The following is a 72089-nucleotide window of genomic DNA, read 5'->3' as shown; positions in this document are numbered from 1 at the left end:
GTATTTTTTTCTAATACTGACCTGTTCCTTCTTTTGGCAGTCCACATTATATTCAATATTCTTCACCAACACCAGAGTTCAAACAAATCAAGTTTTTCCTGTCTTCCTTTTTCATTATCCACCTTTCACATGTGTATGAAGTGTGCATATGAGAAGGCCATGACTTGCATCAGAAGCACTTCAATCATCAAAGTTACATCTTTGCTGATTAAAATTTTAAAGAGGCCATTTGGAGCAGATTTGTGCAAGGCAATACATCATTTGGTTTCTTGACTATAGCTTGCATGGGTTGATCCAACTAAATTGAAACCCTTGACAACTTCAATTTCTTGTCCATTTATCATGATGTTGTTTATCAATTCAGTTGTGAGTATTTTTGTTTTCTTCACATCCAAGAGCAATCCATACTGAAGGCTTTCATCTTAATCTTCATTAGTAAGTCTTTCAAGTCATCTTCATTTTTGGCAAGCAAGGTTGCATTGTCTATATATCACAGATTGTTAAAGGCTCTTCCTCCAATCCTGATGCCATGTTCTTTTTCAGATAGTACAGCTTCTTAGATTTATTCAGCATACAGATTAAGTATAATAAAAGGATACAACCCTACTGCACGCCTTTTCCAATTTTGAACCATGCATTATCCATTGTTCTTTTCAAACAACAGCCCATTGATCCATATATAGGAACCACATAAAAAAAAATAAGCATAGTTAAAAGTGAAATACTCTTTCTTCACAATCATAAAAGAATAGCATACATTAAATATAAATTAATTTGGAACTGAGGTTCTATACAGGTTTCAAATTGTAAAGAAGTTTGTAAATGAAAAATTTCTGAGAGAAACTAAGACAAAGATATTTGTTTTAAGTTAAATTACACAAAACAATGCAATGTATTACCCCATCTAAATTTTGGTATCACCATGTTTAATTTATAAAACCAATTAGTTACTTTGTGACTATTCATACCTAAATTAAGAGAAAAAAAAAAAGTACACATTTTGAACAACGACAATGTGAAAATCATTATCCGAGAATAGCTTTTGATTAAAAAATAAACTGATTCTGCAGATCATAAATATAACTTCGGAATAATTTTATTTTTGGCTCAACTACTGTCTCCTCCCCTTTTTCAGAGCCAGCTGGAGGGTCTCATGTGTACTTTCTCACCTGTAAAAAAAAAAAAAAAAAAAACTGTTGCCATCCAATGGATTCCGTCTCGTAGTGACACTATAGGAGACACTATAGGACAGAGTAGAACACTCCATAAAGTTTACAAGGAGCACCTTGTGGATTCAAAGTGCTAACCTTTACCGGTTAGCAGCGGCAGCACTTAGCCACGAGGCCACCAGGGTTTCCATACTCAGTCCTCTGATTTAAATAGCAGTTACCATTTTCTCCTTTTCCTCTCCTCCTTATGGTGATTCACCACTGAAATCTCTGGGGCCTGTAAAAACTTCATTAATGTAATGATAAAGTCAGTTACATTTTGGAGGGGGGCGGGGGGAACTGTCAGTGCCATCCTGCACTGATGCTTGCCGAAGGGACTATTTCTCTCTTCTCTGCTCCCAATGGCTTTGTCCCTATTGGAACTCACTTGGGTCCTCTGTACTCCCAACATGCTGTAACAGTAACCCCCAGTGAAGAAAATACCTTTAGCCATGCTCACTTAACAACGATTTTAAGAATGGAGCAGGACCGGGCAGTGTTCCGTTCTATGTACATAGGGTCGCTATGAGCCGGAACCGACTCCATGGTACCTAGCAATAACAACAACAACATATTCACTTCCTAAACGATTTAACATTCCCTTGCACTGTCAATTGCTTTTATGTTCTAGAGATCTTTCAGAAGTTTTAACTTTTATTCAATGCTCCATCCATCACTAAGCAGCTAGCCTTAATTTAACGTTAAAATTGATTTAACTAATGCAGACAGTTCTTTAAAGTTTAGGGAATTGTTATTTTTTGCGTCCCTAATTGTATGCTTTGAAAGGTTCATACTATAATAATAATTTTCTCTATTAGCCTTATGTAATTTCTGCTAAAGCTCCCAATGATACAGAAACAGATACTAGTTAGAGGATACAGATGTGACCTTAAAATTTTAGAGAGGAAAAAAACAAAATGAAAACAAACTTCAAATCAGTTTGCCTACTGCTTGTTATGGTTTTAGATAATTCAGTTAATCTTTACCTATGGCTAGGATAATATATCTAATGAAAGTGATTTTCTGTAGTTTTCAGGATTGCTAAATTTCCTTAGTTCTCCTTTATAGATTTGGTTTTTAACTGAGTTTGTACATTATTAGTAGTAGTACATTTTATTTTATATGAACTGACAGTGAGTTAAACAAAGAAAATGCACCATTACTAAAAATTAAGTATACCACATCATCAGTCATCTAATTCATGAATTACGTCTTAATGCATGTTACAGAAACCATCTTAAACTAGCCAATGAAGTGAAAGAAAGTATGAAAGAGAGGGAGAGACAGAGACAAAGAGGAAGAAAGGAAGGAGAGAAAAAAAGAAGAAAGCCAGGAAAGAGAAGGAAGGAAAGAAGGAAGAGAGGGCAGTAGGGGGAGGGAGGGAGGGAGGAAGGAACCTAAACGGGAAAGCACTCATCAACTGGCAATTCCTTCTGAGTTCTTTTGTCTTGTTTCACATCTATTTCAGTATTTTCCTTAGTAAAACAATTTTCAGATGCTTTTCTGTTCACATAACTACCCAAAAACTTCTGATTTTTAAATCCCTACCATTTTCATCAACAGAGAAAAACTAATTAGTTGTCTTTGAATCCCAGATTATAATCCTCATGGCAAGTCTGTATTCTGTATTCAGCTCTGATTTGATCAAATAGACAGAGGCAAAGAATCATGGAAGCCTAGTTTATGAACTGAGCAAGCAGGACACATTAACGAAAGGAGGGAAATTTGTCAAAGAAAAGAATTGTAATAAGCTGGACAGAACTGCCAAAAACTGTATAAGGCAAGGAATTTCAGTGATGGGCAAAGTGGTCAACCTTCAAAACTTATGCAAAATATCCATGTAGAATTCTGATTAAGAAGGAAAAAAACATAACAAACAAAAAATATCACACTGTTTCATACTTACTCATTTTATCTAGTCCCACTACATACCAATATGAGCCCTCTGCTCAACCCTATTTCTTGACTGTTTGATTCATGCTTGCCTTGATCTTTCTATTTTCTCCACTTATCATTACACTCTCCTATACAAGTTTAACTTCTCATCTGATATTTATCTAAAGCTACTAATCATCAACAAAGCCTTCGACAAGTTATAATCCGTGTTACTACTTGGTTGATTATACTTTGTGAAAAATTTGTTATGATTTTATCCTGTAATAATCTTGTTTCTGTAGTTTTCCTTAAGGCAGAAACTATGCTTTACTTATTCCCTGAAAAATACAGGAGCATTACTTTAAAAAAAAAAAAAAAATTGTTTATTCCCTAATTCAAACATAAAATGGGCAATCTTTAAATAAATGTTTATTTCCTAATTCAGACAGATTTTCTTCAACAAATACTTATTAATTTTCCCCGTCTGTAAAAAGACACGGTAAACTTCCTGAAAACAAAGTTCTAGAAAGTATCAGAAGTGTTTTGTATTTTTCCTCCCTATTTTTTATGGCAATATTACTCATTTTAGTTTAGACACTTAATTACGTAAGGGATGACAGTATAACATAAAGTAAAACTCATGTTTCCAAAATTAATTTGATTAAAATTATGCTTAAAAATTTGGTTGAGGTCAGAATCTGCAAAAAAGAAAAAGGTAAATTTCAAATTCTACCTTGAAATTATTCCTTTCTTTCACAAAGTCAGACACACACTTTGAATTAGGCATGATGTTTATTATTTTTTCTCTTTGCAATGTAACAAGTTCAAATATAAAGTTATTCCTAATTTTAGTCAATACCAATTTATGCATACATATATTCCAAGAATTTTGAAAGATTAATTCCAGGTCAGTAAATGAAATTGGATATTTAATATTAAACTTCACAAACTCAAACTTAAATTAGAGAAAAATATTTTGACTTAAGATTGACTAACTCTCGTTTAAGAAAAGAAATGCACTAGACTCCTTTGTATCATGATGCAGGACCAAAGGTTGATTGTTTGGTTCTCTGAGGCTTTTGCTGTTACTCCTGATTTCTGTAACCATCAAGGTCTCAGTGGTACTGCTGTGACCTGGAATTGCAGAGCTAGTTACAGACATCTATATCATCAGTAAGACTGCTATAAATCTATAGAGTTATCAAATAATGAAGAAGGTTTGATAGATTTACAAAGGGTCCTTACCATGTAGTCAACTTGCTGGAACCCAGGATGCTCAACAGATGATGATGATGATTTTAAAACTGAAGTTACTTCAATAAAACCATAGTGCTTGTAACATAGGTATATATACATATACATACACACATGCACACATGTGTGCATGCATGCACATTATATGAAATGACATAAGCATGGAGAAACAGTTATTGTGGAAAAGAATAAAGGTGGGAAAAGATAAGAATGTAGGAAAAGTGAAAAAAATTATAATGTTCAATGAAAATGAAGGTAAAACATGCTATGCATGGCATTACTGCAAATATAGATTATTAGATATCCTGTGGGCTATTCTTGCAATAATTACAAAAGAAAGAATGAGTCCTTTCATAAGAGTATTTGACCCAAGTAAAGGTATATACTCTACCTTTAGACTTAATACTAAGAACTATAAAGCTTTCCTCAAAATAGTGATCAAATTTGGAAAACTTGGAACAAGTCCTGAACTAGTTTGATTCCCAGTCCCAAAATAGCATTAGCTTCTTTGGATCATGTACCCCTCCAAAATAAAAATAAATAAATAAAATAAAAAAGTGCAAATAATACATAATTTGAGCTGCAACAATGATTGTTGGATTGAATTGATTTTACTGCCACCTCTTTCAAATAGAACTTAATGAAGGGGATTACCTTTTAAATATCAAGATGCTTCTGTTATATCATCATTTGTCTAGTAGGTCATGGTTCAGAGATCAGTGCATGGAGAATGGCATAGCGATCCAACAGAGTTGGGGGAAATTAAATAAATAGGCCAGGTGTCTTCTATTTTGAGGATAGGAGATAAAAGACTTAATAATGAGTGTAGGGGTTTCCCTAATGAAAAGATAACCTTCACTCAGAGTAAATTTTAGAAAAACGAAGACTATATTCAAGTATCAAACAGTGACTATACTCCAGTCAGTGTCAAATCTGGCCAAATAATTTTGATTCAGTTCCATTGTGAGAAGCTAATATCAGATAATTATCATCAGAGTCAGTGTTTTACTGGAACCTAATTGGATTAAAAAAAAAAAAAATTTTTTTTTTAATTGGATATTTGAGACTGAAAACAAATGTCTAAGATTCTTGATCACAGAACTTTTACACTAGTTTTCATCAAGTTGACTCTTACTCACAGCCACTCCATGTGTGTCAGAGTAGAACTGAGCTGTGTAGGGTTTTTGATGACTAATTTTTTGGAAGTAGATTATCAAGTCTTTCTTCTGAGGTGCCATTGGGTGGAACTGAACTGTCTATCTTCTGATTTTCAGGTGGGCATGTTAACCATTTTCACTGCCCAGGGACACATAGAACTACCAGAAAACCCATTGCCGTCATGTCCATTCCAACTGTTAGCTACCGTATAGGACAGAGTAGAACTGCTGCATAGGGTTTCTAAGGAGCACGTGGTTGGATTCGAACTGCCGACCTTTCGATAAGAGCTATGGCTTTTAACCATTACTTTACCAGGGTTTCCATACAGAACTATGGGAAAGAAACACTCATTGTGGCCATAAATGAGAGAATGAGGACAAAGGTGAATATGTCAGCCTGCGGATCATAGTTCATGGTTATAAAACTATTTTTTCTTACAATCAGAACTGTCCTAATGTGGACTGAGCTACATAGATTAGTAGCAAACTATTATTAGGTTTCTCGAATTGTTGTCGGAACTTAATCAGACTCCCTGGGTATTTGAAGGAATTTATGGCTGAATGAATTAACGGCTAGGTGATAAGGATTTTACAAAATTAAGTCAAAAATGTATATAATGGTGTTAAGGTAGAGGTAAGCCAAGAAAATGCTTTAAAAACCCCATCCTAGCATATTCTACAATTCCACCATTTTAAAATGCCCCTTGCTAGTTTTGCATAGGTTTGCCTCCTAGCCCTGGCATCAAACAGCTTTTGTGACCTGGACACAACTTTAGGCTCTTTGAAATATTACTTATTTTTTCTAAAATAATTGGAATATGTGCTTCGAATGATTATTGGGACAGTAAATGATGTGTGTGTGTGTTTTAGGGTTCCTTATCTAGGATATTTCTAGAAAGATGTATGATATTCAACATGTACTCAGGACTAATGTTTATTACATCAGTGTAAGGATACACGATCATATCGTAAGGGAGAAAAACACAGGTGGAGTCTGGAATGGAGTCTCTGGGTGGTGCAAAAGGTTAATGCATTTGGCTGCTAACTGGAAGGTTGAAGGTTAGAGTGTGCTCAGAGAGGCCTTGGAAGAAAGGCTTGGTGATCTACTTCTGAAAATCAACCATTGAAAATCCTTTGGAGCACAGTTCTACTATGACACACAAGAGGTCACCAGGAGTAGAAATCCACTCGATGGTAACTGTTCACTGGTGGAGTGTGGAATAATTCATGTACAGACTTCCATATGCTTTCTCCCTACCATGACAGGTCACACAGAGTGTACTTCTCCCCAGCAACAAAAATGTAGCAACATGTGTGTGATGTTTCTGCTCAAAGAAGCCCATTAGAAGCTTAACACACATGATTTTCTTTGGGAACTAGCCACTTAGGCAAACTCTGTCTACCATGTATCAAAATTCCAGACTCCCAGAAAGAAATCAGATGTTCAGAATAAACCACATTTTTTGCACAGTCTGGGCACATTAGCCATCCTCATCAGTTAAGGACTGGTGAGAACCCTCCCTAAGTCCAAGTTTCCGGATGCCATCCAACCCTCAATCTCCCAATCACAGCTGTCTCAAGACAGATGCTTCAGGCATTCTGCATTCACTCTTCTGAGCAATGTAAAAGGTGGATCTCAGGATCTTCAGAGTAAACACAATAAGTTTAAGTTCATTTCTACTTTTCCCCACTCTCACTCATTTCTGTTCAGCTGAAGTCAGGACCACCAGTCAGTCAGCCCATTCTGCCACTGATTCCTCCCTGGAGATACTCATTGCGACTTTGCTTGGCACCTTTAGAGCATCAAAACTACTGCCTATATCGTTTCCCCAAAGGCCTTCCCACCAAAATCATTTTTCCACAGGCCTTCTTCTTTGCATTATTTGTTCCCAACGTGAATGCCCAGGGTTGGTTTCTGTGCCTTAATTTCAAGAATAGCTGTAGGAGTAAGAGTCTTCAGTTTCTGATTTTATAGAGAGATAGGTAAAGCATACTGGCAAGATTAATAAGGCAGAAAATTCTCATACGAACATAGACAAATACCACTGATGTGGTACAAAGATATATTCACTGCAATGACTTTCTACTTCTAAGCTATTAGTTTTTTTTTTGTTGTTTTTTTTTTAATGTATGAGGCTTCTGTGTTAATAAAGTTTGTGAGGCAGAAATCTCAACTGTTTCTGGGTTGTGTCCTCATAAGAAATTTTAGTGCGGGTCAGTCTTGCAACTTATTTGTATAAAGGACATACAGGTTGCTGGAGAAATTCAAGGCTCTATCAAAGCTTCTCTAAATACAATACTTCAAGTTTGGAAAACCTAGTTGAGCTATGCTAGATTCCTGATCCATGGAAACTGTAAGATTGCAAATTTTAGTCTCTGAATTCTTTGCTCAGTATCTCACATTCGAAGTGTCAGTTGACTACTTTGCCATCTGAAAGCTCTGGGAAAGAATCTGCTTCCAAGCTCACTCAGGTATCAGCCAGGGACAACTATAGGTCCTAGAAGCCACTTAAGTTCCTTGCCATGGGCCTTATTACAGGCTGCTTCACAATATCACAGCTTACTCTTTCAAAGTCAGCAACAGAGTCCCACTTGTTGAATCCCCTTCATGCTTTGAATGTCTAAGACTTCCATTTACACAACCGGACAGAGAGGTCAGGCCCACCCTGACAATTGCCCTATTTTAGAGCCAACCGATGAGTAATTTTACTCTTAACTAAAATCTGCAATGTTCCTTTTGCCGTATAACTTAACATAATCATGCAAGTAACACTGGGGTGAAGGGTCATGGGATCGTCTTAGAATTATGCTTAGAATATTTACTAATTTGTTCTTCGGAAAACCTATATCCCTAAAACATCATGCCCATATTAAAGGTTCACAGGGAAATAGTTTTAGATACTATAAACATGTTTCTTATAATCTGTAATCTGTAATGTTATTTCTTCTTAAAAGTGCCATTAGATTTTCTATGTATTCTATATCTCTGGGTTATATGATTACAAAACAATAGATTAAATAAGAGGCTACGTACTGGAAGTAATTTTAAAAAATATGATCAAGAGAAATGACTTGAGAAGGTTAAAATCAGAAGGTGGTAAAATGACCACTTCTAACCTCAACTTAGCCTGGGATAAATGAGACAGCATTTGGTAATGCTTAACCCATCACAGAAGCACTGGAGCTCTGGTGGCAGCAGTGGTTAAGAGCTCTGGCTGCTAACCAAAAGATTAGCAGTTTGAATCCAACAGCCACTCCTTGGAAATCCTACAGAGCAGTTCTACTTTGTCTAATAGGGTCACTATGAGTCAGAATTGACTCAGCGACAAAGGGTTTGGTTTTTGGTTTAACCCATCACAGAAGATGAATGCATCATAAAATGATATAAATGCATCCATCAAAATGAATGCATAAGCTAAGCTATGATTAATTTGTTACAGCTCTATCTAGGGATTGTGCACACAAACACATATGTGTATATATATATATGTACACATATACATGCACATACATATGCACATATTTTAATCAATATTTGTTAACTGTTTCCATGCAATACAATAATCTAATTATCACTTTTGGGAGAATATTTTCAGAAAAGCACATGCTGGGGAAAAAAAAAGGGTCCTAAATAATGGTATGAAAATTGTCTTAGTATTTGAAGAATGTGAACATACAAGGCAACATTTTTCTTTTTTTAAGAATAAAAAGCTAACAATAAAGGCAATTAAAGAGAGACATATTTATTACAGTATCAGCAAGCAGTTTTTAGATGCTGAGAATTATATGAGGACTGGATTACCTCTCAAAGGAAATAACTGAAAGTTCTTTTCCTGATTCATTTAAAACAAGATAAGAAAATATACATTAGGGAATAGTCCTTTAATGTACAGGCAATTCTCAAATACTTAAGTGATAATTATCTGCATTGAAACCTATCAAAGGCAGATATAATTTTATTTTTATTGATATTTCTCTTGTTTTGCCTTTTGTAGATCACCATTATTTATGCTAGAGAAAAGCTGGAAAAAAACTCTTTCAAGGCAACATATTATGTAGTCTGCCTTCTCTTCACTTTGCCAATAGCAATGTGGATGAAAGTAAAACAAATTTTGCTTTGCATTTAGTTAGGAGGTGATACTGTCCATCAACAGAGTCCACCTCATCCTCAGATCTTGGTTTCTAAAGACCACTATCTACTACAAACAACCAGAGGTCCTTGGAGAAATGACTGATTGCAGATGTAGGGGCAGGGAAAGAAGTACTCTAAACACCTTTTTGTGCCAGAAAGTAAGGGGTGTTAAAATTTGTTTTAAAAGTGACAGAAACTTGTTTAAAGTGCATTGGTGAAAGCTTCAATGAGCTTCCATTAGCCAAGTTGAAATCAATTTGTAAAACAAAATGAATGATAATAGCAATGGATTGTAAATCACTGACAAAACTATGAATCCATGAGAACATACTGATAAATAAATTTGAAAGAAAGAAAAGAGGGAAAGAGGAAGGAAGGGAGTATGGAAGATTAAAAATATGATTGTTTTGAGTAGAAGGGATGATGTAGTTAGAAAAAATAAATAAATAACCATTTTGCAATCATCATTGTAGCAATCAGTTTAGGCAAGGGTAGCTGGTGAATACTAAAATTAGTGGGTAGAAGTTTGATGAGAAATGGGACATTTACATAGTTTCAAAATATCTCCCCATGAATCACTTACTAAAGGAAAAGTATACTTTAACAGTGCAAAAATCTGGAAGACATCTTAATCCTGTGATTAGACTTAATATCCCTTATAATGGGGCAAAATGATATCCTGTGCCTCCTGATGTGATGCACCAAGAGGAACAAAGAACCAAGTTTGTAGTATTCTGGCCAAAATTTCAATTAATAATCTAATTATGAGTAAGCATCAGGAAACCCAAAATGAAGGACATTCCTCAAAAAAAAAAAAAAAAAAACTTGCCTACCCAATCAAGAAATTTTATCAGAGGCAGAGCCAACACGGTGCTATAGACAGATGCACCATTCGTTCCTCTGCAGTAAAGAGCTGGAAAACTAAGTAAAACATACAAACATCAATCCTGGAACCCTAAGCATCAAATGAAGGGACGAAGAACTAGATCAAGCACCTAATGGAAGAAGAAACTGACAGAGAACAGAGAACAATGTGACCTATGGAGTGGAAACCCCCTGCCAGCTAACGCAGAGCAGATTCGCCATCTTGGAACACAGCCACCAATGATCCCAGGGAGGGAGTTTGGGAAGACGACTTCATGGAGCTCCCAACAGAAAAAAGAGCACTTAGAAAACAGAGATACACATTTTCCACCCCCCTACACTTCTGCCCTTTATGCTGCCTCCACCAATGACCCATCTGCATCCCTCCCCCTCCCCTGCTTGACCTGCTTTGTGGCTCCATAGCTGAGTGACCAGCCCTGCCCACCTAGACAAGGTGGTGAGAACTATTATTCTGACAGACAAGCAAACACCAAAATAGGCCCAGCTGGCCTGACCAGACGTGATTAAATGAAATAAAAAAAAAAAGGACAAAACAAGCAAACCTACAATCATTAAACAAAGAAAATAATTTCTGAATGTCTCAGAGATAGCAGACAATATCAAAACATAAAAAAAAAAAAAAACAGGGCAGGGTGGCTCCAGAAAGTGACCAATAAAACACCAGATGACCAGCTGGTAGAAGAAAAAGCACTGGAACTACCTGACAGGGAATTTAAAAGTCTAATATTCAGGGCTTTCTAAGAGATTAGGAAAGAGATCAAAGAAAACATAAAACTAAGGAAAAAATAGACAAAAGCATGGAAAATACAGAAAAAAATCAAGGAAAACACAGAGAAAGCAATGGAAGAATTCAGGAAAATAATATGAGAACAAAATGTCAAAACAAATAAACAAATAGAAATCATACAAAAAGAGCAGTTGAAAATCCAAAAGATAAACAGTAAGATTTCAGAAATGAGCAAAGTAATAGAAGATTTTAGGAAAAAATTTGAAACAATGGAAGAAAACCAGTGAAATTGAAGACGGATCCTTGGATGCCACTTTGATCGAGGAATAATCAGAGAAAAGAAGGAAGAAAAATGAAGAAAATCTAAGAGCTATGTGGGATACAATTAAGAGCAAAAATTTGTGCATGATAGGGTTTCTAGAACAGGAGGAGAAAAAGGAAAACACACAGAGGATCATTGGAGATTTGTTGACAGAAAATATCCCTAATATCATCAAAGATGAAAAGTTAATCATTTAAGCTCAACAAACCCCATATAGGATAGATTCCTCTCCTGCCAAAGTCAACAAGATATATCGTAATCATACATGCCAAAAGCAAACATACATAAGGGAAAAATACAAAGAATTTTCTCTCATCACAACACCATAAAAGTAGAAATTTTTAACAGAAAAATCAAGAAAAAAAATCAAAGACTTGGAAACTGAATAACATCTTCCTTAAAAACCACTGGGTAATAGAAGAAATAAAAGATGGAATCAAAAGTAAAGCACTACTGAAGAAAAAGAATAAAGTAGGAAGCCTCAAACTACCTGACCTCAGAACCTACTATACAGCTACCATAGTCAACAACCTGGTACAGGTACTACAACAGACATATTGACGAATGGAACATAATCAAGAATACAGATGAAAATCCAATCATCTATGGTCACCTGATCTTCGTTAAGGCCCAAAGTCCATTAAATGGAGAGAAGACAGTCTTTTAGCAAATGGTGCTGGCAAAACTGGATGCCCATCTGTTAAAAAAAAAAAAAAAAGAAAGAAACAGGATTCCATACCTCTCACCATACAAAAAAAGTAACTCAAAATGGATCAAAGACCTAAATATAAAACCAAAAACTATAAAGATCATGGAATAAAAAATAGGGTTGATGATGGGGCCCTAAAATATGGTATAAATAGGATACAAACCATAACTAACAATACACAAATGCCAGAAGATAAACTAGATAACTAAAAAAATTAAATACTCATGCTCATAAAAAGACTTCATCTAAAGAGTGAAAAGCAAAACCACAGAACAGGAAAAAAAAAATTGGCTAAGATAAATCCAAAAAGGTTTAATCTCTAAAATCTATTGAATATTTCAATACTTCAATACCAAAAGACAAATAATCCAATTAAAAAAAGGATAAATGATGCAAAGAGATACTTTGCCAAAGAAGATATTCAGGTGGGTAACAGACACATGAAGAAATGCTCACAGTCAGCAGCCATTACAAAAGTGCAAATCAAAATTGCAATGTGACACCATCTCACCCCAATATTACTGGCACGGATCAAAAAAAAAAAAAAACAGAAAATAACAAATATAGGAGGGGTTGGGGGAGACTGGAACTCTTATGCACTACTGCTGGGAATGAAAAATGGTACAACTATTTTGGAAAATGATATGGTGCTTCCTTAAAAAGCTAGAAATAGAAACATCACACTGTCTAGCAGTCCCGCTTCTAGGAATATATGCTAGAGAAATAAGAGCCATCACACAAATAGACATATGCACACCCATGTTCACTGCAGCATTATTCACAAGAGCAAAAAATGGAAAAAATCTAAGTGTCCACCAACAGATAAATGGATAAACTATGGTACATAGACACAATGGAATAGTACACAGCCATAAAGAACAATGATGCATCTGCAAAACATCTCACAACATGGATGAATCTGGATGGCATTATGCTGAGTGAAATAAGCCAATCGCAAAAGGACAAATACTGTATGAGACGATTATTATAAAAACTCATGAAGGGGGGCGGAGCCAAGATGGCGGACTAGGCAGACGCTACCTCGGATCCCTCTTACAACAAAGACACGGAAAAACAAGTGAATCGATCACATACATAACAATCTACGAATCCTGAACAACAAACACAGATTTAGAGACGGAGAACGAACTAATACGGGGAAGCAGCGATTGTTTCCAGAGCCTGGAGCCAGCGTACCAGTCAGGTACGGCACAAGCACAGAGACCTGCTCCACCCCCCTGAACTAATCCCGGGAGGGGGACCAGCCAGTTCCACAGGCAGCGTGGGACGCAGCCGGTAGGAGAAGTCCCTGGGAGGTAGCGACTGGTATTGGAGCGGGGAGAACAGCGTCCCAGCCGGAACACTCGGTCACGGCACAAGCACGGGGACCTGCTCCACCCATCTGAACTAACCCTGGGAGGAGGCCCAACTGGTTCTCTGAGGCGGCACGGCCACGCGGCTGGAGGGATGAGAAGTCCCCGGGAGGCAGCGACTGATTTTGGAGTCGAGAGTGCACCGTCCCAGTAGGGGAGCCTTGACGCTGCGCGTGGGGCTGGAAGCGGAGGATCTGACCGTGACTCCAGCGGGCCAGACCCCCCGGGGGCAATCTCCACACAGCCAGCACACATAGGCGACGTGCCCCGTGGGAGTCTCAGATATAATAGTCACTCCAAGCAAGACAAGCAACTCTGGCTATATTCTGAGGTGTTACTCTCCTATCTCTCTGTTCCCTCCCCCACCCTCCCCAGGCGGCTTCATTAACATCTGAATAGCCTGAGCCAGAGGGAGAACTCTGATAGGGATCTGGCTGCATTTTTTTTTTAAGCGGATTTTCTGGAAAAACTAGTTTCCCAGTGATGGCTCGGAGACAACAATCCATATCAAACCACTTAAAGAAGCAGACCATGACAGCTTCTCCAACCCCCCAAACAAAAGTATCAAAATCTTTCCCAAATGAAGATACAATCTTGGAATTATCAGATACAGAATATAAAAAACTAATTTACAGAATGCTTAATGATATCACAAATGAAATTAGGATAACTGCAGAAAAAGCCAAGGAACACACTGATAAAACTGTTGAAGAATTCAAAAAGATTATTCAAGAACATAGTGGAAAAATTAATAAGTTGCAAGAATCCATAGAGAGACAACATGTAGAAATCCGAAAGATTAACAATAAAATAACAGAATTAGACAACGCACTAGGAAGTCAGAGGAGCAGACTCGAGCAATTAGAATGCAGACTGGGACATCGGGAGGACCAGGGAATCGACACCAACATAGCTGAAAAAAAATCAGATAAAAGAATTTAAAAAAATGAAGAAACCCTAAGAATTATGTGGGACTCTATCAAGAAGGATAACCTGCGGGTGATTGGAGTCCTAGAACAGGGAGGGATAACAGAAAACACAGAGAAAATAGTTGAAGAACTCATGACAGAAAACTTCCCTGACATTATGAAAGACGAAAGGATATCTATCCAAGATGCTCATCGAACCCCATTTAAGATTGATCCAAAAAGAAAAACACCAAGACATATCATCAAACTCACCAAAACCAAAGATAAAGAGAAAAATTTAAAAGCAGCCAGGGAGAAAAGAAAGGTTTCCTTCAAGGGAGAATCAGTAAGAATATGTTCTGACTACTCAGCAGAAACCATGCAGGCAAGAAGGGAATGGGACGACATATACAGAACACTGAAGGAGAAAAACTGCCAGCCAAGGATCATATATCCAGCAAAACTCTCTCTGAAATATGAAGGCGAAATTAAGATATTTACAGACAAACACAAGTTTAGAGAATTTGCAAAAACCAAACCAAAGCTACAAGAAATACTAAAGGATATTGTTTGGTCACAGAACCAATAATATCAGATATCAGCACAACACAAGGTCACAAAACAGAACGTCCTGATATCAACTCAAATAGGGAAATCACAAAAACAAATTAAGATTAATTAAAAAAAAAATACACATAACAGGGAATCATGGAAGTCAATAGGTAAAAGGTCACAATAATCAAAAAGAGGGCCTAAATACAGGAGGCATTGAACTGCCATATGGAGAGTGATACAAGGCAATATAGAACAATACAAGTTAGGTTTTTACTTAGAAAAATAGGGGTAAATAATAAGGTAACCACAAAAAGGTATAACAACTCTATAACTCAAGATAAAAACCAAGAAAAACGTAACGACTCAACTAACATAAAGGCAAGCACTATGAAAATGAGGATCTCACAATTTACTAAGAAAAACGCCTCAGCACAAAAAAGTATGTGGAAAAATGAAATTGTCAACAACACACATACAAAGGCATCAAAATGACAGCACTAAAAACTTATTTATCTATAATTACCCTGAATGTAAATGGACTAAATGCACCAATAAAGAGACAGAGAGTCACAGACTGGATAAAGAAACACGATCCATCTATATGCTGCCTACAAGAGACACACCTTAGACTTAGAGACACAAACAAACTAAAACTCAAAGGATGGAAAAAAGTATATCAAGCAAACAATAAGCAAAAAAGAAGAGGAGTAGCCATATTAATTTCTGACAAAATAGACTTTAGACTTAAATCCACCACAAAGGATAAAGAAGGACACTATATAATGATAAAAGGGACAATTGATCAGGAAGACATAACCATACTAAATATTTATGCACCCAATGACAGGGCTTCAAGATACATAAATCAAATTTTAACAGAACTGAAAAGCGAGATAGATACCTCCACAATTATAGTAGGAGACTTCAACACACCACTTTCGGAGAAGGACAGGACATCCAGTAAGAAGCTCAACAGAAACACGGAAGATCTAATTACAACAATCAACCAACTTGACCTCATTGACTTATACAGAACTCTCCACCCAACTGCTGCAAAATACACTTTTTTTTCTAGCGCACATGGAACATTCTCTAGAATAGACCACATATTAGGTCACAAAACAAACCTTTGCAGAGTCCAAAACATCAAAATATTACAAAGCATCTTCTCAGACCACAAGGCAATAAAACTAGAGATCAATAACAGAAAAACTAGGGAAAAGAAATCAAATACTTGGAAAATGAACAACACCCTTCTGAAAAAAGACTGGGTTATAGAAGACATTAAGGAGGGAATAAGGAAATTCATAGAAAGCAACGAGAATGAAAATACTTCCTATCAAAACCTCTGGGACACAGCAAAAGCAGTGCTCAGAGGCCAATTTATATCAATAAATGCACACATACAAAAAGAAGAAAGAGCCAAAAGCAGAGAACTGTCCCTACAACTTGAACAAATAGAAACTGAGCAACAAAAGAATCCATCAGGCACCAGAAGAAAACAAATAATAAAAATTAGAGCTGAACTAAATGAATTAGAGAACAGAAAAACAATTGAAAGAATTAACAAAGCCAAAAGCTGGTTCTTTGAAAAAATTAACAAAATTGATAAACCATTGGCTAGACTGACTAAAGAAATACAGGAAAGGAAACAAATAACCCGAATAAGAAATGAGAAGGACCACATCACAACAGAACCAAATGAAATTAAAAGAATCATTTCAGATTATTATGAAAAATTGTACTCTAACAAATTTGAAAACCTAGAAGAAATGGATGAATTCCTGGAAAAACACTACCTACCTAAACTAACACATTCAGAAGTAGAACAACTAAATAGACCCATAACAAAAAAAGAGATTGAAACGGTAATCAAAAAACTCCCAACAAAAAAAAGCCCTGGCCCGGACGGCTTCAGTGCAGAGTTCTACCAAACTTTCAGAGAAGAGTTAACACCACTACTACTAAAGGTATTCCAAAGCATAGAAAATGACGGAATACTACCCAACTCATTCTATGAAGCCACCATCTCCCTGATACCAAAACCAGGTAAAGACATTACAAAAAAAGAAAATTATAGACCTATATCCCTCATGAACATTGATGCAAAAATCCTCAACAAAATTCCAGCCAATAGAATCCAACAACACATCCAAAAAATAATTCACCATGATCAAGTGGGATTTATACCAGGTATGCAACGCTGGTTTAATATCAGAAAAACCATTAATGTAATCCATCACATAAATAAAACAAAAGACAAAAACCACATGATCTTATCAATAGATGCAGAAAAGGCATTTGAAAAAGTCCAACACCCATTTATGATAAAAACTCTCAGCAAAATAGGAATTGAAGGAAAATTCCTCAACATAATAAAGGGCATCTATGCAAAGCCAACAGCCAATATCACTCTAAATGGAGAGAACCTGAAAGCATTTCCCTTGAGAACGGGAACCAGACAAGGATGCCCTTTATCACCGCTCTTATTCAACATCGTGTTGGAAGTCTTAGCCAGGGTAATTAGGCTAGACAAAGAAATAAAAGGTATCCGGATTGGCAAGGAAGAAGTAAAGTTATCACTATTTGCAGATGACATGATTATATACACAGAAAACCCTAAGGAATCCTCCAGAAAACTACTGAAACTAATAGAAGAGTTTGGCAGAGTCTCAGGTTATAAAATAAACATACAAAAATCACTTGGATTCCTCTACATCAATAAAAAGAACACCAAAGAGGAAATAACCAAATCAATACCATTCACAGTAGCCCCCAAGAAGATAAGATACTTAGGAATAAATCTTACCAAGGATGTAAAAGACCTATATAAAGAAAACTACAAAGCTCTACTACAAGAAATTCAATAGGACATACTTAAGTGGAAAAACATACCCTGCTCATGGATAGGAAGACTTAACATAGTAAAAATGTCTATTCTACCAAAAGCCATCTATACATTTAACGCACTTCCGATCCAAATTCCAATGTCATATTTTAAGGGGATAGAGAAACAAATCACCAATTTCATATGGAAGGGAAAGAAGCCCCGGATAAGCAAAGCACTACTGAAAAAGAAGAAGAAAGTGGGAGGCCTCACCTTACCTGACTTCAGAACCTATTATACAGCCACAGTAGTCAAAACAGCCTGGTATTGGTACAACAACAGACACATAGACCAATGGAACAGAACTGAGAATCCAGACATAGATCCATCCACGTATGAGCAGCTGATATTTGACAAAGGACCAGTGTCAATTAACTGGGGAAAAGATAGCCTTTTAAACAAATGGTGCTGGCATAACTGGATATCCATTTGCAAAAAAATGAAACAGGACCCATACCTCACACCATGCACAAAAACTAACTCCAAGTGGATCAAAGACCTAAACATAAAGACTAAAACGATAAAGATCATGGAAGAAAAAATTGGGACAACCCTAGGAGCCCTAATACAAGGTATAAACAGAATACAAAACATTACCAAAAATGATGAAGAGAAACCCGATAACTGGGAGCTCCTAAAAATCAAACACCTATGCTCATCTAAAGACTTCTCCAAAAGAGTAAAAAGACCACCTACAGACTGGGAAAGAATTTTCAGCTATGACATCTCCGACCAGCGCCTGATCTCTAAAATCTACATGATTCTGTCAAAACTCAACCACAAAAAGACAAACAACCCAATCAAGAAGTGGGCAAAGGATATGAACACACATTTCACTAAAGAAGATATTCAGGCAGCCAACAGATACATGAGAAAATGCTCTCGATCATTAGCCATTAGAGAAATGCAAATTAAAACTACGATGAGACTCCATCTCACACCAGCAAGGCTGGCATTAATCCAAAAAACACAAAATAATAAATGTTGGAGAGGCTGCGGAGAGATTGGAACTCTCATACACTGCTGGTGGGAATGTAAAATGGTACAACCACTTTGGAAATCTATCTGGCGTTATCTTAAACAGTTAGAAATAGAACTACCATATAACCCAGAAATCCCACTCCTAGGAATATACCCTAGAGATACAAGAGCCTTCATACAAACAGATACATGCACACCCATGTTTATTGCAGCTCTGTTTACAATAGCAAAAAGTTGGAAGCAACCAAGGTGTCCATCAACGGATGAATGGGTAAATAAATTGTGGTATATTCACACAATGGAATACTACGCATCGATAAAGAACAGTGCCGAATCTCTGAAACATTTCATAACATGGAGGAACCTGGAAGGCATTATGCTGAGCGAAATGAGTCAGAGGCAAAAGGACAAATATTGTATAAGACCACTATTATAAGATCTTGAGAAATAGTATAAACTGAGAAGAACACATACTTTTGTGGTTACGAGGGGGGGAGGGAGGGAGGGTGGGAGAGGGTTTTTTATTGATTAATCAGTAGATAAGAACTGCTTTAGGTGAAGGGAAAGACAACACTGAATACATGGAAGGTCAGCTCAATTGGACTGGACCAAAAGCAAAGAAGTTTCCGGGATAAAATGAATGCTTCAAAGGTCAGCGGAGCAAGTGCAGGGGTCTGGGGAACATGGTTTGCGGGGACTTCTAAGTCAATTGGCAAAATAATTCTCTTATGAAAACATTCTGCATCCCACTTTGAAATGTGGCATCTGGGGTCTTAAATGCTAACAAGCGGCCATCTAAGATGCAGCAATTGGTCTCAACCCACCTGGAGCAAAGGAAAATGAAGAACACCAACGCCACACGACAACTAAGAGCCCAAGAGACAGAAAGGGCCACATGAACCAGAGACCTACATCATCCTGAGACCAGAAGAACTAGTTGGCGCCCGGCCACAATCGATGACTGCCCTGACAGGGAGCACAGCAGAGGACCCCTGAGGGAGCAGGAGATCAGTGGGATGCAGACCCCAAATTCTCATAAAAAGACCAAACTTAATGGTCTGACTGAGACTGGAGGAATCCCGGCGGCCATGCTCCCCAGACCTTCTGTTGGCACAGGACAGGATCCATCCCCGAAGACAACTCAGCAGACATGAAAGGGACTGGTCAGCGGGTGGGAGAGAGACGCTGATGAAGAGTGAGCTAATTATATCAGGTGGACACTTGAGATTGTGTTGGCAACTCTTATCTGGAGGGGGGATGGGAGGATAGAGAGAGAGGGAAGCCGGCAAAATTGTCAAGAAAGGAGAGACTGAAAGGGCTGAGTCAAGAGGGGGAGAGCAAGTGGGAGTAGGGAGTGAGATGTATGTAAACTTATATGTGACAGACTGATTGGATTTGTAAACGTTCACTTGAAGCTTAATAAAAGTTATTTAAAAAAAAAAACTCATGAAAAGGTTTACACATAGAAAGAAACAATCTTTGATGGTTACAAGGGAGGAGAGAGGTAGGGAGGGAAAAACACTAAGTAGACAATAGATAAGTGATAAATTTGGTGACGGGTAAGACAGTACACAATACTGGGGAAGTCAGCACAACGTGACCAAGGCAAAATCATAGAAGCTTCATAGGCGTATCCAAACTCCCTGAGGGACCTAGTTACTGCACTGAGGGCTGGGGACCATGGTCTCAGGGGACACCTAGCTCTATTGGCATAATATAGGTTATAAAGAAAATGTTCCACGTCCTACTGTTGTGAGTAGTGTCTGAGGTGTTAACAGCTTGTGAGTGGCCATCTAAGATACTCCACTGGTCATACCCCATTTGGAGCAAGGCAGAATGAAGAAAACCAAACACACATGGGAAAGCTTAGACCAAAGGACTAATGGACCACAACTACAACAGCCCGAACCAGACTGAGTCCAGCACAACTAGATGGTGCCCAGCTACCACCACAAACTGCTCTGACAGGGATCACAATAGAGGATCCCTGACAGAGCTGGAGAAAAATGTAGTACAAAATTCAAACTCACAAGAAAAGACCAGACATACTGGACTGACAGAGAAACCCCAGTCGAATGGTCCTTGTACATCCTTTCAACTCAGTACTGAAGTCACTGCTGAGGTTCACCCTTCAACCAAAGATTATAAGACAGGGAGCAAAGGCCCTGAGATTGGAGGGTGACTGTTTGAGGAATAGCGAAGAGACTGGTGTGGTTAGAGGAGAAGCAAGTAAAAGAGAGATAGGCTATAATATAAGTGAGGTAATAGAGGGTTGGGTATGGAACCTAGGGACTTATTAAGACAGAGAACAGAGGGCCCCCCAAATCTGCAAACAAAGTAACAAGAAATGGGCTAGGGCACAAAAACAAAGCCATTTTCCAGAACAATGGGACAGTGTATCACAAAATAGCCCACAAACTTCTTTAAAGTTGTCTTTCAGAAACAGCCAGAGAAAACCAGCCCCAGGGACATGCACAGAACATCCACCTGTGACCGCTGTGTGACCTTCCACCAGGGGCACTGAGGGGTCGCAGCAGCAGCCGGGAGACTGCGCAGGCACAACTCCCCACAGTAAGTCCTCCGGGACGAGGGCCATCTTGGAAAGCTGCTACACATGCACCTTTGTCAAGATATCCCCACCTGTGTCTGTGAATAAACATGAATCTTTTCCCACTCAAGAAATTTTAAAAACCCAGCCTGTCTTTTGTTCTGTGAGACGGGGGTAAGTGTTGCTGTAGGCCCTCCTCGTCTCCTCTTGCAAGCTTCTTCAATAAAGCTTTGCTCGTGTGGAAAACTCTACGTGCCTTACCTGCCCATTCTTGACCAGTGAGAGGCAAGAACCTTATTCTGGTAACAGGCAGGCCTGTAAAACAAACAATAGCACACATAGTTTAACCATGTATATGAGACTAAATGGGGATACCAGCCCAGGGGCAAGGATGAGAAGGCAGGGGGAGGACAGGAAAGATGGATAAATGGAAATGAGGAACTGAAGGTCAAGAAGACGAGAGTGTTGGCATGTCCTAAAGTGGGCAACCAATGTCATAAAACAATTTCTGTATTAATTGTTTAATGAAAAACTAGTTTGCTCTGTAATCCTTCACCTAAAGCAATATATATAGAGAGAGAGAGAGAGCGAGAGAAAACCAAAGACTAAGAAAGGCTAAGGAACTTTTCCAGTTTAAAGGACTCTAAAACAACATAAGTAAATGCAACATATGATTCTAGGTTGGTTTTCCAACCAGGAAAAACAAATAATCAGATTGAACATCTGATGAAATCTGAATATGGACTGTAGATTAGGTAATGTGTGTGTTAAATGTCCTAATTAGGACTGTGTATCATTATGCTTTAGTAAGAGAAAGTTCTTGTTCTTAGGAAATATACACTGGGGAATTTAACAGGAAAGGGTGATTGTATCTGCAACCCACTCTCAAATGATTCAGAAGAAATTATATAATGCAGACACATAGATATACAGAGAGAACATTATTACATCTTTTGTGTAAGTTTGAGGTTATTTCATAATTAAAATATTTTAAAAAGTTAAACCAAACATTACAGCAATGAGAATGAATCATCTATAGCTACATCCTACAAAGAAGGATGAATTTCACCACGATGATGTTACTTGAAAGAATGCGGGCACACAACACATAGACATGACACATAGACATAACACATACATACTCTTGCTGTCTAGTTGGTTGTGCTCACAGCAAGCCTATAGGACAGAGAAGATCTATCCCACAGGGTTTCCAAGGATCAGCTGGTGGATTTGAACTGCCCAACTTTTGGTTAGCAGCCAAGCTCTTAACTCGTGTGCCACCAGGGCTCCAGGCACATAATAGTGTATAATTATATTTACATAAATTACTAACACAGGCAAAGCTAAATACGTGCTTAAGTTTCAGGATAGTGGTTACCATTGGTGAAGAGCTAATAATGGCTGCAAGAGAGCAAGGGATGGGGGTGGGGGTTTTTTGCTTGCTGGTAACGTTCTATTTCTTAATTTGGGTGGGGGCTACATGAGTGTGTTTTGTTTGTGAAATTCATCCAATTGTACACTTATGTGTACTTTCCTATGTTCTCATTTCAATAAAAAGTTGTAAGTGAAAAAAAAAAAACTAAACATTTGTTTAAAAATAGAATATTCCACGTATTCTAATAATTGTGGTTGTAGAGTGATTAGTAAAAGAGACAAGGAATAACAGAGAATACTATTTAATGTTTAACTTATTGGTGATTCAGTGTTATCTTTATGAAGAATTCAATCACAAAAATTTAACACAGTAAGAGAAGTTTATGCTTGCCTTTTGTTTCCTTGTTGCACGATCGGTGGAAGGCTGTAGGAGATGCCATTTCTCTGGCCTTCAATTTCTCTGCCTCCAAAGATGCCATGCCTGGCCTAGACAGACTCAGCAGACACACACTCACAAAAGGTTTGCTTTGCTGTGGGTTAGCAAACCAGATGCATTGACTGTTCTACTGTAAAAAACTTTTGTGAAGATTAACATGAATCAATACAAGTAAAATCCCTATTTTCAGGGCCTTGCACATGTTAAGTCCTATAAAAGTATAAACTATTGCTAATGGGTGATTCAGAGTTAAGGAGAATTAGAATTTGAGGAAGCTATATATATATTTTTTATATATTTATTTGACATCCACATCAATGTTTTAAAACTCATGTTGTTCCACAACCTAGTACTTGAGGCTTCTGGCATAACCATGTGTTTGTTCTAATGTCCAGGTTGATTGATTCTAATAAATTATGTTGCCAAAGTTGTTTATCTAGTTACAGGCTCTTGTCAATTTTTTAAATGAGTCAATGCATGTAAAAGTGTTCAGTCGCTGAGGTCACATAATCCATACCCAGTATTTGTTTTTTCTATGATCTAAAGAGGATAATGTATAGGGGGAAACACACTCATACACAGCATTCTGAAACAAAAAACAAACAGGTGTTTGAGTCTTGGCTCTAGCGCTTACTGTCTATGCCAAACTTAAAAATGATCTCTTCTCTCCCTTTGCTTACATATATGGTGAAAAGTACTTAGTGTCTGCCTTAGTTTCCTAGTGCTGCTGAAACAGAAAGTTTAGGCTCCTAGAAGTTGGAATTCAGGGCACAGACTCCAGAGGAAGGCTCTCTCTGTTCACCCTGGGAAAGGTCCTTGTCTCAGCCTCTGTAGCCCTGGTGTATCTTGGCTTCTTTGTTGATATTCATGCAGCATCTATCTTGCCCTGTTTGTGCTTTCTTGTTTTCGTGTCTAAACTTCTCTTTTTTTTTTTTTTCCAAATTAAACAGATTTTATTCAACTTTTTAGGATGAAGAAAACAAATAATATAAAATAAGTCATAAGAAACATTCTCTTGTACTACTATCCCAAACCATTTTTTTCAATGTTTTACAAAATACACAGCAAATATGAAAAGCTTCAACACACTCTTCCTTTTTAGCTTCTGCTGTAATAAATGCAACATTAACATAGAAATTTCTTCTGTACTGATCTTAAACGCAGAATTACTAATTTTAATGATGTTATTCATACATTTTTTTATTTATACACTTTTAATGAGTTCATTACCAATACATACATTATTTTCCTTAACTTTATTTTTACATTAAGCCAATGTCTGTCATGCAGTCATCAAAAACCTTACAGTAAATTATACAGGTTTGTAGTCCAGTTTAGACTCTAGCCTCTTAGAATCAGCCACGTTTCTAACTGCTTTCATGAAGTCCTCCTGTACTACAAAATCACGATCAGCCCGAATTGCAAACATACCTGCTTCAGTGCAAACGTTTCTCATGTCTGCACCATTAAAGCCATCTGAAAGCTTCACAATTGCTTCATAATCTATTTCACCATGCTTTGTAATGGGACCTGCATGGATTTTCAATATATCTAATCTTGCTTGTTCATTTGGTAAATCAATGTGTATTTCTCTATCTAATCTTCCTGGACGCAGCAAAGCAGGATCCAGTGTATCTGGTCTGTTTGTAGCCATGATCATTTTAACTCTATGCAGAGTATCAAATCCATCCATTTGATTCAGTAACTCCATTAAGGTTCTCTGAATCTCTCTATCAGCTGAAGTACCCCCAGAAAAACGACGACCACCAATAGCGTCTACTTCATCCATAAAAATGATGCATGGTTGATGTAAACTTCTCTTTTTATAACTCAGAAATGAGTCAATTTAAGACATATCTTACACAGATATTGTTACCAGGGATCTCAGATTTTGCTCGGTGTGGCTACGGGAGACATGAAACGGGTGAAAGCAAAAGAAGCAGCTTTATTTGGTTGGCCAAGCAAAGGAGCACACCAGGACTTTCATGGCCAAGATGGCTCCTCGAACAATAGCTGAAACGGCTTTTATTAGGGGGAAAAACTGAGGAAGGGTCCTAGCAGGAAGGAGCAAGGTTGTTGATTGATCTGGCCCAAAAATATGTTCCAGGGGCCGTTCCATCACCTGAGCCTGGGGGGTCCCTCGAGCCGGATCTTAGGCTCAGACTACTTACTTCTGAAAGTCTTTCCTCAATCTTGGGCCACTACAATTAGGTTCTATTGAGTAGGAAAAAAGTTCCAGGGTCACCCAGAGGATGTGTTGATGACTCTGCGCATGTCAGGCTGGCCAGATCTGGTCTTAACTGGCTCTATGCTCTGGGACCCCAGCCTCTGGTTTTTCTTACCTTGGGCAGGAAGTTGGCCGAATGTCTACAAATCATCTGGAGTTAAAAGGGGAGATGGGTTGGTAATGGTGCCCAGAGTCTGTAAGCCTCAATATGGCCTCACTCACATAACATTAGATTGCATTAGGGAAGGAGATTACATTATATTATATTACATTCACAGGTATAGAAATGAGGGTCCAAAACATATTTAGGGGGAACGCAATTTAATCCACATTTCACCTTTTTGTTCCCCAAACCCATGGCCTTCTCACAGGCAAAACCTCTTCACCATATCACAGCATCCAAGCTGACTCCATGGCAACTGGTAACAGATAAGGTTGCTATGAAACAAAAATGAGAAAGAGTAAAAGCAATTTCTAAACTATTTTTCAAATATTACTTACTGCTAATGGATTTAAATTTTTTTTTTTTTTTTTATAAATACGAACTCAGTCTGTTCAAGTAATAATGAAACACTCTACACTTATTGCAGAGGTACTCAAGACCTTACATTCCCAGAGTGTTTTATTGGGGGACACACAGCTACTACATTGAAATAAGTAGTGAGTGCATAAAAATAAAGACACGTCTTGTGACTTACATCGGAAAGTGTTGTAGATACAGGAAAGTAGCGGTGAAGTGAAGAATGGAGTCAACAGGGAAGACTTTACCAAGGAAAGGCTGATAAGGAGGAGACATAGCTTGGGTTTTGAAGAATGATTGAACTTCAAATACAAATGATTTCCAACTGTCACAGACAATTAACATCTCCTCAAAGCTTTAAAAAATGTTAAAGTCTGGGTCCCGTCCTCAGATTCCAATTGGTATTTTTTTAAATATTTCCAGTCACTTCAGGCATATAGATGAGTTGAGAACCATCTTGTAACAAGCTTCAAGTTAATGCTATTTCAGAACAGGGCACCACCTGAGCAAACCAAAAACCAAACGAAACCCGTTGCCATCAACTCGATTTCGACTCACGGCGACCACCTGAGAGCTTGTTACAAATGCAGAATTTTGACTTTTTTTTAAGACCCATTGAATCGGAACCTGACCATTAACGTTTTACACAAAACAAGAACAGGATCACCACTGAGAATAAAAAGCCAAACTACTATCAAGCAGAAATATGCAGCTGTACTTGCAATCCTCCTACCAACCTTAGACATCCCAAGAGGACTTTTATCTTTCTTATTCTAAATTTGATTCTAATATTTGAAGTAGTCCCCTGATTGAAAGTATGCAGATTCAGGACTATACAGTCAAACATTCGGTAAGTATTCTTGAACTAGTAGGAACACATGCCAAGCCCCAGTTATAAGCCAATTCCATGAGAATTTCCTGTTTTAAACAACAGAAAATAGGTTACTTTCTTCACTTATGTTCAATGCCTCAATAAAATAAACCATTTTCTGTTTCTCTAAGGATTGAGGAGTTTATAACACCCAAATAAATTTCATAATAATGCTGATACAGGTTTAAGAAAAAGCCAGGTTGCAGAAGTTCCCATAAACAGTAAGTTGTATTTTCTTTGAGAGGAAGTACTTTTTTATTGGCAAACATGGGGTACTAAGTCATAGTTCTAGGTTTTTTAGGTAGGGCTTGGTGAATGACTCACCTATGGCCCTGTGTGTGCCAATTAACCTCTCAGGGCTGTTTTTAAAAATAGGTTTAAGAAGCAGGTATTGATTTCTGAGAAGACAGACATCAAAAATTATTGATTAGGCAGGGGAATATTGACCAAGAAATAAAAACTCAAGAATGGTATGTCGTGCAATAGATGATATAAATCTCCCTCTGCATCATTTTCAACCTGATGGTCCTAGGTACTGCTGTAAAAAAACAGTGAGGAAAAGTCTCCTGAAGATTTCTGCTTTGCACTCCATGTCTCTGAGCAAAAGAAGGGCTATCTTATTTCTATAAAATGCCCGAGGGCCCAATGTGATTTCTAGGGAAGGGAGATAGGGAAGCCCAGATAAAACGCTTAATAAAGCACTGCTTTAGTGTGGAAAACATACAAGATGCACCACGTGAGCTAACCTGCACCAGCTCCCTGACTCCAGAGCACAGCCTGTGCCAAGTACCACATGAAACTTGTGCCATTTTATCCACTGTATTTCACCTTTCACGATTGCATCATTTTCCCAATTTGAACTTCTTTTCCTTTTCCTAGCTAGGATGTATTAAGACTCAGACATCTGAAGTAAAATCCTTTAAAAAGTTACAGTCCCCAAGAATATTTGCATTTAAAAGTTAAATGTTAAGAAGCCTCTGTCGAAACACAATGAGTGAATTCTGAGTTGTGACACTGACCTTGGTTAGAATGTCAAGGGGATATTTTGGAGGATACAGAAGTCTTCCTTAATTTCCTTTATATGAAACCACAGAAGAAACTGTCTAATGTGTGTACATATATCATCAACCCTTCTAAGATTTACACCTCTTTTTAGTCCACAAATTTCCTTTGTGGCCTTGGCCAAGTGGTTTAAAAGACCCCAAATACAAGCTTGTTCATTAGCAAATAAAGATATTGGACCTAACCTATAAAGTCACTTTCTCTGTTGGCATTCCAATATTTACCATGCGTGTTTACGTTTGATTAATGAATCATCTATTTTACGCAGCTTCACAAGAGTTTTTACATCTTTTCACCTACATAAATTAGAAAGTAAATCAATTTCTAAGTAGCCTGAGACTAGGATTTAGGTACATTTCTTTCATATTGATCCCTTCTTCCACAACTGTGTTAGCACAGTTCTGATTCATTGATACCTTTTACCCAAACCTGATTGTGTCAGGCCATGGACAAAAAGCTCAGTCATGGCCGTCACAAGCTATGAACACATAACACAATGCTCAGACCAAGAGCAAAGCTGTAATCAACAATTATGATCATTTACATATTTTAATTTAAAATCATACACTCCTTAACTCATGGGTCAGAGAAGTTACAACTGTAATTTAGAATTACTGAGAAATAATAAGAATAAGACAATTAACTAAAACAACATGATCAGGCATAAATAACCTAGTCCATGTTTTTTAAAGGGGCAAAGACTTAGGTCTTTGATTCTCAAAATTTAGTATATTTAATTTTTTTTTATATATAAATAGGTGATCTTTTCAAATCCAGAACTGATTCATTCAGTCTAACATGGGGCCTGAGAATTTGCATTTCTGACATAATCCCAGGTGATGCCCATGTTCAGAAAGTACTTTTAGTATGTTTATGATTATGGCATGTAGCTGATTATGGCAGAACCCAGAACTCCTAATTTAAGACTGAGAACTCATGGGAGATTAATCAAATGAAATAGTCTACGTAAATCCTAGAATCACTCTATTTCATTGCCCTCCTTGAGATAGATTCATGTGAAAATCCCATAAATTGTAAACAGCAGTCAATTCTCAAATTTCCAAATATATTTTAACCTTTATATCATGATTCTCAATTCATCTCTTCCAAAGCTACTATGCCCAGAGGTAGAAGAGGCCTAAAGTGATAGAGAAAGGGTAAGAGGTAGACCTGAATGGTTTTCTAAAAAAAAGTTAAAATTTTCAATTTCAATTTTGGTACACCATAAATTTATGATATATGCAAAAGCTTCAATCTTTGGGCTTCCTATGATTTCACCTACTGAAAATCCTCACTTCAAATTAAACAACCCCAAAGGTAAGAATTCCCAAAATGTAGGACATCATCTACCAGGGAACTGCCTCAGAACTCTCTTGGACTGTAATGATATCAGTATTTATTTATCCTGATAAAATCCTAATATGGCAATATGGGTAAGAATTAAGGATAAGTTTTAATCAAACTCAGAGAAAGTTAAAGCTTAATATTTTAATTTATAGGCCTTGCAGCAATTTTAGTCTTCCCAATAGGCATTGATCTATGCAAGTCTAGAGACTAATAGAATCTATCTAATGCAAAGGAGTCAACCCATTGCCTAAATATTTTTCTGACTTAAACAAACATGAAAAATGGAGAAAATATTGAAGTTGTCAAGGATTTCATTTTATTTGAATCCACAATCAGTGCCCTTGGAAGCAACAGTCAAGAAATCAAAGAACTATTGCACTGGGTAAATATGCTGCAAAAGACCTCTTTAAAGAGTTAAAAAGCTAAGATTCACTTTAAGGACTAAGGTGCACCTGATCTAAGCCATGGTGTTTTCAGTTGCCTTGTACGCACTTGAAAGATGGACAATGAATAAAGAAGAGGGAAGAACAATCGACACCTTTAAATTATGGTGTTGATGAAGAGTAGTGAATAGACCATGGACTGCCAGAAGGAATAAATCTGTCTTGGAAGAAGAACAGCCAGAATGCTCATTAGAAATAAGGATGTCTAGACTTCACCTCACATGATTTGCACATGTTATCAGGAGGGACGAGTCCATGGAGAAAGACATTGCACTTGGTAAAGTAGAGGGTCAGCAAAAAAGATGAAGACCTTCAATAAGATGGATTGACACAGTGGCTACAACAATGGGCTCAAGCATGACAATGATTGTGAGGATGGCACAGGGCAAAGCAGTGTTTTGTTGTGTTGTACATAGGATCGCAATGAGCTGGTACTAACAAGAGGGCACCTAACAACAACAACAGTAGATATTTGGAAATAATATGGTTAAACACCTACTTACATTTACAAAGGAAAACCTGGTGGCATAGTGTTTAAGAGAAATGGCTGCTAACCAAAAGGTCAACAGTTCAAATCCAATAGGCACTCCTTGGAAACCCTATGGGGCAGTTCTACTCTGTTCTTTGGGATCACAAAGAGTTGGAATCAGAATTACAAAATGGGAATTACAAGAAAAAAAGGAAATATCAAAAAAATAATTCACCATGACCAAGTGGGATTCATACCAGGTATGCAGGGATGGTTCGACATTAGAAAAACAATTAATACAATCTATCATAAAAATAAAACAAAAGACAAGATTCACATGATCTTATCAATTTGATACAGAAAAGGCAATTGACAAAGTTCAACAGCCATTCATGCTAAAAACTCTCAGCAAAATAGGAATAGAAGGAAAACTCCTCAACATAATAAAGGGCATTTATACAAAGCCAACAGCTAACATCATCCTAAATGAAGACAGTCTGAAAGCATTCCCCATGAGATCTGGAACCAAAGATGTCCTTTATCACCACTCTTATTCGACATTGTCCTGGAGGTCCTAGCCTGAGCAATTAGGCTAGATAAAGAAATGAGGGGCATCAAAATTGGTAAGGAAGAAGTAAAAGTGTCTCTATTTCCAGATGACATAATCTTATACACAGAAACCCCTAAAAAATCCTCAAGAAAACTACTGAAACTAAGAGTTCAGCAGAGTATCAGGATATAAGATAAATATACAAAAATCAGTTGGATTCTTCTACACCAACAAAACGGACATCGAAAAGGAAATCACCAAATCAATACCATTTACAGTAGCCCCCAAGAAGATGAAATACTTAGGAATAAATCTTCCCAGAGATGTAAAAGACCTATACAAAGAAATCTACAGGACATTACTGCAAGAAACAAAAAGAGACCTACATGTGGTAAAACATAGCTTACCGTGGAGAGGAAGACTCAACACTGTAAACAAGTCTATTCTACCCAAAGCAATCTATAGATACAATGCAATTCCAACCCAAATTCCAATGACATTTTTTGATGAGATGGAGAAACAAATCACCAAATTCATATGGCAGGGAAAGAGGCCCTGGATAAGCAAAGCACTACTGAAAAAGAACAAAGTGTGAGGCCTCACTCTACTTGATTTTAGAACCTATTACACTACCACAGTAGTCAACACAGACTGGTACTGATACAACAACAGATACATAGACCAATGGAACAGAATTGAGAATCCAGACATAAATCTATCCTCATATGAGCAGCTGATATTTGACAAAGGCCCAATGCCTGTTAAATGGGGAAAAGACAGTGTCTTTTATAAATGGTGGTGGTATAACTGGATATCCACCTGCAAAAAATGAAACAAGACCTATACATCATACCATGCACAAAAACTACCTCAAAATGGATCACGGACCTAAATATAAAATCTAGGACAATAAGGATCATGGAAGAAAAAATAGGGACAATGTTAGGAGCCCTAATACATGGCATAAAAAGTATACAAAACATTTCTAACAATGCAGAAAAAAACTCGATAACTGGGAGCTCCTAAAAATCAAACACCTATGCTCATCCAAAGACTTCACCAAAACAGTTAAAAGATTACCTACAGACTGGGAAAAGTTTTTAGCTATGACATTTCCGATCCGGATCTGATCTCTAAAATCTACATGATACTGCAAAAGCTCAACTGCAAAAAGACAAATGACCCAATTAAAAAATGGGCAAAGAATATGAACAGAGACTTCACTAAAGAAGACATTCAGGTAGCTAACAGATACATGAGGAAATGCTCACCATCATTAGCCATTAAAAAAATTAGAGAAATGCAAATCACAACTACAATGAGATTCCATTTCACTCCAACGAGGCTGGCATTAACCAAAAAAACACAAAATAATAAATGTTGGAGAGGTTGTAGAAAGACTGGAACACTTATACACTGCTGGTGGGAATGTAAAATGGTACAACCACTTTGGAAATCGATTTGGTGCTTCCTTACTAAACTAGAAATAGAATTACCATACGATCCAGCAATCCCACTCCTTGGAATATGTTCTAGAGAAATAAGAGCCTTTACACGAACAGATATATGCACACCCATGTTTATTGCAGCACCGTTTACAGTAGCAAAAAAGATGGAAGGAACCAAGGTGCCCATCAACGGATGAATGGATAAATAAATTATGGTATATTCACACAATGGAATACTATGCATCGATAAAGAACAATGATGAATCTATGAAACATTACATAACATGTAGGAATCTGGAAGGAATTATGCTGAGTGAAATTAGTCAGTTGCAAAAGAACAATACTGTATGAGACCACTATTATAAGAACTCAAAAAATAGTTTAAACAGAGAAGAAAATATTCTTTGATGGTTATGAGAATGAGGAGGAAGGGAGGGAGGGAAAGGGGTTTTCACTAATGAGATAGTACATAAGAGCTATTTTAGATGAAGGGAAAGACAACACACAATACAGGGGAGGTCAGCACAACTGGACTAAACCAAAAGCAAAGAAATTTCCTGAATAAGCTGAATGCTTTGAAGGCCAGTGTAGCAGGGGTGGGGGTTTGGGGACCATAGTTTCAGGAGACATCTAAGTCAATTGGCGTAGTAAAATCTAATAAGAAAACATTCCACACTGCACTTTGGATAGTGGCATCTGGGGTCTTAAACACCAGCAAGCAACCGTCTAAGATGCATCAATGGGTCTCAATCCACCTTGAGCAAAGGAGAATGAAGAACACCAAAGAAACAAGGTAATTATGAGCCCAACAGACAGAAGGGGCCAAATAAACCAGAAGCTACACCAGCCTGAGAGCAGAAGAACTAGATGGTGCCTGGCTACAACAGATGACTGTCCTGACAGGGAACACAACAGAGAACCCCTGAGGGAGCAGGAGAACCACGGGATGCAGGCCTCAAATTGTTGTTAAAAGACCAGACTTAATGGTCTGACCGAGACTAGAAGGACCCCGGAGATCATGGTCCCCAGTCCTTCTGTTAGCCCAAGATAGGAACCATTCCCAAAGCCAACTCTTCAAACAGGGATTGGACTGGAGTATGGGGTAGAAAACAATACTGGTGAAGAGTGAGCTTCTTGGATCAAGTAGACATATGAGACTATATGGGCATCTCCTGTCTGGAGGGGAGATGAGAGGGCAGAGGGGGTCAGAAGCTAGGCAAATGGACCAAAAATGGAGGGTGGAGAAAAGGAGTGTGCTGTCTCAGTAGGGGGAGAACAACTAGGAGTATATAAATTTTTGTATGAGAGACTATTTCGCTTAAAGCACAATAAATATTTAAAAATTAAATTAAAAAAGTAACGGTAACGGTATCCACTTAAAATTGACGAATTTTATTTTACGTGAATCATTCCTCAATAAAGATTAAAAACAGACAAAAAATAAAAAACCTACCTAGAAATTATGAAGCTGGCTTCTCAGGGAAGCTTTACAATAATTTGGCCATAGGCTTTGTGTAAGGCATGATTCTTGTCTTGGTATGCATGCCCTATATAATTCCTCCCCTTGGAATGTGTACAACCTGTGAATATGAAGATTATCGTTCCCATGATGAGGCTACACTGTATAGCAAAGATAAAATAATTTTGCAAATGTAACTGATGTCCCTAGTCTATTGATTTTGAGTTAATCAAAAGATAGATAAACCTGGGTGGGGCTGACCTAATCAGGTGATCCTTTTGAAAGACAGCTGAGAAATAAGAGACAAGAAGCATCAGGTTTTTTATTGGCCTTGTATAAGCAAACAACCATGACGTGGAGAAGACTACGTGGCAGGAAATGGCAAGTAGTCTCTAGGAGCTGCATTAAGTTAAGGTACCTTGAGGTACTGAGATCTACCATAACCATATGGGCTTAAAAAAGCACCAAAAGAAATTACAGCCCAACCAAAATTAGGAGTTTAGCTTTGTGAACAGAAGATCCAGTTAACCTGTGCCTGAAATTATGGCCTATAGAAACAGACAGAATGGAAAGTTTTTTTTTTTTTTTTTTTTAATCAATTGAGTATGATAAATCATGATGCAGCATGAAAGATTAACCCTGGGTCTTTCAATTGTGCCAGATGAGAGGTCTGGCTGGAATCCTTCCCAGCTCTGCAGTGCCCTGATCCCAGGTCTTTGATTCATAATCAAGTTAATTTTTCTTTTCAAAAGACTGTATATGTTGCAGCCTATGTTTGAACACCAAAATTTAGAGAACACAATCACAGAAAACCAGAACAGTCACAGAAAAGGGGTATAAAATGCATGGAGAAACTCAGATTTATGAATGTTGTCTTTAGTTGAGCTGAAGATACCGTTAACTCAAAAATATTCAGGATATCAAAGAGACAAAAGGATCGAGAGAAAAATGACAGAATATGCCTCAGAAAATTGATACAGTGGCATCATTAGGAATAAGCTTTCAAATGCTTTAAAAATGAATGCTTCCTCCTTTTATTTTGAAAATATATACTTTTTGGTGTAAGAACGGTCAGTTTAATTCTTCTATTACAGTTTCAGAATAGAAATATATAATTGTCTACTATACTATTTTTCATGTGATAATCTCCAAGTCAATAACAAAATGTGAAGTTGCTTAGGCAGCTTTCTTGTCACTGATCTCATCCCCTATACTTACCTAAGACGCCAACATTCACTTTCTGACCCTATAGATCCACAATTACCCATGTATGGTAATTTGTGGGGCTAATTTCTTTACTTTTACCTGGGAGGATTTTCTGTTATCTATTGGGTCTCTGGTGGCATAGTGGTTAAGTGTTACAGCTGCTAACCAAGAGGTCAGCAGTTTGAATCTGCCAGGTGCTCCTTGGAAACTCTATGGGGCAGTTCTACTCTGTTCTATAGGGTCACTATGAGTCGGAACCGACTTGACGGCAGTGGGTTTGGTTTGGGTTTGGTATTGGGTCGCTATGAGCCAAAACTGACTCAATAGCAACGGGATTTTTTGGAAACCCTGGTGGTGTAGCAGTTAAGTGCTACCGCTGCTAACCAACAGGTCAGCAGTTCAGATCCACCAGGCGCTTCTTAGAAACTCTATGGGGCAGTTCTACTCTGTCCTATAGTGTTGTCGTGAGTCGGAATTGACTCAGTGGCAATGGGTTTGGTTTTTTTATATTAGAATAGTACTAACTTACTTAGTTGTTGGGACACTCTTGGCCTGGTAGGATAGTCTATGCTCTTCAAAGCACAATATAAAGATTTGAATCACTTCAGCCTACACCTGAGGGTAGTTTTTCTCATGGGCTGACCACCAATAATAAAATTAAAACCCATTGCCATCAAGTCAGTTCTGACCCATAGCAGCCCTAGATGACAGAGTAGAAATGCCCCATAGAGTTTCCAAGGAGCAGCTGGTGGATTTATTTAAACTGCTGACCTTTTGGTTAGCAGACTTATCACTTAACCACTGCACCACCAGGGCTCCAATAATAAAATGTTCTTGTCGTTGTTAAGCAGTGTTGAGTCAGTTCCGACTAATAACGACCCCATGTGCCACAGAACAAAACACTGCCTGGCCTTGCACCATGCTTACATTCGTTGATATGCTTGAGCCTATTGTTGCAGTTACAGTGTCAATCCATCTCATTGAGGGTCTTCCTCTTTTGAACCGACCCTCTACTTTACCAAGCATGATGTCCTTCTTTAGGGACTGATCCCTCCTGACAACATGCCCAAAGTATGTAAGACACAGTCTCACCATCCTTGCTTCTAAGGAGCATTCTGGTTGTGCTTCTTCCAAGACAGACCTGTTCATCCTTTTTGACCGTCCAAGGTATATTCAATATTCTTCACCAACTCCACAATTCAAAGGCATCAATTCTTGTTTGGTCTTCCTTATTCATGCTCAGAATTCCTATGCATATGATGCAATTGAAAATACCATGACCTGGGTCAGGCACACCTTAGTCTTCAGGATGACATCTTTGCTTTTCAACACTTTAAAGAGGTCCTTTGCAGCAAATTTGCCCAATGCAATGTGCCTTTTTGTTTCTTGAGTGCTGGTTACCTTCAGATAAGAGTCATTGTGAGAACTGAACAGGTTAATATATGCAATGAAACCCTGGTGGCGTAGTGGGTAAGTGCTATGGCTGCTAACCAAAAGGTCGGCGGTTCAAATCCACCAGGTGCTCCTTGGAAACTCTATGGGGCAGTTCTACTCTGTCCTAAAGTTTCCCTATGAGTCAGAACCGACTCAACAGCAATGGGTTTAATGGGAATATATGGAAAGAGCACTTAACAGACTATGTCGTTGTTAGGTTCTGTTGAGGAACCGACTCTATGAACAGCAGAAGGAAACACGGCCTGGTCCTGCACATCCTCACAGTCATTGTTATGCTTGAGTGCATCATTGCAGCTGCTACAGAAGTTCATGAAAATGTAAAAAATTATTAGAATTTTGGAATGAACTATGCCTTTCTTCAACACTTACATCATTTATTAATTAAAGACCAATGGATTTTGTCCTATAGAAAAATTTAGATTTGAGGATAATTACCTAATTTGATCATATTCTGGTGTTATCCTTTGACTTAAACATTACAGATACTTTTGCGCCATTAAAAAAAAATTATCTTTGAATTACCCAGTTAGGCACCTTTTAGACCTAACTTTGCCCAATGGAGCTAGAACAATGACCGCAAGGAAAAGAGCAAAACTTGAAATCATAAATAACTGCAATGACTTAGAGAGTTTGCTGGATTTTTATTAAAATCTGTCATATTATTCCAAGTTTCTAAACAAGACCTATAGATAAGACTGGACTACAACTATGGCTGAGGTAATCAGGAATCTAGAACTTCTTAACTTCTACCTCTATTTTGATGTTTTTTGAGAAATGCTTGCATATTTGGAAAAAATATTTTTCAATCTTAGCGAAGAAAAATCCTGCCTCTAAAAGTAGGAAGCATACTGCCCTATTATTACCACTAAAGAAGACATAGGATGAAGTAGCTCTTCTCTACTGTAGCAAAACTACCGTTAACCAAACCAAACACAACAAAAACCATTATCATCGAGTCATGAAAACGCCACTGTGAAGAAGACATCTGTGTTTCATCTCTCCCCTCTATATTTAATCTGTAATTTCCTTGAGATCAGAACTTGTGTGTTATTTATCATAATATCCTTAGTGTCTCATGGTGTAACTGATAAAGAGTGCCAAACAGCAAATACATGTTAAAAAAAGAATGAAGTCTATTTGGCCCAAACTTTATTAAACCCAAAATCATCAGGAAAAGAAACCACAAACTTTGTTGTCAGTACTGGATTCTCGACCAACAGAATGAACCTTAGTAGTAGGTCAGTTCAAAAACCTGAAGGTAGGAGACTGAGAGGCCAGAGGCATCTTCAACAGGCTGTAAATTTCAGCTACATATACATATACATATATATATATAGGAATGCTGGTGGCACAGTGGTTAAGTGCTTGACTGCTAGCCGAAAGGTCAGTGGTTCAAACCCAGCCACTCCATGGAAGGAAGATGTGGCAGTCTGCTTCTGTGAAGATTTACATCTTTGGAAACCCTATGGGGCAGTTCTACTCTGCCCCCGTGGGGCAGCTCTTCCCTGTCCTATAGGGTCACTATACCTGGAATCCACTCAAAGGCAACAGGTTTGGTTTGGGTGGATTTACGGTAACTGCCTGGTTTTCCATGGCAGTCGCAGAAGTTTACGTTTCCACCAGCAACTTATGAGGGTTCCAATTTCTCCACATGCAACCAATCAACACTTATTATTGTCCTTTTATTATTTATTACTATTATTATTATAGCTACCCTAGTGGGTATGAAGTGGTACCTCATTGTGATTTTCATTTGCATTTCCTAATAACTAATGATGTTAAGGAGCCATGGGGGCACAGTGGTTAAGAGTTCGGCTGATAACCAAAAGTTCAGCAGTTCGAATCCACCACCACTCCTTGTAAACCCTATGGGGCAGTTCTACTCTGTCCTATAGGGTTGCTATGGATATGAATAGGCTTGCTGGCAACATTTTTTGTTCTTTGTTTTTTAAATGATGTTGAGCGTCTTCTCACGTAATGATTGGATATTTCTATATCATCTTAGGAGCTATGTCAATTCAAATCATTTGTTGTTTTTAAATTAGGTTATTTGTGTTTAGTTTGTTGGTTGGTTGGTCGGTTGGTTTTGAGTTTAAGAGTTATGTATGTATTCTAGATACTAGATCCTTATTAGCTATATGATTTGCAAATATTTCTTCTTAGTCTGTGAGTTGTCTTTTCAACTTGATAGTGTTCTTCATAATGTCCTTTGAAGTAAAAAAAAGTTTTGAATTTTGATGAAGTTCTATTTATCTAGGTCAGTTGTTCTTATTGTTGCTTGTGCTAGGAAACCATTCCCTTATTGTAAGTCACAAAGATTTAACTCTGTTTTATTCTAAGGGCTTTATATTTTTAGCTTCTTCATTTAGGCTGATGATCCATTTAGATTTAATTTTTGTATATGGTGCAAGGTAATATTCCAAATTCACTCTTTTGTATGTAAATATCCAGATGTCCCAGGAACATCTATTCAAAATACATTTCTTTCCTCGTAGAGTGGGCCTGTCAACCTTGTCAGAAGTCAACTGAACATAAACATAAGGGTTTACTTCAGGACTCTCAATCTTATTTCATTAATCTGTGTGTCCATCCTGATGCCAGTACCACATTATCTTGATCTCTGTAGGTTTGTTTTAGGTTTTGAACACAAATATTGAAATTCCTCCATGTTTTTCTCCATTTTCGAAATTGTTTTGACTATCATGAGTCCTTGCATTTACATATGTATTTTAGGATTAGCTTGTCAAATTCTGCAAAAAAAAAAAAAAAAGGCAGCTGGGATTTTGATAGCTATTGCATTGAATATATAGATCACTATTTGGACTTTTGCCATCCTAACAATATTAAGTATCTGATCCATGAAGATGGGCTCTCTTTCCATTTCTTTAAGCCTTCTTTAAATATAACATTTTGTAATTTTTAATGTTCAAATCTTACACTGATTTTGTTATACCTAAGTATTTTGTTCTTTTTGATACTATAGTAAATGGAATTCTCTTTTTTTTTTTTACAGATTGTCAATTTATACTGTAATTCAATAAAATTTTGTGTATCAATCTTATTTCTTTCAAAATCATTGAATTTGTTTAAGTCTTTGTCTTAGTCATCTAGTGCATCTATAAAGAAATACCACAAGTGAATGGCTTTAACAAGGAGAAATTTATTTACTCACAGTCTAGTAGGCTAGAAGCCCAAATTCAGGGTGTCAACTCCAGGGGAAGGCTTTCTCTGTCGGTTCTAGAGGAAGATCCTTGTCATCCATCTTCCCCTGGACTAGGAGCTTCTCTGCACAGGAACCCTGGGTCCGAGGGACATGCTCTTCTCCTGGCACTGCTTTCTTGGTAGTATGAGGTCCCCGGCTCTCTACTTGCTTCCCTTTTCTTTTATCTCTTGCAAAACAAAAGGTGGTACAGGGCACACCCTAGGGAAACTCCCTTTAATTGCACCAGGTATGTGACCTAAGCAAGGGTATTACATCTCACCCTAATCCTCCTTAACTACAGGCAGAGATTATGTTTTATAACACACAGGAAAATCACAAAATGGAGCTCTTAACCACTATGCCATCAGGGTTTTCCATGGCCTGATCAAGTTGGCACATATTTTTGGGTGACACAATTCAATCCATTACAGTCTTATAGTTTTGTTGTGGATTCCATAAGATTTTCTATTTAGAAGATTATGTCATCTGTGGATGGAATAAGTTTCCTTTTCTCCTTTGTTATCTGGACACTTTTCTTTTTTTTTTTCTTTCTTTCTTTCCTTCCTTCCCTCCCTCCCTTCCTCTCTCCCTCCTTTCAACTGTGATTTTTTTTTACAATTTCCTGAATAATGATATTTTTGTTTTTACAGATAAAATTTGATTAGATTTAAATTGCAATTTTTGTATCTTGAACCATAGTTCACGTCTTAATTTATGTAGTTTTACCTTAGTTGTGTGTTTCATGGCTGTCAAAGACTTGAGCAGAATGTATATGTAGAGCTTGGTGCTCTCGCTCTCTGGCTCTCTCTTCCAGAAATTGCCCTCCCCTGTGCATTTCCTGGAAACCCTGGTGGCATAGTGGTTAAGTGCTACAGCTGCTAACCAAAAGCTTGGCAGTTTGAATCCACCAGGTGCTACTTGGAAACTCTATGGGGCAGTTCTAGTCTGTTCTATAGGGTCGCTATGAGTCTGTATCAACTTGAAGGCAATTTTTTTGTGTGTGCATTTCCCAATAACTTGTTTGTTCCAATATTATCCTCTGTTTCTTCAGGCCAGAAAGTCTGCAGATTTTCTGTTGGAAATTTGTCTGCTCTGTGTGTGACTGACTGCGGCCTGCCCTCAGATTTAAAAACACAAATATTAGTAATTCATCCCATGCCAATCCCTTCCTCTAGCTCTAAGTTCCCTCAGAATACGCCTGGTTTTCCTCTACTTTCAAGTGCTTTATAATTGGCTTTTGGTATTTTGTTCGAAGTTTATAGTCATCTGTAAGAAGTTTGGATCTACCATGAGCTTATTTGGTCATACCAAAAGAAGCATAAGGAGAATTCTGAACATTAAAAATGGAAAATAAAGTGAATATTCATAAAATGAAATATGTATAAAGAAAATGTTATCTCTTGCTACTTTGGGCATAGTATGTAGAATTATTATTAAATAAATGTACAATTATTAATTTAATTTGTTTTGAATCCATAAATTAACACAACTTATTTCTAAATTGCTCAACTTACTGAGATGAACCACAAATATAGTGTGAACTGTATTTATGATTTTGATATCTATGCTTAAAACATAATTGACTTTCAATCAATATTTATGAAATAAATTAACAAATTAATGAAATTTTTTTCTCACATGCAGTATTCTTGAGTAGGATAACTAAATTAGTTCTAAACCCTTTCTTATTTTTAATGTTACCGCAAATATTGTTCAGCTTTTTTTTTTTTTTCCATTTGCTGAAGGTGGAACAGTACCTAATAATACTTTATATATCAAGCATTATAGGGAAAAGATTAAAGGCTGTACTCAATAATTAAAAAAAAAAAAATGCCTTTATTAGATTTGATTCCAGTTTTCATGGAGGCTGTTTTTTAGTTAAGAAGAAACTAACACACATGAAGCTAATGATAAATCCAGCTGCTGTCCCAATAAAAATATGAAAGTCATGGAACATCTGTACACTATGCACAATGCTTTTGTGTTTGCAGTGTTTTCAGTTTGTTGTTTTGTTTTGCTTTTTGGCATAATGACATTTTTGCTACACTCTAAGTATATCAGACGTTCTCGACATTTTATATTCACACAGAGTATTTCAAGCACAATGTCTTCAATTTTCTCTATGTTCAAGTGGTTTTTACTCAAACTATGTACAAAACATTAGCATGGGTTCATTAATTGTATCCAGTGATAAATTATATTAATTAAAACTGTAGAATTATTTAAAATAATCTTTTGTTGTTTTAACCTTAGTCTGCCAAACAAATTATCCCAATAACTCTTCCACCCATTTGCTCATAGGATAATTCAATTCAAAATGTCTCATACAAACCAAAGCAGGTTCTTTGGTTATAATTCTTAGAGAATTCTCAGGATTTTAGATTATACTGGAAACAGTATTTTCATCACTGCATTTTAGCATGTGCATGTGCTGAGAGCAAGCTTAAGCATAAGCTAGACATGAACAAAGCTATTTTCTTATGATGTGGCGTCATCATTAGTAGGCTGATGGTATGAAAAGGTGTTTGCTGTTTTGGAGCCTGAATGCCATATTCAGTTGGTGGAAGTGTACACAGCTGTGTTTAGGTTCATCAACTTTCTCAGGATAAATGTCTGAGGTTTGCTAAATTTTCAAATGTGTTTTGCTACATGCATTTCCCTTATTTTTAAAGCATAGAGAATTTCAAAAGGCCCATGTGCTGGAAGTTGCTATTTCATCTGCTTATAAAAATAGAAGCATAAATAAGCTTTGCTGTCAATAAATTACGTTGAATGGGTTTATGGCTTGTTTTTCTCTCTTCCATATAACAAAATAGTTCAGTAGTAAACAATTCAAAGACTGATGATTCAGGCATCATTGCCAGGATATTCTTTTATCCTGGAATATTTGCTTCTACTGACTAAATGTTGGCAACTTTACTTGGGCATCAAATCAAGTCAGTTTCCTAATTATATTATATGGCGGCAGCTCTTCTCTGTTTAGATTAATTAACATACTTTCGGAACCAACATTTCAAGGGAGAAAATATTGTTTCTAAAAGTCTATATTCCAATACATTAAATTGAAGTACTTTGAGTCGCTGATACACTATCTTAACTAATCTTCAGTCATTATCATAATGGGTCCCATTATAATTGAAGCCTGTGTGATTTCAACAGCATTGCTTGGAATCTGATTATGCTCTCCCCTCACTCCCTTATTTTACTTCTATTCTTTGGCTAGAGCCTACATTTCTACTAATTTATTCAGAAGTTCCTTCTTTTGTTGAGTTTGTTCCAATTGAAAGTTTTGACTAGGTGGTGGGATGCTGTATACTATTCATAGTATAGCTTTTTAAGTTAGGCCCTTAGGGTTTTAAACTCTATTTTCTTTTTGCTTGTTAATTGCCTAGTTCCTCATTTGTAAATTGAGGATAAAAATATCTATCATCCAATATTATTATGAGAACTGAATTAGATCATTAACATAAGATTCAGTTTAGATGCTATGGATTGGAAATAAGATAGGAGATAATAAATATTCATTTCCCCATACTTTCTCTTATAACTTGAAAGAATTTGAATAGGAAAATGACTTTAAATTATAACTTTTATTTTTATCATCATTGAGTCCTTGTTTGGTATTAAGAAACAGAAAAAAGAAATGGAAGAGAAGGAATAAAAATGGAGATGCTGAAGGACTAATATGAAATATCAAGGTAGAATTATAGAAGTGCATGGGGAAAAAGAAAAGATAGTCAATAAATTCCATTTGCTGATCCCAAAAGTGTGTGTCTTCTTGTCACACAAGTACCACATCTTCCACTGCTAAAGGAAAGGATCCTCATATTTCCAGAGCTGCATCTCCTTTCATCAACAAATATATCTCATTATTATTTCTATGTCTGTATTAATTTAGAAATTAATTTTACAAATCTAAATTCATGAAATGCCACCAAATCTTGAGTCATAGGGAAATTCAGAGCATACTTTTGGTAATTAGCAATAACATATGAAACAAAAATAAAAACCTACATAATATTGTACTCCATAAAAAATAAAAGTAAATCCAAAGCTAGGAATTATTACATTTGAAACAAAAATATGTACATTGATATACATATCTGTGTGTCTATATGATTTTATATATATATATACATAAAAAAAAAACCCAAAACCAAACCCAGTGCCATCGAGTCAATTCCAACTCATAGTGACCACAAAGGACAGAATAGGACTGCACCAGAGGGTTTCCAAAGAGCACCTGGTAGATCTGAACTGCCAACATTTTGGTTAGTACCCGTAGCTCTTAACAACTATGCCACTAGGATTTCCATATATATACATACACGTGTATATATAAAACACATATATATATATATATACACACACGTATATATAAAACATATATATATATATATATATATATATATATATATATATATATATAGGGCCCTAGTGGTGCAATGGTTAAGGGTTCGGCTGCTAACAGAAAGGTCAGCAGTTCAAACTCACCTGCCAATGCTCAGGAGAAAAGACCTGGTGATTAGCCACCTTAAAGATTACAGTTTAGAAAATCTTTTTTCATATAGAGTCCATGTGAGTAGGAATTGACTTGATGGCACACTATATATCTCAATCTAGAGCTAGATAAAAGAAAACTTTTTATGAAGCTTCCTATAAGGCCACAAAAGTATATATGTATGTGTACATATATATATACACATAAAGTTAGCATTACAGATAATACACAATTAAACAGTATACATTTTAAAAATTATTAAGTGTAAAATATGCATATTTATTGAAAAACCTCTTACAAAGATGTATTTCTAGATGGATATTATGCCATGCTAGAATGAGACAAGCTTTCATACAAATTTACTTCCTATTTTTTTAAAGTTACAGAAAAATCTCGTTCACATATATAAGGAGGTGAGCATAGAAGAACTTCTGTAACAGCAAAGCACTCAAATTTTTAAAACGCTCCCAAGACACATGAAAAATATTATATAGGTCATTTAACGTAACATTAGATGATAAATAACTATCCAGGCAAAAACTTGTTTAGAAGGCTCAAGTTTTACTGAAGAAAAAAGAAAACAAACAAAAAGAAACACCATACAAAGAACAAGATTTGTCTCTCAGTTCTTAGAATCATACACTCTTAATATTTGGAAAAAGAACAGAAAGGCTTCACTAACATTTATTGAAGGTATATTAATTTCAACTCCTACTCTTTTTACCTGCCTGCAGTGTTTCTACACTGTATTTGCACATTTAAGACTCCTGGAGAGCATAAAAACACAGATCTCTGTGTCCTCCCCCCAGAGATTTTCACTGATTAGTAAATAATGGATGTGTTATGATTTTGTTAAAACTCAGCTACTGCCTCTAGTAAATTGTAGCCAAAGTTGAGAACCATTGATGTTAAAATACCTATTTTAAAATGATATACACAGACAGATTGAGGAATTTGAAGTATTAATGAACTCAATATGCCTTTGCAAATACCAGATTTGTTGAAGGAAATTTGTATTTTTTAATGTTGATGTAAGTACTCGTTTTAGGGAAATGCTCACTCACACAATAGATTATTATACAGTAATTGCGTATGACAGAGTCTGCCTGCAGTGCTAATGAACGACAAGTGCATGCTGAAACATTAAAAAAATGCCATTGGGCTATAGGTTTTGAATAAGCCTGGGGATGCATTATCAAATATTCTTCTAATTTCAAATGTTATTCCGATAAATTGGTGTCAGTAGTATCAAAAATTATTTTTTTATTGTTTATTGTGCTTTAAGTGAAAGTTTACAGTTCAAGCTAGTTTCTCATTCAAAAATTTATACACACATTGTTGTGTGACCTAGTTGCTCTCCCTATAACGGAACAGCATACTCCTCCTTTCCACCCCAGATTTCCCGTGTCCATTCAATTCTGTCTCTGCCTTCTCATCTCATCTCTGGTTAGGAACTGTCCCTTTAGCCACATGTATCTATTTGAGTTAAGAAGCACTCTCTTCATGAGCACCATTTTACGTCTTATAGTCCAGTTTAATCTTTGTCTGAAGAGTTGGCTTCAGGAGTGGTTTCAGTTCTGGGCTAACAGAGAGTCTGGGGGCCATGTTCTCTGGGGTCCCTTCAGTCTCAGTCTGACCATTAAGTCTGGCCTTTTTCATTAGTATCATGAACTAATTAATCTGAAAAAAAAAATTAAAAGCTGTCTAGTATAATGAGGAATATGAAAATTTACTCTATGGATGCAGAAAAGTGGAAAAAATATCAGGTTAACTTTCCGTCAAGAGTAAACTAATCCTTAGAGAGCTTACCTATCTCAGTAAATGGCTGCTAACTTGGCTGTGGATATTCTCTAATTACCCAGCCACTCCCAAAAGGCCTTCACTAAAGGAATCTAGCCTTCACCCCACTTTTATGCATCTTTTACAAAACACTATGTAAAGGCCTAATCCTAGAAAAACACCAATGTTGTAAATTGTCCTTAAAAATTCTTTCAAAGTATGTGGCGTCTGGGGTCTTAAATGCTAACAAGAGGCCACCTATAAAGCATCAATTGGTCTCAACCCACCTGGATCAAAGGAGAATGAAGAACATCAAGGTCACATGATAACTATGAGCCCAAGAGACAGAAAGGGCCACATGAACCAGAGACTTACATCATCCTGAGACCAGAAGAACTAGTTGGTGTCCAGCCACAACCGATGACTGCCCTGACAGGGAACACAACAGAGAACCCCTGAGGGAGCAGGAGATCAGTGGGATGCAGACCTCAAATTCTCAGAAAAAGACCATACTTAATGGTCTGACTGAGACTAGAGGAATCCCAGTGGTCATGGTCCCCAAACCTTCTGTTGGCCCAGAGCAGGAACCATTCCTGAAGACAACTCATCAGACATGGAAGGGACTGGACAGTGGGTAGGAGAGAGATGCTGATGAAGAGTGAGTTATTTGTATCAGGTGGACACTTGAGACTGTGTTGGCATCTCCTGTCTGGAGAGGGGATGGGAGGATAGAGAGAGTTGGAAGCTGGCAAAATTGTCACCAAAGGAGAGACTGGAAGGTCTGACTCATTAGGGGGAGAGCAAGTGGGAGTATGGGGTAAGGTGTATATAAACTTATATGTGACAGTCTGACTTGATTTGTAAACGTTTACTTGAAGCTCAATAAAAGTTAAAAAAAAATTCTTTCAAAGTATAAGTTATAGATAAAAATTTACATGAGTAAATGTGAGTTATTGGATATTTTGATACCTAATTAGCCCATTAATTAGTTCCTTAAATTATAGAAGAAAATCCTTACAGCTTAAAGTGTTATAATGTTTTTAGCTAGAACCTAATTAACCCAAAATCTCCAAGTCTGATTATTATTTTTAGCTCTGGTTGACTTCCGTAAACAACATGTAAAAGACAAAAAAAATAAGCATTATTATAAATTGACATTTTACAAAGTATTAGTGCAAGGTTTACTGCATTGTCAGCCTATAACCTGCACCTGTATGCTTACCTCTAGTTTAGGCACTAGCCACTGAATAGAAGTCACTATCATCAAAAACAAACAAAACATGTTATGTTCATTAGATGAAACCAAATGGAGATGCATAGTTTTTACTAAAGCCTTATGAAAATGAATTCTTCTTCATGTGTGATTTTCAAACTGTCCATCACAAAGAGGATACCTAAAAATAATAATTAAAACAAAACTCATAAATGCCAGAATGGTAAATAATAATAATTAAATGGATTAAAACTGAGCAGAAAAAACTGAGTAGAACATGCATGAAAACACAAAACCAGACACATTGCCTTCTAGTTGATTCTGGCTCATAGCAACCCTACCGACGAGTAGAACTGCCCTATATGGTTTCCAAGGAGTGCCTGGTGGGTTTGAACTGCCAACCTTTTGGTTAACAGCTGTAGCTCTTAACCGCTACACCACCAGGGTTTCCAGAACATGTATAAGTAGAGATAAATTTAATTCAGATTGAGAAGGGAGGGAGGATGGGAGAGGGGCATTCACTAATTAAATAGTAGATAAGAACTACTTTAGGTGAAGGGAAAGACAGCACACAATACAGGGGAGGTCAGCACAATTGGACGAAACCAAAAGCAAAGAAGTTTCCTGGGTAAACTGAATGCTTCGAAGGTCAGTGTAGCAGGGTCAGGGGTCTGGGGACCGTGGATTCAGGGGACATCTAAGTTAATTGGCATAATAAAATCTATTAAGAAAACATTCTGCATCCCACTTTGAAGAGTGGTGCCTGGGGTCTTAAACACTAGCAAGCAGCCATCTAAGATGCATCAGTTGGTCTCAACCCACCTGGATCAAAGAAGAATGAAGAACAACAAGGGCGCAAGGCGATTACTAGCCCAAGAGACAGAAAGAGCCACATGAACCAGAGACTACATCATCCTGAGACCAGAAGAACTAGATGGTGCCCGGCTGCAATCGATGACTGCCCTGACAGGGAACACAACAGAGAACCCCTGAAGGAGCAGGACAGCAGTGGAATGCAGACCCCAAATTCTCATAAGACCAGACTTAATGGTCTGACTAAGATTGGAAAGACCCCTGTGGTCATGGCCCCCAGACTTTCTGTTGGCCCAGGACAGGAACCATTCCCAAAGCCAACTCTTCAGACATGGATTGGACTGGACAATGGGTTGGAGAGGGATGCTGATGAGGAGTGAGCTTCTTGGATCAGGAGGACACTTGAGACTGTGTTGACATCTCCTGCCTGGAGGGGCAATGAGAGGGTGGAGGGGGTTAGAAGCTGGTAAAATGGACACAAAAAGAGAGAATGGAGGGAGAGAGCAGGCTGTCTTATTAGGGGGAGAGTAACTGGGAGCGTGTAGCAAGGTGTATAGGGGTTTTTGTGTGAGAAACTGACTTGATTTGTAAACTTTCACTTAAACCACAATAAAAATTATTAAAAATAAAATGTAATTCAGATTGTATGTGTGTATTTCAGGTTGTGATGTATGATGTATTTCTTATAGAAGTTTGCAATTAAACAAGTTCAGGAAGACATTGACTAGACCCTAGAACATATTCCCCAGTTAACCTTTTGGTCAGCCAGAACGTTCCATCACTCACTGATTCTGCTTCACTTAGATTTGTCTTTGATTTTTATCTAATGGTAAAACATTAATGAGAGAGATAGAGAAGAGAGGACAGAGAGAGAAGGAAGAAGAAGAAGAGGAAAAGGAGAGGAAGACGAAGAAGAAGATGAAGAAGAAGGAGGAGGAGGGGAAGGAGGAGGAGAAGAAGACAAGAAAATGAAGCAAGAAAAAGAGGAAGAGTGGAAGAAATGAAGAAGGAAGAAGGCGGCAAGGCAGATAGCATTGGGAAACATGGCATGGGGAATTTAGTCTGAATCACTGTTTCCAAAATTGTGGATGCATGTGTAGATATTATATTTTATTATTCTGTCAACTGTTTTATTGCTTACATATAAAAATATTGAACACAGCCTCCTTAGGGCATCTCCTTCACAACGTTATCAAAATTATAGGATATGATGTCAGTCATTTTCACTTCACTAAAATAATTGATTTAATTAGATACGAAACAAAAAGAAATACATGAATTTATCATGAACACCAGTCACTTACTTTGATCCCTCCACTGAAGGAGAAGTATCATATTCCTTATTGCCAAATAAGGAGTCAGTGACATTAGAGAGTTTAAAGAGCTTCCTGTATTTGAATTTTGAAAAGGTGGAAGAAGATGAGTTCATCCAATAGAGGTACCCAACAGAGGACCTACTTTCTTGGATTGGTATTCAGTTATGGAAATTCATATAGCAGGGGTGCAGACACAGTGATGTCTGCAATATGGAGTTTCCACTGGCAACCTAACCATCAAACTAACATGAATATGATATTAAAAAAAAAAAAAAAGTTTTCTTTGTATATACATGCACGTGCATATGTCTGTATTTGTTGAAAAGAAAATCATTTAAGTGTTTTTTTTTTTTTTTGTGTGTGTGTGTGTGTGTATGTAAGGATCCTCCATGGTAAGGATAGGCCTGTTGTTGTTAAGTGCTCTCAAGTCAGTTCCAATTCATAGTGAACCTATGTACAAAGAGAACGAAATACTGCCTGGTTGCTATCTTTGAGCCTGTTGTTGCAGCCATTGTGTCAATCTATTTCCTCAAAGGTCTTACTCTTTTTCATTGACCCTTTACCTTACCAAGCATGATATCCTTCTCCAGGGACTGGTCTTTCCTGATAGCAAGTCCAAAATACATGAGACAAAATCCCGCCATCCTCTCTTCCAAGGAGCACTTTGGCTGTACTTCTTCCAAGACAGACTTGTTCGATCTTCTGGCAGTCTTTGGTATATTCAATGTTTTTTGCCAACACCATAATTCAAGAGATGAATTTTTCTTCAGTGTTCCTTATTCATTGTCTAGCTTTCACATGCATGTGAGATGATTGGAAATATATGCCAGTTCAACAATTTCTACACATACAGTTCACTGACACTGATTTTATTAAAAGTGTGCAACCAATTTCTGAAATTTTCCTCCACTGTTATCATAAACACATAAGCTTCCTATCTGACCTTTCGAGTTGCTGTTGTCTGTTCCATCCCACGTAGACAGTTCTTTAAAAAAGCGCAATGCTCAAGGCAGACTGAATCAAAATTTCTCGATTGGCTCCATTTGAAAAATTTTTTTTTCTTTTCCTTTAGAAAAACCCATCAAAGGTGTTACATCACGTTATGTCTTTTTAGAATCTCTAAATTTAACACAGCTAATATCCATTATTTTTCCCACCTTAAAAGCTTTTTTTTTTTTTCGTGACTGCACAATTTCATTTTCTTGAAATGTCCGTAATTGTTAAGACAAACTGTAGTTTAGAACTGAGATATTTACCTCAGGTATCTGCTTAATTTTTTGGACATACACACTCTGAGTTTAGAACTGAGATATTTACCTTAGGTATCTGCTTAATTTATCGGACATATACACTCTGAGGCATAGCCTTCAAATACTTTATAATTTTTATATTATAATGTCTCTAGACAAAAACATTTATCAGTAATCATCAACAAGACAAAATGCCCTGGAGCCCTGGTGGCATAGTGGTTAAGAGCTTGGCTACTAACCAAAAGATCGGCAGTTTGAATACACCAGCTTCTCCTTGTAAACCTTATGGGAGCAGTTCTATTGTCCTAAGTGCACTAACGAACCAGAAAAATAAATAAATAAATAAAAAGCATAACAATTTTGCCGATATTGGTGTTTTGATACTAGTTCCCATTGTAATTTCTATTTAGAAAAAATATCATAATTTGGTCAGTCTTCTACTTCTCTAAGTAATGCAGTGAAGTAGATATTCCTAACTATATCCTATTAAAGTAAAATAATTTAGGCCTTTTAGAAGATATATTAAAGTCATAACATTGCTGTGAATGCAAAGAATATAATATCTTAAAAATAGTACAGTGTCATTTAATGAATTCAATGTTATTAATGTATTCTTAAAAATAATCACTAAATATTTTTGTAGTTTTCAAGGTACTATAGGAAACAACAAGAGAAATAATAAATGGTCTCTGACTCTAAGTCACTTAGAGTCTAATAGGTTTGTTTACATTTTCACTAATAGTATAGCTTACCTGAAGGAATGGAAGAATTATAGTTTAAAGTAGGATTTGGAGACCACGTAAAAGTGATAAAAGTCGCCATTTCAGAGATTCAAGAAGCCCAAAGATTCACAAGAAGTCTAAGGAGAAAAAAATAACAATAATACTAATAATACTGATATCTACAGCATGCTGATAATGTAGAATACCAAAGATAAGTCAGAGATTTTATAAGTAGCCTAAAGTAAAAGAAAGGCTACCATCAAAGGGGTAACAGTTTGACATACGACTTCTCGTCTGTCACAATGGATGTCAAAAGTTGTAAATATGATGATGGCAATGTGCTAAGAGAGTAACAACTGTCATCCTAGATTACTACAACCAGTGAAGAGATGTTTGAAAATGAATGTGCTGCAAAGATATTTTCTGACAAAAATTGACATAGCATGCCAAGTGTCTATACACTCTAAAGATAATTCTAAATGTTGTCCTAATGAAGGATTTGACTATCAAAAAAGAAGAAAAACCACACAATATATTAAATACATGTTGTTGTTGTTACTTGCCTCTGAGTCAATTCTGACTCATGGTGACCTTATGTCCAACAGAATGAAATTTGCCCAGTCCTGCATTATCTTCAAGATGGTAGGTAGGCTTGAATCCATTGTAGTGGCCTTTGTACATTTTGAGTGCCTTCCGACCTAGATGATTTATCTTCCAGCACTATATCAGACAATATGCTGTTATGAACCATGGGGTTTTCATTAGCTAATTTTTGGAAGTAGATCACAAGGCCTTTCTTCCCAGTCTGTCTTAGCTTGGAAGCACCACTGAAACATGTCCACCATGGGTGATCCTGCTAGCAGTTGAAATATATTGGTTGTGTATGTTCCAGCATCACAGCAATATGCAAGCCACCACAGTATAATAAATTGACCTATGGCTGATGGGCAAAGGAACTAGTGAGGTTCTATTTCTTAATCTACATGGTGAAGCATATTTACTATTTTTAAAAACTGTATAAATATGTACATATAGACTCACTGCCATATACATACCTCTATATATTTCTTAATCTATATTAACTTTTTTAAATAAATGATGTTTAAAAAGAGAAACCTCAGTACTCTGAGAAAAATAGAAGACATTTTCTTATAGTTTAGGTGATAGAATATATCACAAAAGATTATTTTGATGGCCAATGATAGAAACTCAAATAGTCTTAGATCACAAACAGAATATATAGGCCAACATAATGTTGAAAAATATAAATAAAGCATTGAATTCACTTTTTACACACCTGGATCCAGGGGCCAAAACAATATTTCTAAGGAGCCACCCTTATCCATGCTCTGTTTTCACTTTGCTGGCTTCTTTCTAAGGTACTCTGTTTTGGCAGGGATGTTCATTTTCTTCAACTTATGTCCTACAAATTTAGGTAGTTAAGCTGAAAGCCAGAGGTTCTTCGCCGATTGATCAAGAAAATGATTCACACCTAACTTTCATTGATATAAATTTGGTTAGTTTTCAATTTGAGTAAAGTAAGCCCAGGACGATAGTGAATGAAATGAGAGGTTTAGGGTACAATCTTTAAAGAGGTAGTGACTTTCAGGAGCATGTAGGTGCAGAATTGACCTTGCAGATGGAGGGTCTTCTTTAATTTTTAGGAGCTTCAATTGCCATACATTGGCTACACCTAGGTCACAGATAGATAAGTACTGTCTTAGTTATCTAGTGCTGCTGTAACAGGAATACCACAAGTGGATGGCTTCAACAGACAGAAGCCCATTCTCTCACAGTCTGGTAGGCTAGGAGTCCAAATTCAGGGCATCAGCTCCAGTGAAGGCTTTCTCTCTCTGTCAGCTCTGGAGGAAGGCCCTTGTTATCAATCTTCCCCTGGACAAGGAGCTTCTCAGCACAGGGACTGTAGGTCCAAAGGAGGAGCTCTTCTCTTGTCACTACTTTCTTGATGGTGTGCAGTCCCCAACTCTCTGCTTGCTTCCCTTTCCTTTTATCTCTTGTAAGATAAATGTGGTGCAGGCTACATTTCAGGAAAATTCCCTTTACATTGGATCAGGGATGTGACCTGAGCAAGGGTGTTACATCTCACCCTAATCCTCTTTAACATAATCTAATCTTGCCTCATTAACCACAAGCAGAGATTGGAATTGATAACACACAGGAAAATTATATCAATGACAAAATGGCAGACGATCATACAAAACTGGGAATCATGACCTAGCTAAGTTGACAGATATTTTGGTGGGACACAATTCAACCTATGACAGGTAGCTAGGTAGATAGATAGGTAGGTAGATAGATGATAGATAGATGATAGACAGATAGACAGATAGACAGACAGACAGACAGACAGATAGATAGATAGATAGATGGATAGATGATAGATAGATAGATGATAGACAGATAGATGATAGATAGATAGATAGATAGATAGATAGATAGATAGATAGATAGATAGATAGATAGATAGATGATAGATAGATAGATAGATAGATAGATAGATAGATAGATAGATAGATAGATAGATAGATAGATAGATAGACAGATGGATAGATAGATACTTCCTTGCTTCCCATAGCGGAGGCCCCATTTTTGATTCCTCGTCAATACATCTTATACTCAGCTACCATCTGTTTGTCAGTGGAGGTTTGTATGTTGCTCTGATGCTAAACAGTTTTCACTGGCGCTTCCAGGAGGAAAGGTCTGGTGATCTACTTCCAAAAATCAGCCAAGAAAAACCCAGTGGACAAGGCAAGATCATGGAAGCTCCATAGACACAACCGAAGTCCTCGAGGAACCAAATTGCTGGGCTGAGGACTGTGGGGACCATGGTCTTGGGAATATCTAGCTCAATTAGCATAACATAGTTTATAAAGAAAATAGTCTACATTCTACTTTGGTGAGTAGCATCTGGAGTCTTAAAAGCCTGTGAGCAGCCATCTAAGATACTCCACTGGTCTCACACCATCGGGAAGAAAGGGAGGATGAAGAAAACTAAAGACACAAGGGAAAGATTAATCCGAAGGACTAATGGACCACAATTACCATGGCCTCCACCAGAGTCCAGTACAACTAGATGGTGCCCGGCTACCACCACTGACTGGTCTGACTGGAATCACAGTAGAGGGCCCCAGGCAGAGCTGGAGAAAAATATAGAACAAAACTCTAACTCACAAAAAAAGATCAAACTTACTGGCTTGACAGAGACTGGGGGTACACCAAGCCAAGGGGCAAGGACTAGAAGGCAGAAGGGGACAGGAAAGCTGGTAATAGGAAACCCAAGGTCAAGAAGGGAGAGTATTGACATGTCATGGGGTTGTTAACCAATGTCATAAAACAATATGTGTACTCATCGTTTAATGAGAAGTTAGTTTGTTGTGTAAACCTTCATCTAAAGCACAAATTAAAATAAAAAAAAAAAATCCTGATTCACAACCAGTCACGGTGTTGTCGCAGGACCAAGCAACATTTCCTTCTATTGTGTTTGTGTTTGCCATGAGTCTGAGCCGATTTGAAGACAGTAACAGCAATAGGTCACATATGCCCATCTCTTGAAACAAGAGAGGTTTTTGACCATCCATGCCTTGAGAATACAGGAGTGATTGCTCCAGAGAAAGAAGGGTGCTATTGCTAGAAAGTAGGAGAATGGATTCTCATCGCCATCCACTCTGTAGAGAATTTAGTCTTCTCTCCCAATGCCTGTTTCAAACTTGTGTATATTAGCTCTCATATATGACGAGTAATTATTACATCTAATTCCTAATAATCTTTGAAAGAAATAAAATGTCTTCCTTTATATTAAGAGTCAAGGAGGCTTTAGAATTAGATCATTAATATCAATGTTGCTGAAAAATTTACAAAATTTGTCAAAACTTTGTACTCAGTTTGAATACTTGTTCCCCCTGCAACCTCCCACAGTGATATCTAATTGTTAACTTTTTCTAGAAGACAATTCAGGATGAGATATGTCAAATGTGTTTTTAAAATTTCCCCTAAAAAGGAATGAAGTAAAAATGTGATCCATAGGCAAAATTACGAATACTTAAAAATGTAATTGAATTTTGAGAAACTGGCTATTGGGTATATTAATCTCTAAGCCATTTGACTTTAGATGACACAGTTTTATGTGAAATGGCATTAAATTTTAAGTAGCTTAATTGATTGGTATGGGTAATTCATGGATAATTAACATGAATTTAGGTGAAACAGTTTGGCCCTCATATAAATGAATTGAGCCAAATTCCTTCCTCGTTTTATGGATAAAGAAGTTGACTCTCAAAGGCTTATGTCAGATAATTAGTAAGAGGTAAAGACTGTCTTCAATATCTGGTCTGTCTGACTCCAAACCTCAACCTGCTCTTTTAGTTAGTCAAGTCTGTAAATAAGTGAAAACTGAGAGAGGTTGTTAATAACTTGGATAATGAGGAGAATACAGAAGAATCCAGGCAGGTTGGTATAAGGGGCTGAATCACCTAAGTGGGTATTTAATGAGGAAAAAGAAGTTCTGTGTTTATTAAGTAACACAGTTTCATAACACAACATTATTTCTAGCAACCATGTGTCAAAAATACATCACATTTTAGATATCAGGAAATTCAATTTGAGTAAACAATAGGATGAGGCAATTCCACGGTCCCATGCAGTTACAGGTTTGCCTGAAGGGAAGTACTGTATCTCAAATAAAGACGATGAAAATACAAAACTATAAGTCCCTATCTTTCCACACCTTTGTTATTGAATTTAATTCTGGGTACCTCATTCTAAACAGTGACATTGACAAACTGGAATGCGTCCAGGGAGAGTAATCAGCATAGGAAAGAAATCAATACCATATATAAGAAAAAAAGTTCTCATTGATTAAAAAAGATTCGTGGGGAAATTAATTTTTTTATATCACCTGAGTTCTATTATTTGAGAGAATGATTACATTTCATTTATACGATCCCAGAATTTTTGTACCAATAGTTCAAAGTTAAAGAGAAGCAGATTTTAGTTTGTTATAACAAAGAAATTTCTAATAATTCAAAGTTCCAAATAAAAAGTAGATCACTCTTGAATAGCAGGATTTTCCTTTCCTTGAGGTGTTTAATGAGAGAGATGTATCTTGTAGGGATACTTCTGTAGGGATTTGAGCACTGCATGTAACAGATAATTGGAAGGACTCTTCCAATTTTGTTTTGCATTTACTAATAAATTGTTAATGCTAAAAGAATGGTTGGACTTTGAGTCCGCCCAAACTTCCAAAAAATCAGCCATTGAAAACCCTGTGAAATACAGTTCTTCTCTGACACATACCATGTTGCCATGAGTTGGAATTGACTGAATGGCACCTGGTGGGCTATATGATACAGACTCCTGTATAAACAAACAAACAAAAAGCAACTTAGTCTCTCCTACCGCCACTATCTTTATCTTTTTTTTTTTTTTAAATCTAGTAAACCTAAGGCCAGTTAATTGAGGGTTCTATTACCTGCTCCATATTCTAATGAAATGTAAATAAAGAGTATTTAATGAAGATAAAAATGAATGGACTATTGTGAATGTTGTTGGACTGATTGAGATTATACTACGCTCAGTTAGCCTTTATCCAGTATCTTCTTCTAGCTTGCAGGTATTCCTTATCCTCAGGTATACTGGGCATCTTCTGATCACATGTACCAACAAATGAAGTCAAAACTTACATACCAAAGGTCCATTGTTTTTAGGCCCTCTTTACATTTTCTAGAATTTAGATAACTTGTCAGCAAACCTGAACTAGACAATATCAACATATTAATGAAACATAATGGCTTTATATATTATCACTCTGTATACATGTTTCCATCTTTAAAAGGCAACTTTTAGCATTCATTTCTTGTACTAAAAGAATAATTCCAATGGAATTACAAGTCTCTGCTAATTGTTAGGCAAAATCATTTGTGTCTCTAAAATCAGGTTTTGATATTTCCTGTTCCATCTTTCTGACAAGTATGATTCAAATGGCTACCGTAGCAAATATTACCTTCTATTAAACAAAGGAAAAAGAAAAATGTTCCTCTCTTCTGTTCTCAACTGCTCTTTCACATTTTTTTTTTTAATGGCTACCTGAACAATCTCAAGCTCTGAAGGCCACAGTCTTTATTGAGGCCACCAGTACTGGGCAGAACTTGTCCTAAATTAGCAGTTCACAACCTGTCTCCAGTCTATTTAATCCCTACAAACAATACTTGCAAGACATTATTTCACCTTTTGAATCAGACCTTTTCTTGATTCATGTTCTGCAGCTCTCCCAACCCTCTTTCTGGCCCTTACTTGAACAGGGCTAACCTTGGGAAAGCATCAAGAGCAGAAGTGAATCAAGGAGAAAGATTTATCTTCTTTGCTTATACAACTATGAGAGGTAATGTCTGCATGTTTTCAGGAACCCAGTCTCCGAAAGTTGAGTTGGAAATACCAGCTCCTTGTCTTCTTCGAAATCCAAGGTCGGTTTTAGCACTGTGACCCTGTCATTGTAAGAACTTTAATTAGTATTGAATGCATCCTGGAACAATCCTAAGTATCTGTAAGGCTACATTAGTTCTATGATTCCTGTGCTTCAGTGACTATGAATTAAGGACAATATCAACTTCAAGGTTCTTCTTTCTACTTGTAACTTTTCAAGATAGCCATTAGCTAGATTAATATTTTTTTCTTAACTGCTATCTCTGTCTTTTTCCCTCCAAATCATGTCTCTCAAATGACAAGCCTTTTATCTTGGCCCTAGTAGGGAAAGAATGCTTCGTTTCCGAACACATTTGTGATTTCTCGACGTGTAACTTAATTTATCTTTAAAATATATAGTCCTTCGTGGCCTTTATTCACACGACACTCTAACTCTGCTTTGTAATTATATTTGTGTTCCTTTAATGATGCTTTTAACTTAGCAAAAGATCTTTTTTCAATCCAGAGGAGAGGATACAAGGCATTAAATACATTTAATATTAATATTGCTGGAAAGCTCCTCTATGAACAAATGGCATTTTATCCCCCTCACAGTGTTTATGGGAATCATTTGCTATACTGTATAAGATATAATTCATTAACAGCAGCCCAATAATAATAATAAAAAAAAAGGTATCATTATATGGTCGTACAAATGTCTTTCCCCTCAATAAAATCTTTAGTTATGTGAAAACTACTTCTTTCAGAATGACTTAAGAATAAAATTTCTGCCTTGACTTGCACATTAAAATAAGGTAGGGGAAATCCATTTTGGAGAATGTGACCCAACCACCTAATAACTTGTTTAGCTGAGCATCAATCTTTGTAGCTGTCAGATCTTTTCTGTTTCCTTCAGATGAAATGGCATAATGCTGACTTGGTTCTGATATAGACACAAATGCCGTCTTTTCTAAGGAATACTTATTAGCATTTCCTCATTGCATTTTGAAGGGTACTTCTTATCATCCAGACAGCCATTCTTTCCCAGCATAAAGTTGCTCTTGTCCCTGCTGTATCTAACCCCCTTCTAAAGAGTATCGAAAAAGAAAGCAAATTGTTTTCAGGAAAGATGAGACATAAAGTGCTCCTATATGTTTCAATGACGAAAAGCTTAAAATCCTTCCATATAAAGAACAATTGTGAGTCTCATCTGGGTTTAGCCCTGTCGTGCTTAGTCTTAAGCACTAAAACTCTTCACCCCCAGGCCCCAAAATACATATGCAAATATACTCCATCACCACCACAAGTTTTAATTTTGTCCTGTTTTCTCACTAATATACTTTACAACATTTTCACCAAGGTACATATCATCATCAAAATAACTTCACTGAGTCCTTAAATATTTATCTTTTAAAATTCTAAATTGATCCAGCCAATGGGAGCATAGACACCAACAAAACATAATTCCTCTCTTAAAAGGTTCAAAGTTTACTGAAGAAATAAATGTTAGTCCTTAAAAACCCAAAGTGGTATTCAATAGCTTCAAGTGGATCCCAATTCTGTCTCTGGCATTTACTAACTGTATGCACTAGGAAATAGTTTAAAACCTACAAGCCTCAGCTTTCTTATCTATAAAGCAGGCATAATGTTTCTTATGTCTGTAGTATTGTGATACTTGAAATAAAGATGTTAATTTCAGAAGAAAATTTCACATAGTTCTTTGCAAACGACTATCACTTGATGAAGTATCTCATATTGAGAAAACAAAACGACCTGAAACACAAGGAGAGAATGCAATGACTGTCAACACAGAAGAGAGATCTACCAATATTGACTGGAGGATCATAAGTCAAGCTTCAAAAAGGTGGTTTCATTTTAGTTTAATCTTGAAGGCTAGTTGGAGAAAATTAAAAAAAAAATGTTGCCATTGAGTTGGTTCTGACTCATGGTGACCTCATGTGTGACAGAATAGAACTACTCCATAGGATTTTCTTGTCTGTAATCTTTATGGGAGCAGATCACCAGTATTTTGTTCACTTGGAGGGCTCGAACCACCAATATTTTGGTGAGTAGTGGAGAACAGTTTGTGCTACCCAGGGACATAGTTGGGGAAAGAAGATTGAAATTCCAGGCAAGAAGAAAGTTTATTCATAACATAAATGAAGGAGAAAAGCAAAGGAAGTGCTGAGAATGACAAGTAATTTCTTGCACTGGAAGAATAGGGCCTGAATGGATGTTAAACTGATCTGATTAAAGATGAAATCACGACGATGCCTCCAAAATCTGGATATACGTTCTCAGTGAACTTCTGGGGAGAAAGTCGTAATTATGGTTTAATTCATCAGTAGTTCTAAGTGATCATTTCAGTCATGATGGGAGAAAAATAGAGGTAAAGTGATAAATATGTGAGTGACTTACTTGGGAGAGGGAAGCATAAGGAAAGCTCCGAATTATATTGTGTAGATAGAATGACTTAAGGGCGATTTGACTGATTGACGACTTTTAAAGGGGAATATGTATGAACAAATGATCAGCAGAGTGATGAATGGGTATATACGCTACTGCACAAGTGACATCTATTTTCTTTAGAACATTCCATACATCTTCAGAACATTCATCTATGTAGAGTTATTAGCCACATCATGGACCAGCACCTTCACTTAGCTGAGTCAGCTGATTGTAAGGACAGATCATACTCCTTCACCTCATGGTATCTCCTAGAAAATCTCACGGGAATAGGTAAGCTACCAGCATTCCATCGTGCTAATTGAAAGGATTAGAATCTCAGGGCATTGGCCTACTACATTGCAAATCAGTGCTGACTTCTTACAGAGGAGAATGCACAGAGCTTGGAGTCGTAAATTTTGGAGTAAACATAGAAGAGAGATCTACTTGCATTGCCTGAAGGATAATAGGTAAAGCTTCAAAAAGATGTTTACACTTTAGAGTATTAAAAGTGTGTCATTGCCACGGTCTTTCTGTGAATCTCAGCACATGACTGAAACCATAAGGATTCAGTTTCCCTAAAGGGAGAACTAAACTTATTTTGCATAGCAGTGTTCTTGTAACAAATCATAAATACGAATAGGTTTTAAAAATTTAAAAACCACTAAGATTATATATACATATTTATATATTTCTTTTGCTGTAGTATTTTATATATATATATATATATATATATATATATATGGTGTCTCTGTGTGGCACAACGAGTTAAGTGCTTGACAACTACTATTAGCAAGGTTGTTGGTTTGTACCCATCCAGCGGCTCCTTGTAAGGAAGGCCTGGTGATCTTGATTTTGAAAGATCTCAGCCTTAAAAATCCTATGGAACAGTTTTACTCTGTACACATGGTGTCACCACGAGTTAGAATCAATTTGAGAGGACCAACAACAACAACATTACTATAAACACTTCATGCCTAAATTGATTCCTACTTTTGATTGTCCAAATTTAGATTGCGGCTCTTGCTGTATATGAAATCTCTGTGGAATAGGGTCTATTTAACCTGGCCATACACTGTTTTACACTTAGACCAAGAGGCTGTGCATAGACCAATAGGCAGTAGTTTGAACAGAGCAAGGGTATACTATATGGTTTAAAATCAGGAAAGGTGAGTATCAGGGTTATATCCTTTCATCATACTTATTCAATCTTATGCTGAGCAAATAATACAAGAAGCTGGACTATATGAAGAAGAATGTGACATCAGGATTGGTAGAAGACTCATTTACAACTCACAATAAGCAAATGACACAATCTTGTTTGCTGAAAGTGAAGAGGACTTGAAGCACTTGCTGATGAAGATCCAAGACTACAGCCTTCAGTATGGATTACACCTCAACATAAAGAAAATAAAAATCCTCACAACTGGATCAATAAGCAACATCATGATAAAAAGAGAAAAAATTGAAGTTGTCAAGGATTTCATTTTACTTGGATCCACAACCAATGCCCATGGAAGCAGAAGTCAGTAAATCAAATGACATATTGCATTGGACAAATCTGCTGCAAAAGACCTCTGTAAAGTGTTAAAAAGTAAAGATGTCACTTTGAAGACTAAGGTGCGCCAGACCCAAGCCATGATATTTTTAATCGTCTCATATGCATATGAAAGCTGGACAATGACTAAGGAAGATAGAAGAAGAATTGATACCTTTGAGTTATGATGTTGTACTGCCAGAAGAAAGAACAAGCCCTTCTTCTAAGAAATACAGCTGGAGTGCTCCTTGGAAGCGATGGTGGAGAGACTTTGTCTCCTGTACTTTGGACATCTTTTCAGGAGGGATCGTTCCCTGAAGAAGGACTGAAGGTAAAGTAGAGGGCAAAGTAGAGGGTCAGTGAAAAAGAGGAAGACCCTCAATGAGATGGAATGACACAGTGGCTGCAACAATAGGCTCACATAGTAAGGATGGTACAAGACCGAGCAGCTATGAGTTAGAACTGACTCAATAACACCTAACAACAACAATACTTTAGGAACATTAATTCTACAAAAAATGTGTCAAAATAATTCAATGTTTCTTTTAGATTATTAAAAAAAAAGGTTGAAAATATTAACCTGAGAGTATGGAAAATACATGTTATGACCTGGGTGCTTAAAGGAAAGGAAAAAAGAATAACAAAGACAAAACTTGAGATAAAATGATCTATAAAGTCTTTTCCTAGTCTTTAAGTAATTTAACATGGGACAATCAGCCCATTTGTAGAATCTAATGTCTCCTCTCCAACCATCTGAGCTAAAGGAAAAAAAAAAGAAAAAGCTACCTTTTTTGTTCGTATTAGCAATTGAAATTGTCTGTGCGAGGATAAGATTCTTGTGTCTTTATGATCCATACCAGCAGCATTTCAACATTGCCAAATTTGATTACCAGCCCATTGACATGGGAAATATACTCAGGGTTGTCTCTCCACTACCCATGAACCCTGGTCATGGACTAAGTTTCATTTCCTGAAAACCAACCATGCTTTATTTTCAACTCAATAATATCATTGGGCACTTTATCCTGTCGTTGTCAATCTGGTTAGTATTTGTGGAATTCGTGAATAGCGTCTTTTTAGCTCTCTCAAACCAAGGAAGTCAGCAAATCTTTCAGTTATATTGACTGCCCTGTATGAAAGTATTGTTAGTTTAGTGAAACTATCACCAATAAAAAGAGACAAAATACAATCATCTCAGATTCAATTTTCTTATTCCCTGGGTTCACAAGACTCTCTGAAATAGTTGGTTTAGACTGGTTAGTAGTTAAGAACTTTCTTGAAGTTGAAAGAAAAGAACATTTTTTTTTCATAGATGAGATCATGAGTATCAGATTAGGCCTAGTGAGTTTCATACTTCGCATAGGTTTCAGAAAAGGCTATAAACATTGCAGGGGAAAGGATACTTCATTTGCTTGCATTATTGCCCAATCAGATCTTTATTTCCTTCTGCCAAATAAGTAATGTCAGTTCATAGCACCCTTCCGTATTGGAAACGAAAGAGTGAATGGAAGTCCTGCACCAAAAATTATTGAATACGAATGTGTATACACACATACAGTCATACAAATATATGTGTATGTGATTATGTGTGCGCAAAATCATTTTTAGAAAAAAAACAAAATGTAAAACAAATTATAACAAAGAAAAGTATTTGGAGCCAGAATACGTGGCTATAAATATTTTAATTTCTTTTCCTAGCTGTGTTCTCTTCAATAAATGTTGTAACTTCTCCAAGGTTTACCTTTTTCTTTCATTTTTAAATACTAATGACATTTATGAGACCTCTCTTACTTTCCTCATAATATTATTATTAGTATCAAATCATAAAATATACTTGTCAATTTCGCATAGACTATAACTTCTTATGTAGTTATTATTTAGAATTCATTGTGAAAGGTTTTCCCCCTTTGATTGCTAATATCATTCTAAATATGAGTTGATTGGACATCCTCTGGAGCCCTGGTGGCTCACTGGTAGCCTCTACCTTGAAGATTTGGCAGCTTTTGATTATCCAATGGGATGTTAGATAATATTTGATAGCCTTGTATTTCCAATCATTTACACAAACAGGTTACTTAATATTAGTTGTCCTTTTTAACAGATGCAATAAGAGACATGTCCATTGTTGAGTGAGGAGACATCCCAACCCTGGGTTACCAACTCCCTCTGCCCTCCTCCAGCCTTCTGCCTGAGAGCTGGGGTCATTATCTTCCACCTTTGCTTCTCTTTTTCTCCTTTCCTTGTAGAGTTCTGAACGCTCGACAAGGAACCGTTCCTCAGCTGCTGATGGGTTGCAATGGCACAAATCAAAATTACCATCCTGGGGCAACAGTCAGCTTAGTGCATTAGCTTAGGCTGCACTTACATTGTGGCATTTGGCTAATTGTCATTCAGGCCCCAAAGACAAAGATGCTGACTCTTAAGTTCCAGGGCTGACATTTTCAGGGACAGCTAATTGGAAGGGTTCCATTCCTTCCCAGGAATCTCCTGTTTAAAAAAGAATCTCCTGTTTAAAAAAAGAATCTCCCATTTTAGCAATTTTAAATAGCCTATTTTTTTTTATAGAAGCAATTAGCAGCATTAGGATACATAAGGCAATCACTTTCATGTTGCCTGATCCCTGGATCATATTACATTTATCACTTGATTTTAAGCAGTAAAACCCTATCAGCCTGTTTTCCTAATCAATGATAATTTTTTCAAGCAAATTTTAACGCATTATTCAAGTATTAGACCCTCAAAGACTGGCCACATCTTGAGGCAAAGAAAACAACGGAAAACACATAAAAGAAAAAGGTAGAGCGGAAGGAGGACTGTTTAGCCTAAAAAAAAAAAAAAAATTTTTTTTTTTTTTTGCCTAAGGCTACATTTAATTTTTTTTTAATCATTTGATAGAAGAATTTAAATAAAATTAAAGCAAATGTTAACCTAATATGTGTTTTGCCTCCCATTTTCTCTCACATCTTGGGGTCACAATTTGCTTTTTTTATATCATCATTGCAAGAAACATCCCATAGACATCGAGGTTTTCAAACTGAAAACTCAGACCTGAATTTTGATTCAATAAATGTTTCAGGATTTGTGCGCAGTAGCTGTGTAAGGTAGTCATATATAAAAAGGGGTATTCAAACTATTTATTTTCTATTGCAACACCCATCACTTTTTATTATTATTGTTATTGTGGTAAAATATATGTACAACAAGATACTTGCAACTTCAATATTTTTTGTATTATTTAGTGGTATTAACTATGTTCACCACTGTTTCCAATCTTTTTTTTTATACCAGTACCAGATGGTTTAGATTACTATAATTTTGTAGTATGCTTTGAGATCAAGAAATGTGAGCTCTTCTTCTTTGTTATCCTTTTTCAAGATCATTTTGACTATTTGAGGCCCCTTGAATTTCCATGTAAATTTGAGGGTTAGCTTTTTCATTTCTGCAAAGAAGGCTGTTGAAATTTTTATAGGACTTTTGTCGAACCTATAGATTGTTTTGGGTAGTGCTGACATCTTAACAACTTTATGTCCTCCAAACCATGAACACAAACTGTCCTTTCATACATGTAAAAAGCCTTCTTTAATTTCTTTCAGCAATGTTTTAGTGCTTTCAGTGTGCATCTCTTTTACCTTTCTAGTTAAAATTATTCCTTGGTATTTTATTCTTTTAGATGCTATTATGAGTGGACTTGTTTCCTTAATATTCTTTTCATTATGTTCGTTGCTGATGGATAGAAACTTGACTGATTTTTGTGTATTGAGCTTCTACTCTGCCACTTCGCTGAATTCATTTATTAGCTCTAATAGATTTCCGGTGAATTCTTTGGAGTTTTGTATATATAATCATGTACTCTGCAAAAAGTAGTTTACTTTTTCCTTCCCAATTTGGAGACCAATTTTTTTTTTTTTTCCACCTGATTACTCTGACTAGGGTTTCCAATGCAATATTGAGTAGCAGTGGTGAGAGTGGACATCCTTGTCTTGTTTGTTATATTAAGGGGAAAGTCCTCAGTATTTCTCCATTGAGTATGATGTTTGCTGTGGGTTTTTCATAAATGTCCTTCATCAGACCGAGAAATTGCCTTTCTATTCCTAGCTCGTTGAGTTATTTTTTTTAAAATCATGAAAGACTGTTGAATTTTGTCCAATGTTCTTTCTTCTTTAACTTTTTTTTGCATTGCCTGAGATGACCATGTGTTTCTTTTCCTTTGTTCTATTAATGTGGTATAATACATTGATTGATTCTCTAATGCTGACCCACCCTTGGACCCAACCACTCTTAAATTCCAGACTCTTAATATAAGAATGGTTGTAATATAACATGTAATATTACAGTATAGACTTACCCATCAGAAGTCAATATAGCAGGAGGAAAGTATTATCTGTTGCTGCATATTGTATTACGAAAACCATTTAAAAAGCTTAAAACAACATTTATTATCACACACTTCTTATGATAGGAATCTTGACATGACTCCTTGAGCTTGTTTGCACAGAGCCCATCACAAGGCTATAATAAAGGTTTCAGTTGCTGCTGGAGTGGGAGAGGAAGAGAGAAAACAAGAGGATATAAGAAAACACAGACGGAATACAAGGAAGAAGGAAGTCGCAGTGTTTTGTAATACAATCTTGAAAGTGATATCCTATCACCTTTACCACATTCTATTTGTTAGAGATAAATAAATAGGTCCAGCTCACACTCAAGGGAAGAGAATTACCCAAGGCCTTGGATAATTGGGGTTATTTTAGAAGGCTGCCTACCATAGTGGCAATTAGTGTTTGCTTCAGAATGTGGGAGGTCTTTGTGCTTGACCAGAGAACTACACCACTAATTATATTTCTGGTGACCTGCTTTAACAAGTAGCATATGAGTATATAACTAAGTGACTGCCCAGCCTTAATTTGGGTAAGGCAGCAAAATCACATGGGTCTGTTATGAGTTGCCCAAACACCTTAATTCTTAGGAAGAGATGTACTCCATATTACAAGTAGAGACCATTATTTACTTATATTTTTATGGATTTGTAATGTATTTTTCAACAACTATTTCAAGCAATTTAACCACTCGAATACTACCTACCAGTGAGCATACATGCAACAAACTCAATAATAGCACCTATTACATCATTTCATGGGAAATACTTTCTAATAATAAAGTAAATTAATTGAATACTCAATTTAAAATCATATTGACATGAAGTGTTTACTACATCAAGTCTTTTAAAGCGACCTCCCAATACTTAATCACTTGGGAAAGCCTTCATTCAGCAATTTTTGCACTAGGACAGAAAGTAGGAATTTGCCAGTATCAACTAGGACAGTAGATCTGGGTAGTGGTTCTGTAATCTCATTTATTAACAAGTAAAAACCACAGATTATTCTAATGCAGGAGAACCCTGTAATGCACTTTTATAACTCTTCCATATTTTGTATTTATTTCTCATTTTAAGTTAATTTTAAAAGGAAGTCTAGAAAGAAATATAAATTCAAATGTTCAATTCCTTAGCTGGTTATAGCCTTGAGCTAGAATACATTCATCTGACTCCCAGTTTAGTGCTTTGTGCAAATCTGCATATTTGCACTAGCATGTTATGTACTATAGAGTACAACTATGTATTACAGGGTTGCTGTGAGCCAGAACTGACCTGATGGCACATAACAGCAACAACGTTTTAGTACAACCAAAAGACCACAGGGGATTGGGCACTTGCTAGTTTCCCTTCTCATACTCTTCCTTCATTGAGAGCATGAATGAGCAAGATTCAGGTGAGTAGTTCAACATTTTTTTTAAAGTATATCTTAAGGACTCTCAAGCACTTTAAGAAAGCACACATTTAAAAGAATGTAAGAAAATCACAAATATATTTAATTCAGAATAACAAGTCCCCAAATAACAAGGGTCAAAAACTTTTAAAATGGCTTATACATAACAGAGCTAATTTGAATTGCCATACTTTTTTCTGAAAATCAAAATAGGAATCCTGACATGACTCCTTGGGCTTGTCTGCACAGAACCCGTCTCAAGCAGTATGTTATAATGGATTAAGCATTCAGCTGCTAACCAAAAGAAGGCAGTTCAAATCCACCAGCTCCTTGGAAACCTGAGGGAGCAGTTCTAATCTGTCCTATACGGGCACTATGAGTCAGAATCGACTCGAAGGTAACAGATATGTTACAATGCAGACTATAATCATTATTTCACTCTAGGCTTTCCTTTAATTGCTACATCCTGATTAGGGCACTTTGACCATATTCGTATTGTAGGCCACTAAATCCTTTCCTCACAGAGTTCTATTTTATCAATTATTATTTTCTTTTAAGAGGTACAGTGCTATTGTTGTACTGGGATATGATTAATATTAATTGGGAAAAAAGCAATTGTCTTTCTCTGTGTTTTGACAAAGTTCTAGAGGAATGGATATCAAAAAACCTTTAGAGTGAAGCCCTTGGGATTTCCATTTAAATGCAGAAGGATATGAAGTAGAATTACAAAAAATGAGCATCATATGTTTCTAGAAACATAGAACTTTAGAATTTGAAAGGAGTTTAGAGATAGTTTAGTTCCAGTATATCAAACAAATTGTATGTTACATAACAAATTTAATTCATTTTTATTCATTACCTGCAGTGTTGTACTAAGGATGATTCTTACCTAACCCCTGTTCATGGTCAAAAACAACATTTCAAGATCTATCCTGAAGTACAAGTCTCTTGGTGATAGAATAATACGCATATGCCTATAAGGAAGACCAGTTAATATGACTATTATTCAAATTTACCCACCAATCACTAACACCAAAGATGAGGAAATTGAGGATTTTTACCTACTGTTGAAGTCTGAAATTGATCAAACATGTAATTGATAACCACTGATGAAGAGAATGCAGCAGTTGGGAACTAAGGAAAAGGACTGGTAGTTGGAAATATGGCCTTGGTGTTAGAAACCACTCCAAGGATCACATGATAGAATTTTGCAAGACCAATGACTTCTCCATTGCAAATACCTTTTTTTAACAACAGAAATGGTGACTATACACTTGGATATCACTGGATGGAAAGCACAGGAATAAAATCGACTACATCTGTAGAGACAATAGAAAATCTCAATATCATCAGTCAGAACATGGCCAAGGGACGAAACAGGTCATCTGTGGAACAGATCATCAATTGCTCATATGCAAGTTCAAGTTGAAGTTGAAGAAAATTAGAACAAGCCCACAAGAGCCAAAGTACGACCTTGAGAATATCCTACCTGAATTAGAGACCATCTCAAGAAAAGATTTGATACATTGAACACTAATGACTGAAGACCAGAAAAGTTGTGGAATGACACCAAGGACATCATAGATGAAGAAAGCAAAAGATTATTTAAAAGACAGGAAAGAAAGAAAAGACCAAAACAGATGTCAGAAAAAACTCTGAAACTTACTCTTGAACACCCAGTAGCTAAAGTGAATAAGAGAAATGATGAAGAAAAAGAGCTGCAGAGAAGATTTCAAAGGGCAGCTCAAGAAGACAAAGTAAAATATAAAGACATGTGCAAAGATCTGGAGCTAGAAAACCAAAGGGGAAGAATGCACTTGACATTTCTCAAGCAGAAAGAACTCAAGAAAAAATTCAAGCCTGGAGTTGCAAGTTTGAAGGATTCTATGGACAAAATAATGCATGACATAGGAAGTGTCAAAGGAAGGTGGAAGGAATACACAGAGTCACTATACCAAAAAGATTTGTTTGACATTGAACCACTTCAGGAGGCAGTATATGATCAAGAACTGATGGTGTTGAAGGAAGAAGTCCAAGCCACACCGAAGGCACTGGTGAAAAACAAGGTTTCAGGAATTGACAGAATACTAATAGAGATGTTTTAAGAAACAGGTGTGGCACTGGAAATGCTCCCTCTTCTATGCCAAGAAATTTGGAAGACAACTACCTGGCCAAGCAACTCGAAGAGATCCATATTTGTGCCCATTCCAAAGAAAGGTGATCCAACAGAATGCAGAAATTATCCAACAACATCATTAGTATAACACACAAGTAAAATTTTGCTGAAGGTCATTCAAAAGCAACAGAAAACTGCCAGAAATTCAAGCCAGATTCAGAAAAGAATGTGGAAGGAGAGATAACATTGCTGATGTCAGATGGATCTTGGCCGAAAGCAGAAAATACCAGAAAGATGTTTACCTGTGTTTTATCAACTATGCAAAGGCATTCGACTGAGTGGATCATAACAAGTTATGGATAACACTAGGAAGAATGGGAATTCCATAACACTTCATTGTGATCATGTGGAAACTGTACATAGACCAAGAATCTGTCATTCGAACAGAGCAAGGAGAAACTGCGTGGTTTAAAATTAAGAAAGTGTGTGTCAGTGTTACATCCTTTCATGATACTTATTAAAACTCTATGCTGAGCAAATAATCTGAGAAGCTGGACTGTATGAGTAACAATGAAGCATCACAATCGGTGGAAGACTCATTAACAACCTTCAATATGCATATGACACAATATTGTTTGCTAAGCACTTACTGATGAAGATCAAAGACTACAGCCTTCAGTATGGATTTCACCTCAGCATAAAGAAAACAAAAATCCTCACAATTGGACCAATAAGCAACATCATGAAAAATGGAGCAAAGATTGATGCTGTCAAGGATTTCATTTTACTTGGATTCACAATCAATGCCCATGGAAGCAGCAATCAGGAAATCAAACGACATATTGCATTGGGCATATATGCTGCAAAAGACCTCTTTAAAGTGTTAAAAGGCAAAGGTGTCACTTTGAAGGCTAAAGTGCACCTGACCTAAACCATGATATTTTCAATTGCTTCATACACATGCGAAAGCTGGAGAATGTATAAGGAAGACCAGAGAAGAATTCATGCCTTTAAATTATGGTGTTCAGGAAGAATATTGAATATAGCATGGATGGACAGAAGAACTAACAAATATGTCTTGGAAAAAAATACAGCCAGAATGCTCCTTGGAAGTGAAGATGGCAAGACTTCATCTCACGTATTTTGGGCATGTTATCAGGAGGGGTCAGTTCCTGGAAAAGGACATCATGCTTGGTAAAGTAGAAGGTTAGCAAAAAAGAGGAAGACCCTCGATGAGATGGATCAACAGAGTGGCTACAAGAATAACCTCAAGCATAATGATTGTGAGCATGATGCAGGGCCGGGCAGTGTTTTATTCTTTGTACACAGACAGGGTCACTGTGAGTTGGAATTGACTTGATGGCACTTAACAACAACAACAATCTTTTGTAGCACAGAAACCAGGGGTTCTCGTGACACTTATATGCTAATGTTGTTTTAGCTTCCTTTAGAGCATTTGTCAGGGTCTAGGAGCCCACTTCATAGGAAGCTGGTCATTTTAGTGTATGCCCAAAACTTTTTAAATTGAGCTCAAATCAACTTTCTTGATCACTATTCACAGTATTGTTTATTGGAAAAATATAGCTCAATTTTATTCCCTCTTTTCACTGATCCCATTCCAAATATTTTGAAAGTACAATTTTGAAGCCCTTCTAAAAGTCTTATTCTAATTGCCAAAATTTCTGTAAACTTCATTTTATAGCATGATTTCTAGAATATCCTTTTTTATTTCACTTGAGGTCTAATTTCCCAAGGTTTTTGCATGAGCTTGGTGCTATAGTAGCTTCTTAAATATATATTAACACATTTAATTATACCTATAACTATGGGTACAACATATGTTTTGTTTACACTTACAGATTAAGAGTTTCTCAGAAGTTAATTAACTTGTTTGAACTTGCCTAGGTAGCTAAGAAGCAGGGACTTGGCAAGAAACCAGATTTTTCTGAATTGTGTCCAGTTTTATCAAGTCATCATTATCTCTATGTTATGTTTTTACACTTTATTCGTAATCTCCATAGAGTGGAAAATGAGAGAAAGGAAGGAAGGGAAGGAGAGAGTGAGGAAGGAAGAAAGGAAGGACTTGAGTGCAAAGTTGGAAGAATGCGTCTTATAGATTATTAAAAGAGGTGTAGTGAGGGGAGGCAGAGGGGGGCAATTGCCCACAGACCCAAGTTCAAGGTTGGGTCAGATGAGGCACAGAATAACATTCTGAGGTGCCACAAATATGGATGGCTGCTGACAGAGGCAAACAGAGGAGAGGGGTTTAGGAGTTTCTGCTCACAGTTTGCCACTACCAATGTCTATTTACCTGGAAATTGAGAGTGGGCACAACTTAGAGATGACCCTGGGCACTCCTTACCCCTGCTCTGTCTCTGCATACCAACAAGCATAAGAAGGGCACTTTATGTTTTCAGTCCACACCACTGATTATTCTCAGGGTGATAACTTGAGTAAAATTATTTTCAAGGTATAGTGGAATCAATTTTGTTTGCCTTGAAATGATCTCTTTCTAACTTTTTAGGGAAAAGGACTCTAGTATGAGTGCCCCGGGATGTGGTAAACCATTTAGTGTTACAGGACTCTGCTTCTTTCCTGATTTTATAGACTTGGACTACAACTGCTTTT

General features: G+C 36.8%; 1 protein-coding gene across 1 annotated transcript; it reads right to left on the bottom strand.

Annotated features, from left to right (window-relative positions):
• Positions 1-24536: 24536 nt before the first annotated feature.
• Positions 24537-26354, bottom strand: LOC126060272 (26S proteasome regulatory subunit 10B-like). Its single transcript, XM_049856358.1, has 2 exons — positions 26257-26354; positions 24537-25160 (listed from the first exon to the last, which is right to left on the bottom strand). The coding sequence occupies exons 1-2, from the start codon at positions 26352-26354 to the stop codon at positions 24644-24646; spliced, it is 615 nt and encodes a 204-aa protein (XP_049712315.1). The 3' UTR covers positions 24537-24643.
• Positions 26355-72089: the final 45735 nt, after the last annotated feature.

Source organism: Elephas maximus, chromosome 17, assembly GCF_024166365.1.
Source record: "Elephas maximus indicus isolate mEleMax1 chromosome 17, mEleMax1 primary haplotype, whole genome shotgun sequence".
NCBI lineage: Eukaryota > Metazoa > Chordata > Mammalia > Proboscidea > Elephantidae > Elephas > Elephas maximus.
This window is presented reverse-complemented; position numbering and strand designations above follow the sequence as displayed.

Bases quoted from the DNA above. Each gene is read 5' to 3' on its own strand.
- LOC126060272 (XM_049856358.1), bottom strand. From the start codon at position 26,354: ATGTCTCCTCCTTATCAGCCTTTCCTTGGTAAAGTCTTCCCTGTTGAC. The intron at 25,161-26,256 runs GTAAGTCACAAG...CTCATTTCTGAG, and splicing joins TATCTACAACACTTTCCGAT to TTATAAAAAGAGAAGTTTAC.